Here is a 64,663-nt window from a genome sequence, read left to right on the forward strand (position 1 = left end):
CGGTCTGGTAGCGAGAGACAGCATCCATCCCACTTTGAATGGTGCAGCTCTCATCTCTAGAAATTTGGCTGAGTTTATTAGCCAACCTAAAGTTTGACAATCCAGAGTCGGGACCGGGACACAAAGACTCAGTCTAAAACGCCTCTCTGCAGTTTCCGTAGAGCCGTCGCTCACCTCAAACCACATTGAGATTGTGTCTGCCCCTTGAACATATAAATCAAATAAATCAGAAGTTAACATAAGAGGAGTGTGGGAATGCAGTAACTACCTGAGAAAAGGGTTTCATAGAACATATGGAACCCTGTAACCTCCTCTTTGTGTAAGACACTGTGACCCCCAGATATAGGGTGCGCCTGCAGCATAGCTGTTGCTAAGGGAATTAGGCACTTTTACCTTATAAGGAAGTGACCTTAACCAGTGCGGGAACGGAGAGGTCAACCAGGGAGCGGCTCTTGTCTGTGAAAACCGCTGTTTTTCCTGTTTTATGTAGATCTCACTAGGCACAGGCTGAGGAACAGACTCACTGTAGAGTGTTGTTAGTCTCTGATTCAGCGCGTTCTTTCTCAGTTAAGGAACTCAGTTCGGATTCAACAGGAGTTATTAATAAAAACCTAATAAAAATTAAGACCGCTCCTCTTATTAAACAGAAAACCAGAACAGTCAGATGTGAATTATTAAATATTAGGTCTCTTTCATCTAAATCTCTGTTAGTAAATGATTTCATAACTGATCACCAAATTGACTTACTCTGTCTTAGTGAAACCTGGCTGCAGCAGGATGAATATGTCAGTCTGAATGAATCAACCCCCTCAGTCATAAAAATTGTCATGTTCCTCGAAGCACAGGTCGTGGTGGAGGAGTAGCTGCAATCTTCCACTCAAACTTATTAAACTTTAATTCTCAGAACAGTTATAACTCATTTGAGAGCCTCACTCTTAGCCTCTCACATCCAAACTCGAAAACACAAAAACCAGTTCTACTTGTCATTGTGTACCATCCACCTGTCCCTTACTCAGTTTTTAACTGAATTTCCAGACTTCCTGTCTGATTTAGTGCTTAGTTCAGATAAAGTCATTATAGTGGGAGATTTTAACATTCATGTAGATGTTGAAAATAACAGCCTCAGCATTGCATTTAATTCTATATTAGATTCAATTGATTTCACTCAAAATGTTAATTAACCCACCCACTGTTTTAATCACACCCTTGATCTTGTTCTGATCTATGGCATCGAAATTGAACATTTAATAGTTTTTCCCCAAAATTCTGTTTTGTCAGATCATTCTTTAATAACTTTTGAATTTAAAATGATGGATCATGGAACGTTTGGAAGAAAATTCCACTGCAGCAGATGTTTATCTGACAACGCTGTTAATAAATTTAAAAAAATGATTCCATCTTTATTTACATCTATGCCAAGTACCAACACAATGGAGGGCAGCTGCCTCAATCCCACTCCCTACCAAATTTATCATATTATTGACAGTGCTGTAGCCTCACTGCGTGAAACGCTTGATACTGTGGCCCCTCTGAAAAAGAAGTTACTGAATCAGAGATTAGCCCCATGGTATAATTTACATATCCGTACCTTAAAGCAGGCATCACGAAGGCTGGAAAGGAAGTGGCGTTCCACAAATTTAGAGGAAATTTTTCTAACCTGGAAAAACAGTCTATTAACATATAAAAAGCCAGAAATGCATACTAATCATCACTAATAGAGGACAATAAGGACAATCCCAGGTTTCTTTTCAGCAATGTAACCAGGCTGACAGCGTTAAAATGGTTCCAATCTTATTTATCGAACAGATTCCAGTTTGTTCATGTCCATGATGAACCTTCCACACGCACAAAAGTTAGTTATGGAGTTCCACAAGGCTCTGTGCTAGGGACCGATTCCGTTCACCCTATACATGCTTCCTTTAGGCAATGTCATTAGGAAGCACTCTATTAATTATCACTGCTATGCAGATGACTCTCAGTTAATAGTATTTATCTATTAAACCTGTTAACACAAACCTCAGAAATAACTTTTCTAAAATTATAGCTACTTTAGATGGCATAGCCCTGGCCTCCAGCCCTACTGTGAAAAACTTTGGAGTTATTTTTGACCAGGTCCTGGTCAAAAATAACTCCAAAGTAAACTCACACATAAAACAAATATCTAGAACTGCATTATTTCACCTGCGCAACATTGCCAAAATTAGGAACATCCTGTCTCAAAATCATGCAGAAAAACTAGTCCATGCATTTGTTACCTCAAGGCTAGATTACTGTAATTTATCACTGTCTGGATGTTCCAGTATCTCCATAAACAGCCTCCAGTTAATCCAAATCTTATTTCTCCTATATTAGCTTCTCTTCATTGGCTCCCTGTAAAATCCAGAATAGAATTTAAAATCCTTCTCCTCACATACAAATCCCTTCATGATCAAGCTCCTTCATACCTTAAAGACTTCATGGTACCATATATCCCAATAGACAACTTCGCTCTCAGAGTGCAGGTTCCCAGAGTTTCCAAAAGCAGAATGGGAGGCAGAGCCTTTAGCTATCAAACTCCTCTCCTGTGGAACCAGCTCCCAGCCTGGGTTCAGGAGGCAGACACTCTCTGTGCTTTTAAGGCTAGACTTAAAACCTTCCTCTTTGACAAAGCATATAGTTAGGGCTGGCTTCAGGCAACCCTGAACCATCCCCTAGTTATGCTGCTATAGGCCTAGACTGCCCGAGGACCATCGGTGCACTGAGCTCCCCTACCCTACCCCCCCAACACCCACCCACCTACCTTCCCTTCCCTTCCCCTCTCTTCCTCTCGTCCCACCTCACACCTCTTGTGCTCTCTCTCTCTTTCTGTTTTCTCTCAGTGTATCTTCTGCAGGTGTCCCTGGTCCTGGAGCTGTAATTTGCTGATGTGCAGTTACTGGCCCCACCAACCTGCAGTGTCTATTTGTTGTTTATTTTTGCTGTTCTTTTCTCTCTGCTCTATCCACTCACCCCAACCGGTCGAGGCAGATGGCCGCCCAAACTGAGCCCGGTTCTGCTGGAGGTTTTTTCTTCTGTTAAAGGGAGTTTTTCCTCTCCACTGTCGCCAAGTGCTTGCTCATAAGGGATTTGTTGGGTTTTTAGTTTTAGTTTTTGTAAAGTGCCTTGAGATGATTTGTATTGTGATTTGGCGCTATACAAATAAAATTGAATTGAATTGAATTGAATGTGCCGCAGAGCTTCCAAGACCGCATGCAAACTGGCACTAATCATCACTCTGTAGAGTTGAATTTTTCACTGCATGTCTGCAGAACTTTACACTGACTTTTAATTCTACTGTTACAGCTGATTTAGTCTCCATAGAGTTGAAAATACTCTATCTAGGTTAAAACAGGTTGACTCTAAAATATTGACACTCCATGTTTTACTGTGTAGGAGTGAGTGTGAAAGGTTGTTCACACATAAGGTTGAAGAAGCTGCTTGTTTAATGAAGCAGAATACAGCCAGTAATAATAAACATATTCATGTAGGCTGGGATCAGTATATTCAGCAGCTGTCTTTTTTTCTGAAAACAGTAGTACCTCTAATGTGCTGCATAAAGTATGAAATTCTGACTAAAGGATCTAATAAATAGGTATCAGGAGACAAAGACATCTAATACATACAGGATTTATGAATCCCCATTAGCATTTATATTTGTGCATTATGAAATGGTGAAATATTAAAACATATCTACTTGTGTAATTATTTTCCTTTCTCCAATGTTACATTAGCCTGATTTCCCCTGGTATGAGCCACAGTCTGATTAAGGACTCCAGCCAGTAGCTGATTAGATCATTACTCCTCTACCTCCTTCCATATATGGACAGTCACCTCTGTCTTCACCCACCACCGGCAAAGACTTCCAGTCTACGATCATTGCAACCTTCAAAATGAATCTCCACTAATCACATTAGTAGGAACAAGTACTCTATTACTGCATAAAAGTAAAAAGGCTAACATTAGAGTGGTCTAAACTTGTCTTGAGGGAATGATTAAGAGAGCACAGAGAGAACCCCAACCTATGCTATGAAAGAAGGAGAGCTAGAAAAACAGTGATTGAAAAGGGCAGAAGTGAAGAAACTAAAGTGAAATTTTGTGCCAGATGTAGTTTTCAATCAACTTTCGGTTAGAAAACTTCAGCAAACATCACAGCAATAAGCATCAAGCATCATAGACATGAAGGAAAAAAAAAAATAAGGATTTCAACAACCACCACAAATTTAATGTAAAGGTACCTTTTTAAAAAAGTACAGAAAAGAAAGAAAGTAGTGAGCGTGGGACTGCATGGAATGGAATAGCCGAATAGAGTCAATAAGAGTGCTGTCATAAATTGCCGTTGTTGGCTTGCTAATATTTAGACACATTATAAAAAAATATACCAGTGTTTTTGACCACCTGAGGCATGTAAGACCAATATTCACTCTAATTTTAGTATCATTTCAGTCTTGACTAACTCCTGAAGGAAATATGTGGTTGCTAACTTTGCCTTCCTTTTGCTGCTACAAAAAAGATCAGTTGTGGCTGGAAACAAGGTTGACCTGAGCAGAATTTGCAGGTTAAAAAATGCCACACAAGAAGGATTAAAGCGTCCACAAAGCTGAAAGGAATTACTGGGGAAGATGATAATTTTCTATGGGTTTGGCACAGATAGGATTAAGCTCTATACTATAAAATCTGTTACCGCTGTACCAATATAAGAAAATGTGTAATATGAAAGGTATCATGTCTAAACCACCTGCCAACATGCCAAAACAGCATGCGACTGTGTCAGTCGATAGAAAACTCTCTTCTCGTCCATACATGACAGACTTTTAAGTCTTGCTAACTCTGTGTGTTGGGAGAGTGACCCAGAGATACCTGCTCTGTAATTATAGCTGCCTTTAAATTGTAGCTAGTTATGTTAGCACCAACTGCTAACACACTGTTTTAAATCCAATTTACTTGTTTCACTGAATCAAAACTGTTAGATCTAATTATCAAAGGAGAGGAGGCCATATATCAGGGTGATGGTGGCACTAAAGGTGGATACATACTCCGAAAGAACAGAGAACTTTGTTCTCTCCCTTGATGTCATTCTTTTCTCACCACTTGTTCTCGACACATCATCTGGGCAGAATGTTTTTCTCATGTGGTGTGCGACAACTATTGTGTGATTGGTCAGAAATTGGCATTACTGAAGTGCATTAATTAATTAATTAAATAATGTGCCATTCCCACTTTTTCCGTTGGCGGTTGTCAAAGCGATGGATGTTTTAGAGGAACAGCTGGCAGAGGCAGTGAACAATTAAGAAAATCTTTATAACATGCTGAAATAAGTAAAGTGCCTATCGTCCATCTCCCTCATCTGTTGAACCCATATTCATTCTTTTTTTCATCTCCTTGGCAATTGCGACTAACAAATCTTCCTCCTCTTCCGCTTCAGACATGTTGTTCTCTTCATTAACTCAAAAACTGCCATCTCTGCCATTGTCATTGTGCTGTCGCTGTATTGTGGTTTCTGTCAGATTCTCACAATGTCTAAGGCAGAACCAAATAACAGAATCCTATCTTATCTAAAAAATATTTGGGTTATTTCAAAACTTTTTATAGTGACCACCACTACTACTCAGGTGTGAAAAACTCTTTGCAGCATTCCCAAGAAGACTCATGGCTGTACTAGCTCAAAAGGGCGCCTCTACTCAATACTGAGCACAGGGTCTGAATACTTATGACCATGTGATATTTCAGTTTTTCTTTTGTAATAAATTTGCAAAAATTTCTACATTTCTGTTTTTTTTCTGTCAAGATGGGGTGCTGAGTGTACATTAATGAGAAATAAAATGAACTTTTTTGATTTTGGCAAATGGCTGCAATGACACAAAGAGTGGAAAATTTAAAGGGGTCTGAATACTTTCCGTACCCACTGTATATATGTATATATAGGCTGCTGCACAGGTGTAGGTGGTTTGTTAATTATTTCCTCTGCTTTTTCTGACTGGAAGAAAGGCAGGTCACATTACAAAGTCAGGAACTGCACCTAGAGGAAGACAAAGAAGAAGACAGGCAGGGAAACACTAGTGCCATCTACTGTGGCACATAACAGCCACCTCGAGAAAACAAACAAGGCCGTAAGGCTAGAGGAGCCACGTAGCTAAGCACAAGCAATTGCGTTAACCAGGTATTTAAGCTAATGTCAGCTAAATGAACATCTGACCTTGCTCTCAATTATTAATAATAATAGGGCTGTTCAGTCCCTCATTTAAATAACCACTTGCATTGCATCTCTGCTGTCATTTTGTTTTGTTTTTTTGTGATGGCTCAGTTTTAAAGTTTACTGGACGTGCAGAGACGCAGGCTACATGTTAAATTCTGAATTTACTGGTGTCCATTTTCTATACCCGCTTTTTCCTCACGGGGATCTGCTGGAGCCTATCCCAGCTCTCTCGGGTGAAAGGCAGGGGTACACCCTGGACAGGTGACCAGTCCATCACAGGGCCACATATAGACACACAAAGACAGACAACCTCACACACTCACACTGACTCCTATGGACAATTTTAGATTCACCAATCAACCTGACATACATGTTTTTGGACTGTGGGAGGAAACCGTAGTACCTGGAGTAAACCCATGCAAGCACGGGGAGAACATGCAAACTCCACACAGAAAGGCCAGGTTGCGAACCCACAACCTTCTTGCTGTGAGGCAACAGTGCTAACCACTCAAATTATTTGACAAATTATTCCAGATTATTTGAACCTTAGTGTGCACTTTTGGTCCTTCTGTTGACCCAGGGCCTGTGACAATTGACCTGGCGTTCCCCTGATGTCAGCTGTCCTCTGAACGGAGGCATTGGGTTTTGACAAGGAATGATAACACATGGGGGAAAAAAATGTCTCTGGTCTTAGGGAATGTTTTTAAGACATGCCTGTCACAAGTCTGTTTTAGAAATGCAGTACTAAATCAGTACAATAAATTGTGTTGTGGCAAACTTCTGCAACCCACTTTACTGCTGTGCACCATACAGCACAATTCATTTAGCTACTCTGCTGACACAATTTAAAATGATACCACAGAAAAACAGATCACATTTACAAAAAAGCTGAAATGTAACTCTAACTGTAAACACAAGCACTAACAGTATTCCACCACAAAGAAAGTGCTATACACAATTTAATTTAATTTGCAGATTATAAAGTATGTAGCTGGAAACTACAATTGAAAGATATTTTGGACATGCTGAAAATCTTGTCAGTGACTAGTGTAACACAGAGGCAACACTTAATAATATTCATCCATTATCTATACCCTATTTAGGGTCACAGGGATCTGCTGGAGCCTATCCCAGTTCTCTTTGGGTGAAAGGCATGTAACTGCAACGTATACACCAAAGCAACTTATTAATGTTTTATTTCATTTCAACAATACATCTTTTTGTAAGTGTGACAAATACGCTGGAAAGTATGGTAGCTACATTTGATGTTGCAACCATAATTCAACCACTAGAACTAAAAGTCTGGTCAGTGTTAAATTTTTAAAGGGAGTAGTAGTAATTGCTATACACAATTTTAGAAAAAAATAATGCAATCAAAGCCAGATGTATTGCTTATTTTTAACCTATCACAAACCATATTTGCACACATACACTCATATTTAATTAATTTGATGTGTATCCCAGTGTTTCAACATAATCTTCCCAAAACAAGCAGCCTTTTCTTCAGCTAGCTCAGGGAATTAGTGGGGCCTACAATCCAAAGGACTCTGACTAAGTCACAGAATTAACATTATGTCTGTGGTGTGCAGTCCAGTGGATAATTGCTATGCCTCAAGCAATAGTAGGAAATGATCCGCATGCCCCTGGGCCCAACTGAGCCCAGGGGCAGGAGTGAATACTCTCCCTCTCTGCCATGAAAACATGTATGTAAGTGGGTATAGATAATGGATGGATATATTATCTAAAATTGAAAAAAAGTCATGCTGAATCTCAAAATGTACTTGTTGTGAAGTTGTGAGCAAATCTGACTCAATGAGTAAGACAAGGATTTCATATAGTGACACACCTGTCACACACATATCTTTGCCTCCTGTGCCACCCTACATGCCACCCGTTCAACTCACCTGCCTTCTCTAGGGATATCTGGCCCAATGTCAATAAACTTGAAGTTGAACTGTGGTGTGATTTCAGGTTACTGAGTGGTTCAACAGGTTTACCACTTTTTTTTCATATACTTAGATTATTAAAGTGACTTTAAAGTATTTTGGAATAAAATCTCATCCAATTAAATTGTTTCTAATGCCGGATGACTCATCAATGACGCAGCTTTTGTTGGATACTCTGACTTCTGATTTGGCTAAATTTGACATCTCCTGCTGAGCTCCAGCTGCAAGGCTTTAAGCTGCACAGTGAGGTCTGCCAAACTGGATGGATTTCCACCTAACTGTGCTACTTTTATGTGATTTTGATGTTATAAACACATTTGGGTTAGTTGTAACGATTTGCTACTTTGTACCATTTGGGCAGTCAGTTTTTCCAAATAAAAAGGCCACTTATTTTTGTGAATGAAACTTGCCCACTGATTATGCTAATGCCCACCCATCTCCTCATGAACAGGTGGGATTATTCAGACGGAAACAAGACATTAATGACAAGGTTGTGACAGCGTCAGACTCAAAGGAGCCCATCTAATGGAAAAAAAGATTCAGAGTGAGAACACAGACAGTGCTTTGTTAAAACTTGAGGCCAAGTGGATTTATAGTTTTAATAGTATGAGGATAATATTCTCAGACTGAGGTAGATGTTCTCAACTGCACAGTCCAAGATCCTTAGTTGTGAGGTTTTCACACTACATCAAAAATATGTACCCTGTCTGTCATAAATGAAATTGTATATGTGCTGAGCCCAGTAGTGCTTTTATTGTTCCTATTGACTGATGATCAGTCTGTTGCAGGATTTCACATATTGATCACAGTAAGTCCAAAATATTGATCACTGAGGCTCTCTAACATTCTAGATAGTAACCTCTGTAATATTTACACACCTCATTACTAACTGTGTTTCTTCATGTCTTTGTTAGACACATTATTTTGTTTGCTAGCTGTCTGACCTACAGTGAGCTCTATTGCTCCACTCATTATTTTTTCTGTCTTTCTCCTCATTTATGTCATTTCTTTACACAACTTACCCTTTTCAATTTGTAATTTCATTTTCAGCCTGAGATTTGTAGGTTATTTTGTAGGTCATTCATTCACTGAAATTGAAATTGCTACTGGAATGTACTTTATAATAAATGAATGAATAGCATGTTGCCATCTAACACTGAAATTAATAATTATTGCAAAAAGTTATTATTGGAGTAATTTGTGATCAGTCATCACCTTATGGCACTATCCATACATTTCCCTGCTCTTGCTCTAAATGTAAAACAACTTAGCCTCCCGACAAATGCACTCCACTCTCCCCCACCTCATTTATGTTAATAGAAAATACTGTAGTCTTTAGTCTTGGCCCATGGCTAATTTTCTTCAGTATCATCTATTTCTCCCATGTCTCTTTGGCTGCTAATATTCTGAGTCCCTCAAAATTTAATGCAGCCCAGCCCTTTACTGGAGTTATCTTGAGTCGTAATCACTGGCATTGCACTCTTGCTGAAATCACTCTCAAGGTTCTCTTCCTCTTCCACTGATCTTTGAGTCCTAACAAACCTTCTAAGAAAGCTTCCAGTTTTTCATTTCTCCATGTCAACCTAAATGTGCTTTTTTTTTGTTTGTTTTTTCTGCTACCCCCTCCACGTATATTTATCTAATGCATCCCACTCTGATGCATCCTATGTCATGCTCTCCAACTCTGCACCAAAAGTGTTCCACATCAGTTTATCATGGGAGTAATGTCTCGCTCTAGAGGAGCTTTGTCAAATTTGAGAAAAAGAACCTTGATTATGTCATACTTGCTATCAAGCTCCTCTCCTGTGGAACAAGCTCCCAGTCTGGGTTCAGGAGGCAGACACTCTCTGTACTTTTAAGGCTAAACTTAAAACCTTCCTCTTTGACAAAGTGTATAGTTAGGGCTGGCTTCAGGTAACCCTGAACCATCCCTTAGTTATGCTGCTATAGGCCTAGACTGCCCGAGGACCATCGGTGCACTGAGCTCCCCTACCCTAACCCTCCCCTCCCTTCCCTTCCGCTCTCCTCCTCTCCTCCCCCCTCACATGTATATTCCACCATTGAATGTCACTAACCTTGTGCTCTCTCTCTCCCCTAGTTTGTGCTCTCTCCCTCGCTTTCACTCTCTCTCTCTCTGTACCTTCTGCAGGTGTCCCTGGTCCTGGAGCTGTATATTACTGATGTGCAGTTACTGGCCCCACCAACCTGCAGTGTCTATCTGTTGTTTATTGTTGCTGTTCTTTTCTCTCTCCTCTATCCACTCACCCCAACCGGTCGAGGCAGATGGCCGCCCAAACTAAGCCCGGTTCTGCTGGAGGTTTTTTCTTCCGTTAAAGGGAATTTTTCCTCTCCACTGTCGCCAAGTGCTTGCTCATAAGAGATTTGTTGGGTTTTATGTTTTTGTAAAGTGCCTTGAGATGATTTGTATTGTGATTTGGCGCTATACAAATAAAATTGAATTGAATTGAATTAATTCATGAGATGTGTGATTGTCCATGAAGGACAGAATTCCTAGTACTGTCCATATTTTAAACAAGTTTTCCAACCTAATGACAAAAGGCCCACATGTAATTCATCCGCACTATAGAACACCTAGGACCTTGCCATCAGCATGTTTACCAGACATTCATTATCATTGAATCAATCATACAATACAGCCATTACACCAACAAGCATACTGGCCCATAATGTCGTGGAATTAATTGGAAATGCATGGTTACAACTGTCGAATAATGTTATGAGCTGTCTTAATATATGAACAGAACATAAGGACTATTGAAATTTAGGGTGTACATAAAATGAATATGGACAATATACATTTTTACATACTTGAGAAGAACATTTTTTCTTCCCTAATTCATCCTTTTTTAGTAAAATATTTGATATTATCATAAATTTTCATGAAATCTAGAGTTTGTTTCCTTTATTGAGGATAGACTATTTTGGCAAATAAGGCATCCTTGACTACAACACTTCTCCAGATTCACACTTATCCATGAATGTGGTTTGCCTTTTTGCTTTTGTCCAAACCTTAGAGATGTCAATTTTAACAACTGACTTTTCTACTTTTTCATTTACGCTTATACAATCATGCTCAGATTTTTTTTGTATAAGCTGTCTCTCAATGTAAAACTAGATGATGCCCTACGCCTGGCATTCACCCCCAGGGCCCATAAAACCTCTCAGCGTGAGAGAAAATTAGTTTACCTTCTATTAGCATATTATTCCAATTAGCGCATTACCCTTCACCCTATTATCGCTTAAGTCTAATGAACAAAGGCTAATTAGAAATTAATCTGCTTTTTCCCTTTTTATATAAATGACCTTTGAACACTAATGTAGGGTACAAGAAATGGCTTTTGTTAGGAAAATTAATCATTAATTGTTGCAGAGTAAGAATATTATCACCAAGTCAAGGAGACAACAAAGCTAACTTTCCTATTAAAAAGCAAACATCAGATTGTGAAGAAGAGAAATGTAGGAATAGTAGGAAGTTTGATTGGAATTTAATTTTGTTTTATTCAAGAAAATTTATTGGATTTAAAAGTGAACTCCAGACTAATAAATGTTTTCATTCCTTTATTCCTAATATATAGCTTTAATGTGCGGTGAGATATGTTTTCTGATCCAAGGGAAGGCATTTAATTAATAAGTTATGAACATAACATAAACATAAACTCATCTCTTCTGAGTTAAAGAATAATGTGTGTGTGAATGAACTCATCAGGAGAAAGATCCTGCAGCAGGAATAGAAAGCAGATTCAGTTTTTAAGCTGCTTTATTAATCTGTTATATGTCTTTTTTATTTTATAGGGGACAGGAAAAGATTTTGTTTTTTGACATGACCATTTTATTAAATGCTAATTCAAAAATGGCACATTAAAACCTTTGTATAAAAAGGTCCTGACATGTTTGGGAGGGATAATTGCTATTGATGTCGTGAAGAAAGGTTTATCTGCTGTGGGTCATGTGAAGGGATATTTCACTTCTTGTGCTGTATCTTTCATTTGTTTGGTGAAAACTGTAAGTTAGATTTCTGAAATACTCTTTATAATTCTATAAACTGAGACACGAGTTGATAGAAAGGTTAATTGATGTTTCCGAGAAGTACAGAATATGAATATGTTATACATTCACTCTGTAGTTTATATTTTTTGTCTGCCACTTACATTTAACTTACCTGCCTCACTTTGCTTCTCTGTTTAGCCCTGAAATGTGTTGACATTGTTCTCTATCTCTCCACTCCAAAAATAATGCCAGGGCCCATTTTTTAGCCTTTTCAATCTTCCTTATTCAGTCCCAAAAGACAAACCCTCTTTTCAACTTTTTTTATTTCATGTCTCCCTCTTCTCAGAAAATTTGACTATTTATTACTGACCAAGCTTGGGTGTCATACCTGTCAGATGAACAGGGTTTGTCACAGATTAGGTTTACAAGCATTCCAAGCGTAGGAACGTGTCTCTATATCCCCTAACACCCATCTATCAATTTATGCACATCCTCCTCACAAATAACAGAGGTGTATGTCAAGATCATGTCTCCAGGACCTAGCTGTCGAATCTCCCTCAAGTTCAGTCTTCATGCATTCATCCATCGAGTGCGTTCTGTTATCTTCTCATTTTACAGTAAATGTTTTATGTATTTCCTGTAACCCCTTCCCCTTCATCTAACCATCTCCAAATATTTTCATTAATCATTCATAGACAATTAAGTGTTAGGTTCGCCCACTAGTTACTGATACAACTTACAACCAGAACAATTACGCAGTCACCCAACTGTGGTAAGTGATTCTTGAAAAAAGACAAGCGGCTTTGTGAGGCTCTACACTAAATGCTAACATCACCATGCTACAATGTTCATTATGCATCAGTTAAAAGTTTATCAAGAAGACTCACGTGCCATTTGTACATCGAGAGTACTGGAAAAATATATGTAGTATGAGTACTGATCTCAACCTTAGTCTGTGTGCATCTCTCCACCACAGCTTCCAGTGAGTCCAGCCTCATTCCAGTCACTGAACCAGGTTTTTGCACCAGTTTGTCCAGTTGCCTTGCATCCTTCTGCTTTATCCTGCTTCCCCAGCAAACTGCAGCATAAACAGCACATTTGCTACCATAGTTTGGTGAAACGTGCAGTATCTTCGTGCAGATGTCGAGGAAAAGTCATCTCTGCCCTTTTTTATATAGAATGTGTGTGTTCAGTGACCAGTCCAACTTATTGTCCAGGTGCATGCCTAGATATTTGTTTGCACATTGTAACTCTGACGTCTGCACCATGGGTGTTTACTGGATAAGGATGGGGCTTAGACCTTTAAAAATCCACTGCCATCTCCTTTGTTTTATAGGCGATCAGTAGGACGTTTTTGTGACTCCAGTCACTGGAGGATTTTATCAGGCCTCTGTACTTCTCTTCCTGTCCATTTATGATACATGCAACAATCACAGCATCATCAGAATATTTTTGAATGTGGTAACACTCAGCATTGTACTGTCTACAGTGTGTACAAGAATGAAGCCAAAACAATCTCCTGTGGAGCCCCTGTGCTCTACCAGAGATGCAGTTCCCCAGCCTTACAAACTGTGGCCTTTTTGTCAGGTAATCTGTGATCCAGGAAACAAAGGAGGAGTCCACCCCCATCCCTTTGAGCTTGTCTCTGAGGATGATTGGTTGGATGGTATTTGAGACACTTGAAAAATCAAAGAACATAATTCTCAAATAATAAATTATCCACTCCTTGGACAATAATATGTCCTACCATAACTATGCAGATGACACACATCACTCACAGGAATGGACCAGTCGATTCACTGTGTCATTGCATTGAACAGATCACTGTGTGGATGCAAAACAATTTTCTCCAAAAACACAGTGACAAGACTGAAGTAATCATCTTTGGGCAACAGAAACAAAGAGAAACTGTCAGTAATCACCTTGAGTCTCTTTCTCTAAAATCTAAAAATCTGGTTAGAAATCTAGGGGTAATCATGGACTCAGACTTTAACAGCCTCAAATAAATTACAACATCAGCATTTTGCCATCTCAAAAACATTGCAAGATTCAAAAGGATCATGTCTAAACCAGACTTGGAGAGACTCATCCATGCATTTATCTCCAGCAGGTTGGATTACTATAACTGTTCACAGGGCTCTCAAAACGAGCTGTAAGGCAGCTACAATACATTCAGAACGCTGCTGTTCAGGTCCTGACTAGAACCAGGAAGTACAACCACATTACTCCTGTTTTCAGATCTCTGCACTGGCTTCCTGTCACTCAGAGAACAGACTTTAAAACAGCACTGCTTGTGTATAAGTCTCTTCATGGCTCAGCACCACAGTACATCTCTGACATGTTGATGCTACATGAACCATCTTGGACTCCGGGCACAAGCAGAAGGCCTGTCCCTGATGTTCTCAGAGTCAGGACTAAACATGGAGATGCAGCATTTCAGTTTTATGCAGCTTAAATCTGGAATAGTCTTCCTGATGATGTTAGACAAGCCTCATCTCTGGCAATGTTTAAGTCCATGCTAAAACCTCTTCTTTTTAGAGTGGTATATGACAACAAAGTGTTTTATCTGCACTCATTCTCCTTTCATTTCAGTTAATCTTCTACTATTTGCTGATTCTTATTTTGATTTTTTGCCTATGTACTTTTAACTTGTCTTTTATTTCTGTAAAGCTGAATTATTTGAATTACTCTGTGAATTGTGCTATATAAATAAACTTGCCTTGCTTTGTCTTGTAGCTACAGTGATGGAGAAGCACACAGGTGGAGTGGAAAATACTAAGGATTTGAAGGAGGAAGAGTAAGGCGATATGGCTGGGGAGGCTGGAGCATTTGCTGCAGTGTCAGACTTTTAAAGAACTTGCTGAGTTCATTGCCTCTGTACACATCATCCACTGGTGCCTGGTTGTTTCTTTTTTGTAGTCAGTGAAGTTGTTAATTCCTCTCCACACCTCTGTGATGATATTGTGCTGTAGATGTTCCTCTGTTTTGTATTTTAATCCTCCTTAACCTGCTTTAATCTCCTCTTCAGCTCATGTTGCACATGTTTGAGCCTTTATTTGTTTCCATCTTTAAATGCCTCCTTTGTCTGGTTAAGGGTTACCTTGATGTCACTATTGATCCAGGGTTTGTTATTAGGAAAAAAGTGCACAAATGTAGAGTACATGTCATGACAGTGTGAGCAGTAGTTATCAAAATATATCAGTCTAAACCCAAGAATTGGACAAACAGTCTGACCAACACTGAAATGATATCCCCAACATCCATCTCTCCATTCATTCATGTCTTCTTCACAAATAGCAGAAACATACAGTGGGTACGGAAAGTATTCAGACCCCTTTAAATGTTTCACTCTTTGTGTCATTGCAGCCATTTGCCAAAATCAAAAAAGTTCATTTTATTTCTCATTAATGTACACTCAGCACCCCATCTTGACAGAAAAAAACAGAAATGTAGAAATTTTGGCAAATTTATTACAAAAGAAAAACTGAAATATCACATGGTCATAAGTATTCAGACCCTGTGCTCAGTATTGAGTAGAAGCACCCTTTTGAGCTAGTACAGCCATGAGTCATCTTGGGAATGAGGCAACAAGTTTTTCACCCTTGGATTTGGGGATCCTCTGACATTCTTCCTTGCAGATCCTCTCCAGTTCTGTCAGGTTGGATGGTGAACATTGGTGGGCAGCCATTTTCAGGTCTCTGCAGAGATGCTTAATTGGGTTTAGGTCAGGGCTCTGGCTGGGCCAGTCAAGAACGGTCACAGAGTTGTTCCGGAGCCACTCCTTTGTTATTTTAGCTGTGTGCTTAGGGTCATTGTCCTGTTGAAAGGTGAACCTTCGGCCCAGTCTGAGGTCCTGAGCTCTCTGGAAGAGGTTTTCTTCCAGGATATCTCTGTACTTGGCCGCATTCATCTTTCCTTCAATTGCAACCAGTCGTCCTGTCCCTGCAGCTGAAAAACACCCCCACAGCATGATGCTCCCACCACCATGTTTCACTGTAGGGATTGTATTGGGCAGGTGATCAGCAGTGCCTGGTTTTCTCCACACATACCGCTTAGAATTAACGCCAAAAAGTTCAATCTTGGTCTCATCAGACCAGAGAATCTTATTTCTCATAGTCTGGGAGTCCTTCCTGTGTTTTTTGGCAAACTCTATGCAGGCTTTCATGTGTCTTGCACCGAGGAGAGGCTTCCGTCGGGCCACTCTGCCATAAAGCCCCGACTGGTGGAGGGCTGCAGTGATAGTTGACTTTGTGGAACTTTCTCCCATCTCCCTACTGCATCTCTGGACCTCAGCCACAGTGATCTTTGGGTTCTTCTTTACCACTCTCACGAAGGGTCTTCTCCCACGATTGCTCAGTTTGGCTGGACGGCCAGGTCTAGGAAGAGTTCTGGTCGTCCCAAACTTTTTCCAGTTGAGGATTATGTAAGCCACTGTGCTCTTGAGTGCTGCAGAAATTCTTTTGTAACCTTGGCCAGATCTGTGCCTTGCCACAATTCTGTCTCTGAGCTCCTTGGGCAGTTCCTTCGACCTCATGATTCTCATTTGCTCTGACATGCACTGTGAGCTGTAAGGTCTTATATAGACAGGTGTGTGCCTTTCCTAATCAAGTCCAATCAGTTTAATTAAACACAGCTGGACTCCAATGAAGGTGCAGAACCATCTCAAGGAGGATCAGAAGAAATGGACAGCATGTGAGTTAAATATGAGTGTCACTGCAAAGGGTCTGAATATTTATGACCATGTGATATTTCAGTTTTTCTTTTTTAATAAATTTGCCAAAATTTCTACATTTCTGTTTTTTTCTGTCAAGATGTGGTGCTGAGTGTACATTAATGAGAAATAAAATGAACTTTTTTGATTTTGGCAAATGGCTGCAATGACACAAAGAGTGAAAAATTTAAAGGGGTCTGAATACTTTCCGTACCCACTGTATGTCAAGTCCATTTCTCCTCGGCTATTTGTCTAGTTCTAACTCAAGTCCATTCTCCAAATATTCATGCATCCGCTGAATGGTTTTTGTCATTTCCTCATTTTGTAGTAAATATTTAAAATAGAGCACTGACTGTGTTAATCATGACCTCCTCCATCATCCAACCTTATTGCCCGTAGCTCAGTTTGTATCATCTGTTTAGCTTTTTATACTTTTCTCCTTCTGGCCCTCCCTCAATCAATCCATCCCCATATCTCTCAATCTCTACATCTATTCATCCCTCCCTCTGGCCTTCCATTTTTCTCCATCATCAATCCCTTTTGTCCTTTTAGAGGATGCTGCATATATATATTGTCTCTCCCCCAGGCAGGGCTTACTGAAACCTTTATACAGTGTGGGAAGTGCTATCAGTTGTTGAATCCTAACCTGACTTAATCCCCCCCCCCCCCTCTCTCCCTCTCTCTGTACCTTCTGCAGGTGTCCCTGGTCCTGCAGCTTTTTATTGCTGATGTGCAGTTACTGGCCCCACCAACCTGCAGTGTCTATTTGTTGTTTATTGTTGCTGTTCTTTTCTCTCTCCTCTATCCACTCACCCCAACCGGTCGAGGCAGATGGCCGCCCAAACTGAGCCCGGTTCTGCTGGAGGTTTTTTCTTCCATTAAAGGGAGTTTTTCCTCTCCACTGTCGCCAAGTGCTGCTCAGAAGGGATTTGGGTTTCTATGTAAAGTGCCTTGACATGACTGTATTGTGACTTGGCACAATCCTTCTAAGCACAACCCACCCTCTCATTTCCAGGCACAAGGGAGGGTACGGTGCTTGTCACAATTAAAACAAAATGCAATTCTCTGGCTAGAGCCAGGCACAACATATTTGGCTTTGTGAAAGGAGACCCACTCTGTATTTAGTTTTTAAAGGTTCATTCTAAGATTAAGAAAATGTAACAAATGGTATTTTTTGGTGACTACATACTAATGAGAACATGTTTATAAATAAGATCAAGAAACGGCATTGGTGAGTATTTTTCAGTGATTACACCCTTTTAACATCATATTTCTGAACACTGTATTCCATCCATCCATCATCTATACCCCCTTATTCCTAACCAGGTTTACGGGGATCTGCTGGGGCCTATCCCAGCTCTCTTTCGGGTCCATCCACCAGTCCATCGCAGACACTGTATTCCATTTCTGCTAATAGATTGCCTTAAATATTACACATTGAACCTGTAAGTACTAAAGGCAATGATCTAGCAACATTTTTCATCATTATGCTCCTTCTTTATGGCCCAGTGTAACTTGTTCTGACAAGTTATGTTGGGTTTGGTTTCCTACAAATCCTACACCCTAAACAACAAACCAGCCTATAGCTCAAAACACCTGTAATCTGACCTCCACAATTCAGAACAATGTTTGCTAATGTCTTTCAAACTACTATTTGAAAGTCACATGCTTTGTACATCCGTCCCACTACACTAGCCTTTAGTTCTAAAAGACAACAGTAGGCTAATTATTTGCTATATAAGCAATATAATTGCGATTGGACAGGATCTGTGAATTCAGACACTCTGATTTTCACCACCATCAGCAGTCTTCTTTGCATATTCCTGGCCACCCAAGTATAAAATTGTGTGGATGTGAACATTAGTAGATGCCATGAAACCCAAAGGTTTGTGACATGTTTAAGGTCTTAATCCTGACTGGCATTTTGTTATACTGTCAAAGGCGTCAGTGGAAATCATTGCAGTTAGAAACCATTTTAGTGGTCTAAGGCTTTCTAGTGTCATTCTCTCTTTTTTCATCCTTCAGCCCACTCTGGGTGCGCTGATCTGAACCAGTGGGCCACTATATCAGCACCTCATGATAGTCTATATAATGAAGCCGGTCTCCCTCCTGGATTGAAATCTTAGAGATATTGTATGTATGAATGAATTAGTTACAAACTACTGTAACTGTATCTCTGTAGGGACACCTTGCACCATGCACTTCCTCCAGAGTTAGTTTAGCTGCAGGCTTGCTAGAGGCAGCAAGAGCTTTGTAACCTATAGCATAGGGCCTTGTTTTTTTTCTGTTTTTTTTTTTTTTCCCCACATGTGCATTGTTTCTGCTTGTGCACATCAAGAATTTTTCATGAAATCATAATTTTACCTCAATTACCTCGGTACGCCAGTCTTTAGCATCAGGGCATGAGACAGCTTACACTAGTTTAGTTCAATCGCAGAAGAAAAATTAGTTCACTATGTGGCAAAGAAATGAACCTTGGTAGTCTATGCACACCCAACAATGTAGTGATACTACAGTAGACCCTTCATGTTGGTTTATTCTAAAATTTTACCATATAAACCAAAATGCTACTTTGGGCATGTGCAGTCTTATGTAAACAATACAATTATCTCTACAGTTGTGGCAATTCAGAATGTCACAATGTCACACCACAGCATGTTTACGTTGCTCTTCAGGAAGGGAAGGGCATCCAGCGCAAAACCAAATTGATGATGCGTACAGAGATTTTATTAACGTGCGACTATCGTAGAACGCATTTCCTGCTTGACCCATGGCCTAGCCTGTAGTAGGAAAAATCGAAAATGCAGCTATAGACAGTAAAGCAACAGAAAACAGAAATGGAGAATGAAAAAGGTCTTCTGATTGGTAAATTCATTTACAAAACGATGTCTGATGGCTCTGTCAAGACAAAAGTTCTCTGCATTTATTGTCGATGTGAATTAACCCTTGTATGGTGTTCATATTTTTGTTAATCAGCCAGTGTTCGTGGGTCTGGTGGACCCACAGATTTTTTAGGGTTTTTAATTCAACACAATCAAGCAATTTTATGTTAAAATACTCAACACAGCCTTACTTCTTCCCAATTACAAGCAATATAAACAACATACATGTTTAATAATTTTCCCTTTCCCTGTTAGACCACATTAATGAAAAAAATTGCTGCTTGTCTTTGTTCGTTTTTTTAAAATAAAATGTAATAAAGAACGAAAATCAATTATAATCAAGATATGAGAACAAAATTCAACAAATGTATAAAAAAAGCAAGGTCTGTACAACACATCAGTCCCATCACACATAATGTTGTATCCACTAAGTCCTTGAGTCATGTCCAGGACAACTCTCATTCCTTGATTCTTCTCAGGGGCTCTTCCATCAGGTTTTCCTGTGTAGGCCTGCAAGTTCCAAGCATATGAGGAAGTGGCAATACAGGCAGCCCAGATCTTTATACCATATTTTGCAGGTTTAAATGGTATATACTGCCTAAAGGTACGTTGGCCCCTAAATGGCATCAGCTGCTCATCAATGGTGACATTAGGCCTAGGGTTGTGAAACAGGGGGAGGCGGTGCAGCCACTTTTCCCACACTGTCCTGATGGCAGCTAACTTGTCTTGTTGCCGTCGAGCTGGTCTGTCTTCTCGGTTTTTGAAGCAGATTATCCTGGAAATTATGTGGAAGTTTTCCAGCGACATTGTTGCATGGAAAATTTCTCTACCAGGTTCTGCATCCCACAGGGATTCTGTGGATTCCCCTTTGGACCTGAAAACTCCAGCAAGGATAAGAACCCCAAAGTAGGCATGTAAATGAGTTTGGTCCATCTCCTTCCACTTCTCTCCAAAAACACACCCTCCTTCTAAATTAGTGCAATCCAGAATAATGTTCTGGATGGAATCTGGTTTGAAAAGCTCAAAAGAAGACTTGATGTCTTGCACATGAGTAACAGCCAATTGTGTTGGCCCTGGTTGCATCCTTATCACATTAGCAGCCATGTGGGGTGCCTCATTTCTTGGGCAAGAAGACCATTCAATTTCACCATTTTGATGGGCTTGTTCTGGTCCTGGGGCTGGCTGATGATGGGCTGGTCCTGGGACTTGGCTTCGTTTTGGAACTAGATGATGCTCAGTCTCGTCATCTTCTTCACTGTCACTGTCAGACTCTGAATTTTCAGAAATGTGATCCAAACATTCTGAAAGCTCTACCTCTACACCATCAGCAAAAGCTTCTCTCTCTTCCAAAATCAATTGCAAGGCCCTCTGAGTAGCGAATCTATTGGCCATCTTGACCAGATGTGATAAGAAACCGCACTGGCAAAGCTGTACTTACAGTGTCACATCCACAGTTTGCAGCTGGGATAGAGCATGAGCAAATAAAGATTTGTACCCGCAAGACAGAGGGTAAAATGTGTGGGAATGTGAAAGCAAACAGGTGTTGGTGCTTGAATTTTGCAACAATGCTGCAACCTTGTGCGCTCTCTCGCACACACACGCCCGCATGCACACACACACACATAGAAAGGCCCAGACAGGAGGACAGTGTAGCTACACAGGACTTAAAATGTCCATACTTATTAGCCCTGGGTCCAGTGGACCCAAACATCCTGTATGTAATGTATAGGTGTAAGGGGGGTGTACAGTGTGTGGTCATTGAAAATGTGTTCTGATATATGTTCTTCACAGAAAATGACCCAAGGCCAATGAGTTTGAGATTGAAAAAATAATTAATCATATTATTTTTCTTTTGATAAAAAATGAAACGGGTCCAACAGACCCGAACATCATACAAGGGTTAAGTTGGTTTGTCTTTTTGAGCAACTGGCTCAGTGCAAAGAAAGAAATAAAAGAGAAATAATGGGAACGTGTTTTTTCTGTTCTTTTTTTCCATGTGTTTAATAGACATGAACAAGTTCTTTGAAAAACATATTTACCGTCTTTGAAACATGTCTGTGTTCTTTATGCTGTATGTTTAGGGTAGTTTCACTAATAATAAACATACATTTGCATAAAGCATCCATGTTTGTCCATGCCCATGTTGATTAGAGTATTAAAAACTTGAACTCATGCGATTAATCACGATTAAATATTTTAATTGATTGACAGCCATAATATGTACATATATATTTACGTTGCCTTGGTAGTGGCATTGCATCAAGGATGCAGTGGTTTTAATCCTGCACCAGGCTAAAAATATCCAATGTGCAGTTCTCCATTCTGCCATCATGTGTCACAAAGCCTATTAGTCTTTTTTATGGATGTGCAAACATACACGCCTCAACTCCACTCCATAACCCACCATATTTGCGTATTCATAAAAATGCTAAAAAGTTTACAATGCCCTGTATTCAAAATCAGCTCAAACCACAAACATACGGTAAAAAAGTGTGACATTTTGAATTATTATTATTATCCATTATATTATATTATTACTATATTATCCATTATTCTGTATGGATGATGTAATGAGCCTCTGTTTCAGGTGGTAACATGAGTCTTGACAAGGTGATGCAAGGCATCAAAACATCTGGCAACAGTACCTGTGCTGCAAACAGTTGATATAGTGTCACGCAAGGCTGTTTCTAGACACTGCAGGGGCCCCAGGCAAGAGGGACCATTGGGGCTGTATATTAAAGTCTTTATAAATCACACCTCAAACCCCAAACTAACTTGAGGCACGTATATTGATGATTATATAAGCAAGTTGTATTCTTAAGAAGTTAGTTAAATAACATAAAGTAAAAAAAAAAGTTTCTTCTAACCCTCCACGACCTAAAATGTTAAGACAATATGGATCAACCATAATAACTATAAATTTAAATAATTTCTTGAGGCCTTCATTTTCATCTCTCTTGCGGCATCTTAAGGGATTTATTTTGTCATGTTTTTCGAAAGCATAATTCACACTGAAATGTATCATTTAGTGTATCTTAAATGTGGGTTTATTATTTAATTTATTTCTTTCACTGTATTTGTCATATCTCTAAATTGAAAGTTGTTCTAATGTTAAAAAATGTGTTGGCTATTAAGCTTTCCATAAATTCACTATTGGCATAAGTTTTGTCTTACTGTGGTTTAGAGGTCATTGATAGTGGAAACATCAGTTAGCTTGTGCTGAAAGTCTCTGAGTGTGACAAAAGAAGCTAAAGTACAATTAGTAGCATTACTCTATGGGTCAGCATTGTTGCTGTTAGCAAGCAAGCTGAACTGACAACTTGATAAAAGATAAGCATGTAGCAAGTCATGGCTTGACGCAGTTGTAAATAAGGGTGTCTCTTACCACTATTTTGTTATTCCTCTTCTTCTTTCTTCCACTGTCTTTTCATAAAATCTGAAGGATATGTGCATTTCTTTGCTCAAAGGGGCCACTACACCACTCTGAATAAAACTGTTTTGACAGCTAGTGCTGAAACAGGGCCACTTTAGGGAGGTGCATTAATGTCTGATGTCTACTTTTTTTCAGTTTGTCGTTGCTTAAGATCAAATCAGTAGTAGCATAGTAGGGCCTCTTTAGCTCGCTGGGGCCATTTTAGGGAAATTGTGAGGCATCACTACCGTGTGTGTAGGTTTAATAAAGCTGTTTTCTGTTGCTGTAACTTACAGCTTGTTCACCAATGGAAATGACCATCTTCGGGGGCCCCATTCAAGCTTGGGGACCTAGGCAATTGCCTACCTTGCCTATCGTGTTGCAGCAGCTCTGGTGTCACATGAGCTGCTTTGAGTATATAACTACTTGCTGTTCATGCTTTATAGACACACTCTTCTTCTGGGAATGCTGCTCTGGCTTAGCTCTGCTCTCTACTACATTCATTCCATGCTAAAACACACATCCTGATTTGGCAGCTTTGCTTCATGTCGCTTATCTTTACACCAGCTCATACCATACACAGCATTTACTATATAAATGTTAGCATATTTTCTTTAATCTGGCATGCACAACTCATCTGGTCATGTATGGGCTCCTTTTCTCTGACTAGCTGGTTTAGTCAGAGATCTTAATTAATCCATCCCATGTTCATGTAATCCTGATTTTTCTATGCCAGTGGAAAAGCGATGGTTATCATTTTACTTGCCTGAGGCAACATAATGTTATGCTGGTGGTTTTAATGTTTTAGGTGATAAGTGCAAGTACACTGTGCAAGTAAACTATTTGTTTTGTTTTTGTACTTCTTTCATAACCCACACAACCATCTTGCAATGATTAGCCCAATGACAGGAGTTGGAAGGAGAAGCATATCCAGGAGAAGAAGATGATATCAACATAATGCAACATTAGATTCCAATTTTTTACATACAGTATGTGCATTTCTTTCTATGACAAGTCAAAACATGTGCTTTCCCATAAGTTAGATGGGAGCAAAATGCCCTTGCAGAGTTCAGGAATTGCTGGAACCAACGGATGACAGTTGCCAGTGGAAGCCATACTTTTGCAATAAAAACTATTTTTCCCCTAATCAAAGGGCAATTGGTGGATCATGTTTTTCTTTCTCTAAACTCATTTTGTGGAGAAAAAAACAAAAACATAATTGTGGATCGTTTTGTCAGTGTAATTAAGGCTGATAACGGTTGACCTTGCCCCATTGCCAGGGAGACACTTGTTATATTTCTATATGTAGGGTGATTTTTCCTTCCTCTAATAGAGATGAGGGGAGGTAGAAACAAATCCAAAGTCACTTGCATAAACTCTGCATTAAGTATAACTGCAACCCTTATTGTCTCCCACACCATAGGGACCAGTCTCCAACAGGACTAATAACTTGTTAAAATGCTTCACAGTGCCTGGTGAATGAAGATGACATTGAGTGACTGGTCTACTGAAATTACAGCTGAAAACTTTCTGCTGAAATTTATTTCTTGGATGAAAACTGTTCATAATTTAGATGTGTCAATTATACTGCAGTGATCTTATTGAATAGGGAATAGCTGTTGTTAAAGATATATTTATAGCAAAAAGCAGACTTAGCCATCCAGAATAAACAAAACGATGTTATTATGACATCAACAAACTAAATTATGTTTAAAATGTAAACCAAGAACTATTACTTCACAGGAGCACCACAAACGCTCTTTGATAAATAGTCATTTACCTCTGGTCAGCACAAAGTAGTTTAAACATGGCAAGCAGTGTTTTTCCATCTCCAACTCTATGAGCAACAGCTTCTTTAGAAACATCATAAACATGATTAAAATTGATGGCCTCTGTTAAGAATCTGACTGCTCTGCTCAGGTTTATTACTGCATTTCAACAACACTGTCCTGATATAAAATCCAGTCCTATTGATTTAAGCACAAAGCAAGGAGTAGCCGACACTGATGTACCACCTCTGACTAAAAAATACTCTGTATGATTCATCAGCTCATGAAATGTTTTGCTAATGTGGTTTATGGTGATGTTTAAAACCCATATAACTGAGCATTCAGCTACACTTCAGATTTTGTATCCAAAAGGTTTGATAACATGCAATCATGTGAACGTGCAATCATGTGAAAAGTTGACCCTTTCACTTCTGCAACCTGCAACGAGTGAAATAAGGAGCGTGGCTCCTTTAAGAGTGGAGGCAATTCTGTGTACAGCCTGTCGATGCATGTACCATGAGAACCACGTGTAGGCTACAGGACCAATGGTTTTATTTTGTTTCTGTTGCTCAATTTACTTATTTTCTTTAAATAGAGCTATCCACGAATCCTAACTCAGAGCGTTAAAAGTGGAGCCCAAAAATTTTATCTCTGCCCTTGGATTTATGGTATGGTTTTCACGGATGCACAGCGTTTTGTGAAGGACGACACCGAGACCACCGTGAACATCCAGCAACGTTTGGGAGTTTGCACTAAGCTGATTTCAACACGTCTGGGGGAATACAGCCTGACAGCGTGGCAGACATTTTGTGTTGCAGATGCAAGGGATTTATCTTCACACTTTCACGGATTCCTTTGGACACGAAATCTTCATAAGGTTACTGTGCAACTCGGACTGTGGTACATTATGGTATTCGGCATCTTGACTGTTTGTGAACTTTGATTGCACACGCTGTGACGTCACTGTAGTGTTCTACATCTGTTCGTGGGATTCAACAGTCTCTCCTGGGTCGATCGATTTGGAACTGGAGACGTTTTGCACTGGGTTTGTCCTGGAGTTTAACTGTATTTTGGGTCATTGTGTTATGATGTGAACTCTTCAACGCTCCTAGCTGTGTAGACTGTAGAGTTCGCTCATCAAATGAAACCATAACTATAAGGTAAAAAAAAAAAAACCCCACAGCAGACAATGTTGACATTTAGGGACTCTGTGTTTGAAGTGTGGTGATTTTGAATTAAGTAAGGCAAGGCAAATTTATTTGTATAGCACCATTCATACACTACGCAATTCAAAGTGCCAAAGTATTATGGTGCAGACAACGAAAAATGTGATGTCCACGTATGTGGACGCCAGGTCCTAGGAGGTTAACTGACCATTCTCCACACTTTGAGTATCCACCCAGACAGAGAGTGCCAGCTCAGCTTGGTCTGAAACCAGCTCCCAGTCTGGGTTCAGGAGGCAGACACTCTCTGTACTTTTAAGGCTACACTTAAAACCTTCCTTTTTCACAAAGCGTATAGTTATGGCTGGCTTCAGGTAACCCTGAACCATCCCTTAGTTATGCTGCTATAGGCCTAGACTGCCCGAGGACCATCAGTGCTCTGAGCTCCGTTAAAGGGAGTTTTTCCTCTCCACTGTCGCCAAGTGCTGCTCATAAGGGATTTGTTGGGTTTTTTGTTTTTGTAAAGTGGCTTGAGATGATTTCTATTGTGATTTGCCGGTATACAAATAAATTGAATTGATGTGAATAGACATAAGTTGAATCATTGAAAGACAAAGTGGCAATGCGGCGAACATGCCTGAATGAGCCTCTCGACTTACAAAGAGGTATTATTAACTGCTGCACGCAAAATGTGCATATGCCTACGTCATATCCGTTGCCTCCACAGGGTAGGCCTGTTGCTTCTTCTACCCCTCAAGTCCAGTTGCCAGCTGTTGAAATACAGAGATCTCAATCCTATCAAGCTGAGACACACACCAGGATGGAGAATGCAGTGGGCCTAGCTCAAAGCTCTCTGGAATTGAACAACGCAAACAGAACTCTAGCTTCAGTGCTACATCAATCAAGACTGAAGCCTCCAGTATTTATGAATGATGGAAGAGTTCAGCCCAATGACTGGCTTCTGCTTGTGGATGCCTGTAGAACTTCTTTGCGTCTCAGTGACTTTTGCTTGAATTACCACGCTTCTTAGCTAAACCCAAGAAGTGGTTTACAGTACTGAGTTCACATGTCATATCTTGGACACAGTTCTGTACACTGTTTAAAACTGTGTTTCTTCCATCACAGAACCAAGAGTGTATCTGGAGAGGCATTCTTGGCTGTGTACAAGCCCCAGGAGAACCATTTCCAACATTTGTAGCACACTTGCTATCTGAATTCAAGAAACTCAAGTCTCCACCACCTAAGCGGGAAAAAATTTATCTTATTTGCAAGCATGCACTTGAGCGCTACAGAGTCGCACTATACGGCGAGCAAATGACCTCGGTAATAGATCTTTTGATGTGCACCCATGAGTTGCACACTGCTCTTGGCCCTGACTGTCGTAATGAGCCAGTGGTACAGAAAAGCAAACATGCATGTGAAGCTTACTGCTTCAAATGCTCCACACCTGGCTTCACATCTAGGAACTGTCTGAATTGCCTCGTTGTACAAGCTGAATCTTTTCCGGCCACTGAATCTCAGGGTGGTCATCCATCTTGGGGATGGATTTTATGCTGCGTGCATCAGTTAGCATTCATGTCCCATCAAAAACAGTGACCCTGGGTGAACCTACTCCTCAGGAGGTTTTCAGTGAGTGGTTGGAGGCATCTCAAATTGGGAGCTTGATGTTCTTGGATGTCAGCCAGTCTGCCTTGGATGAGAAGGTTCAGTCAGATGGCTTGTTTGGAGAGGGAACAAAATGGGAAATTGTTGGACCTTCTTAAGGACTTCTTTAGCTTTTTTGAAGGAACACCTGGGGCACATCTCTTTGGCAGATGGTACCCTGAGTAGACAATCCTGACATACTGTACCCTGAGAGTTTGAGAGCTTCCCTGCGGGTTGCTCATGATCATGCCAGAGCCACTCTGGAGGAGAGCCATACAAAAAGGAAACATTATTATGACCAGAAGCGTTGCACAGCCTCCTTTGCTGTGAGAGACTTGGTCAGGGTCAAGACCCACCCCAAATCTGATGCTGATGCAAACTTTACAGCTAAGCTGGCTTCAGTATATGCTGAGCCATTTATTGTCTCAAAAAAACTGTCAAGTGTCAATTACAGACTTTCAAATGTTGACAATGGGGGAAATGCTGGCATTTTTCATGTTTTAAATCTACAGCCATTTCATTCATGGGACTCTGTCATGGCCAAAACTAGTTTCTTTGACAGTGGCGAGATGTCCCTACCTGTGAATAGGGACATTTCTTCACAGGTTGATGGAGAGAAATCTTTTGATGTTGACCAGGGGCTTATTGGCGACTACTTAAACACACTTTCAGTTGGACACTGAGAAGATAGTGCTCCAGAACATTTAACTGAACATTCACTTGGTGTTGCACCAGATACAGTGGGTAAATGAACCTTTTTGATTTTGGCAAATGGCTGCAATGACACAAAGAGTGAAAAATTTAAAGGAGTCTGAATACTTTCCGTACCCACTGTAGGAGTGACGGAGGGGTTGACTCTTATTTACATGACATGATACCTGACTGTCTGGGTCATTTTGCGCTGAGACGAAGACGAGTACCTAGAATTACATCTGACTGGACAGTAGATAGGTGGACCCTACCATACACACAGACTTGACTTACAAATGATGAATAATGTTATGAGCATGTATTTAGTGAGAGACAGTTTATATACTGTCCTCACAAAGAGTGTAACTTGTTCCATGCTAGACAGTTAGATAACAGGCGAGTAGGAGGTCCTCCAATAAACACAAGGTGTAACTTTTCTTGGACGTTTAATGAAGGCTCACTTTCCTTTTCTCTTTTCTCTCACTTATTTCTCACTTTCTGTAAAACTGAACACAAATAACAATACAAATCAAAATACAGTAATATACATCTTACAAACACAATTTAAAGTTTCAAATAAGAATATGTTGAGTCACAACAGCAATCATCACAATTACCCATAATAGTGCCAAATTAACTATATGTTATCTCTAATTTGAAGCAAAATAACAATGCAGCAACTATATTACGTTTGCAGTGTTTAAAAAGGTGATAAAATAAATACTTACGGACAAATCATGTCCAAGGCAACAACGTAATAAAGAAAAATAGCAGCAGACGATCTGTTCTCTACCGTGTGTCAGTAACTGAGGGGATTTCCAGCTCTAAAACTACTGCTGCTAACTGACCAGAAGGGGGCACTGCAATACACAAAACTCCATGCATAAAACAATTGAAAAGTTTTTAGCAGTTATAAATGCACTCAAACAGAGGGCAGAACAGTTTACAAGCAGCACTTGCATGTGGGACATGTATTTTGCAGACTTCATCCTCAATTTTCCACTGGTATTTATAGAAGAAAACTAAGATTAATTACCTGAGACAAAACACCCTTAGTTTAGTTACTATAGGCTACTGTGCTAGATGGCCTGGAGGACTCAGCCTGAGGATATGTTGGAAACTACTGTTTAGAGAGATACACTTTGTCTCTGCATAGTACTCTACATATTATAGTACATCTCTGCATGCTGTTTACTTATATTCAGCTGCAGTGGATTACAGTGTGTAGAAATTACCATCCCTAATCCATAAACAACCTGTGGTTGTTTTACACATGATGAGTTATAAAGTAGAGTTTAGGTCTTCCTTCTTTATGTGTTAGAATTGTAACAGGTTGTCAAAGGGTCACTTAAATATGTTGGGCTAAAGAATGCATGGTATGGGGGCTTTAGTGTTTTAGATGCCTATAAATAACTGCGAACATTGCCAACCTCCACATGTTAATTTGGTAACGAGGCAACAGATTTGAGGTAAAATAAAGATTAGCAGAAGTTTTCCAGATGTCTTACTTATAATCCATCAAAGGTCAAAGATGGTGCAAAACAATTTTAAAAAGTACAGAAGACAAGCAACATTATTATGGCATGACACAGTTAATACAGTAGCATACAATTTGGATTGGCCAGTTATTCACGTTTTCCTCAAAGGTCATTTTGGCCTTGGTCATCAACTGGGGAACAATTGCTATTATGATCTCTCAAATTCTCTGCTTCAATGAGAGAGAAAGGGATATATATAGGACAAGTGTTTGGATTTGGCAGGGAATATTGTATTTTCTTTTGTGAGGGGTCAAAGATAAAAGATTGAATTATTGTAATCACTGGTGTAAAGACCATATATGGGAAGTGAAATATTACTGAGCATATACTGGTGTAGAGACCATATATAGGAGGTGAAATATTATTGAGCATACACTGATGTAAAGGCCATATATGGGAACAAGCTGAGCAGCAAGAGTTTCAGTTGAGAAGGGCGTAATCAGACTATATAACCACTGTGTGTTTCCTTGTTTTTAGTGCTGCATGCATTAGAAATAGTGCCACAGAACTCCAGGTATATTTGACTATTTGCTCATGTAATCTGTTTTGCTGTGGAAACAATAAAAGTATAGAATCTTCAATAGGCTACTGACTGATCTCTTCAAATAAACCAACTCGGGGGGGGGGACAGGTGTAGTTCTTGTCCCAACAAATTGGGGGCTCGTCCAGGATTTGAGGAGATCTGCGATTGGGCATCAAAAGACAGATCAGATGCACGCCACTGAAAATTCTGGCCTGCCATAGAAAGGTAAGCAGAAACCTGTTTCATCGAAATCTGCATATTGGCTGAAACATTAAATTAAGAATTTCAGTGGGTGAGTTGACCTGTTCCTAAATTATTGCATGAGCAAACAGTAGTAAATGTGCACATAAGAGTGATTAAGGTTATAAGGGTTAGAGTCCCTACAAGGAAAAAGGTTAGAGTCCCTATAAGGAAAAGGGTTGAAGTACCCACCGGATCGGCGTATCCGGTGAAAGGTAGAGGTTAGAGGCCTTACCAGGTTAGTCTACTGGTAGAAGTCCTTGGTTTGGCAACCCCCACAGTACTTGATGAAGGCTGTTTTAGCTGGGACGGCTGGATCCCGGGGAATTCAGGAACCCCGAAGTCCTTGCGTTTGGGCATTCATCCAAATTGAGTGAAGGTTTGAAATGATATAGTGTTGTGAATGTTTTATGTTTTGTTTGTATACCTGAAACCACACAAGTGTCTTGAACATGAAAAGCCGCCCCTGTTGAGCTGTGGAAACCTGACAGTGTTAACTAAACAGCTGAACAGGAAGCCGCGAGAGAAGTAGTGTTCAATTGGGTGTATCTCCATACAAACTGACTGGCTTGTGTGGTATAGGGAAAGTTGTTTTGTATTGAGAAAAAGTTTCATTTACAGGAAAAATTCAAGGAGGTAAGTAAAAATGGACGGAGAATTTTATAGGTAAATAAATGATGATGGGTGGGGTCCCGGAACGAAGAGATGGAAACCGGTAAGTGATCAGATTATCCATCTCATGCAAGCGGTGAGTTGAAGAGAAAATCTGAAAAAAGCTAACCCGAAGAAAAAGCTAAAGAAGACATGAGAGTTTTGGTACAAGAAGTAATGAGGGAGAAAGGACTCTCCCATCCATGAGAGTGCCGCTGAAAAATTCCTTGTGGAAAAAACAAGAGGAGGTTAGAGAAGAAAAGGAAAAATTGGAAAAAGGTATTGGGGAAGCAGGAATGTTGAACAAGTCCAAGTTAAAGAAAAAGGTAAAAGATTTAGAAGAATACAGAACTAAGCTCTATGATGCCTGGGTGTGTTGCACATGTGCAGACTCTTATAATCAGGAACAGAAACCAACATCAAAAGGGAAGAATAGAAGCAAGCCTGCACCTCCTCCACCGCCATATCAGGAAGTGAAACCCACCGCCCCCCCAGCGCAGCTCTATCCAATGTTGACAGTAACAGGAGGAAGTTTAGATATAGATCTTGCAGCAGCGGTAGGAAGACACAGAGTGGGAGAGAAAAGGGACAATGGGGAAGATGCGCAGCCAGAACAAGAGGCATTTGAGGCTAGGAAAATGAGAGAGCTGACAAAAGAAAGGGAAAGAGAGACTAGAGAAGCACAGATGAGATTGGAAAATAACAGAGGTCAGACAATGAGCTCTTTAAAAAAGGAATATAAAGGTACGGTATTGGCCAGGGGAGAACTGCAGGGAAATTGGAAGGAGTGAGTGGATAGAACAGGGAAGAAGAGGAGGAGGACGACAGAGATGTCCTCCATCAGTCAGGCCAGAAACCAGGGCATACTACTCAGAACATAGATCAGTTACTCTGGGTGGATGAGACCACCCTCCCATGCGAGATGTACCGCCCAGAGGTAGACATCGCATGAAGCTGAGATCCCAAGACAGTCTGGAAGGACCGGCGGGACCTGGCCCTTTGACACGGCAGGGAATTTCCCTCTCTTTAGAGGAGACGGAGGTAGAGATAGATATAAACCATTGGCCTTAGGAGATGTTACTAGCCTGGTAGAGCAGATGCCCCCTCCCTCCGAAGGAGGTGGACTGTGGCTTAAGGAGTTGGATAAACTGACTACAGGATAGAGGTTTGCTTTAGGAGATTTCAGAGCTGTGGCTAGTAGGTGTTTGACTTTCAGGGACCTTAAGGAAGTAGAGGAACAGGCTGGGACAGATCAGGAGTCAGATGAAACTCCGCTGGTCAGGGTGATTAGAGAGATTGGTGAAGTCATGCGTGAAAAGTTCCCATTGCCCAACTCAGCTGGGGTCCCCAAACTGCCATGGAAATCTGATCAGACCACCAGAGAGTATTTGGATAATTGTAAGGAAGCCTGGGAGAAAATCAGTGGGTGTCACCCAGGGAAGCGAGGGCTGCAACAGGAATGGTTCAGACAGGCAGTGATGGAAGGAGTGCCCCCATCTGTTAACCCTCTGGGGTCTGAGGGGGTTTTTGGGGCCTGGACAAATTTTGACATGTCCTGACATTTGTGCTTTTTTCAGTGTTTTTTAAACATATTAATGTCTAAAGTCTAATAACACTGTAATCAGCACAAAATTGGCTACAATAATATGTGAGCTTCAAGTTTATACATTATTGTGTTTTTGAGAAAAAAGTGTTTATGCATGGCTAGTGAAAAACTACAATTTTTTACTCACTGAAATAAGACCATAAAACACAAACAGAACATTGGTTCACAAGACTTTGGAGACCAGCATGTTGTAGGCTAAAGTGTTTACTTCAGAGTGCTGTGAATGTCATCTTGTTCACACATTCACAGTAAACAATACACTGATTTAAATTTTCTAAGACACTTTTTGTCCAGAAAGGCCATATGCAAGAGGGTGTGTCTGAGGATGAATAGTCATGTGATTTACCTGAGAACACAAAAGACGCACTGAACGTCCAGACAAAGGCGCGCATAATGAGCCTTTCAGTCAATGTAGATGGGACGGATTAGTGCTGTACAATACAACACAATGAGGAGCAAACGATCCTCATTTGAGTTAAAATCAGTGTTTTTACTCTGAGGACAAACTAAACTATTTGTCTCTGTGTGGAATGTAAGGAGTGCCGCTTCACGTGCGTAACGCGCCATCATCCAAACACGCCGAAAAAGTGAGTAAATTCTATGATGAAGTTTGATATTTTGTGTCATTTCTCGGGGGCGTGCACATATTTACCTGGTTCACCTGAGATTATTTACATGTGAACAGTGGACAGTGTACAAGGCGGGACCGCATTACCTGTAATGAGGTGAGACGGGAATAAACGGACTTCTCCTTACGTTCATACGGATTAAATAAAAAGTGATGATTTGTTTTTGACTTGAATTGTTTCACTCAAAAGAAAACATTTCAAGCTTTCTAGCCATATAATTCTTATTTTTATGAGGCAAGTATTCGCTGAGATTCTGGTTGTTTTATTTACGCGTCTGTGAAGAGAAATGAGACAGAAAAGTCCGAGAGCGCACCCTGTCGGCTTTCTTTATTTAAAAAAAGCACGATGTTTTGTTGTTATTATGATGGTATACCACTAAAAGTAGACCCTTTACAGATTTGAATGATATACTTCTTTTATCTGTACGATCAGAATTGACGGAGTAATTTAAGTTTGTTTCGGCCTTATCAGAAAAAGATGCGTCAAAACGTGACGGCGCGTGTGTCGACCCCAGAGGGTTAACCACCACTACTGTATAATTCTTGGATTTGGGTACTGTACTAGGGAACTGTGTTAACATATTGATGTTATCTTCAGGGAGAAGTCAATGAAGAGCTTTATAGAGTTCAAAGCTTTTGGTAAGAGACTTTCTGAAGTTTATGTAGTAGTGACGCTAAGTGCCTTTGTCTGTATGCAGGGGAGAAGGAAAAAGTCAATTTTTTTTAGTTATGTTTAAATGATAGTCCTGGCTATACTCCTCATATTCAGTGAGCAAGTTGCATAAGTGAATTATGTGACATTTCTGCATTGCAATCAAGTGTAGAGATCTCCAGAAATAAGTGCCATCCCTGATGTCCTTTTACTACTGAGAACAATGTATTTTAGGGGGAGATTAAAGGCACTACTAATAATTGTTTCTTACAATGTTACAGGGGGCTGGAGCCAATCCCAGCTGACACTTGGTGAGAGGTACACCCTGGACAGTCTATCACAGAGTTTAGACTTACCAATTAACGCCAAACTGCATGTGTTTGGACTGTGGGAGGAAGCAGGCGTACCCGGAGACAGACATGAGGAGAACATGCAAACTCTACACAGAAAGGCCCTGGGTTGACTGGGGTTCGGACCCAGATTCTTCTTGTGAGGCAACTTTGCCAAACCCCATACCACCAAATTATAACTATAGTTTGATAACATCAGCATATTAGCTTTGCCGTTTTGATCATGTTAGCATACCACTTTTAGCATTTAGCTCAAATTACTGTTGACCTATTTACACAGTGGCCCAGGGGCTCCAGATCTGAAACAACCCCAAAAGCCCCAGCTTCACTGTGTGTCAAAAATGTCCTGCATTATTGAACTCTGTCATATCTATTTAAGTTTTGCTTAGAATAGTGTATAGTAACTCTGACGATCTTACACTAAGTCTGTTTTTACATTTTCCTATGTTATTGGTTATTAATTATTATTATTATGCACAGTATCAAGCAAAAGAATGCATGTCATTAAAGTTTGCATCAAAGTCATAAACACCCATTTAAATAGCTTACCTGCCCCTTAGAGAAAACAACTGGTTAAGAAAGCCCAGTACATCTTGTCTGAAATCTCCCACCAAGTTTAAAAAAAAGCCACAATTACTTAGTGACATTAGAATTTTTTTTTCTTTTTTTTTGCTGGTGACCTGTCCAGGGTGTACCCCTGCCTTTCACCCAAAGAGAGCTGGGATAGGCTCCAGCAGATCCCTGTGACCCTGGTTAGGAATAAGCTGGTATATATGATGGATGGATGGATGGATTGTCATGTGTGTTTGCTTGTGATTATTTATTACTGCATGTTTTTTTTTCTCTCCTGTTCTGCTACTGCTACACAAGAAATTGCCCCATGGGGACAATAAAGTTGAAACTGAGTTTTGTTGAGCTGAGCAGTACAAATCTTTTCAATTAGTAAATCAACATTTTTAGTTTAACTTCTTCTTAAGATAATATAAGATCATATGATTTGCTTATATTGTCTCCCCACCCCAAATGTACGATCAATCTCAAAATAAGTAAGAAACCCTAAATCTATTCTTTTTATCATTTTTCTGGCCTCTTGCTTTCTACATATTTTTTTCAATACCTTACCCTTGCCATCCTTGTTTCCCCCCTACATGATTTGTTTATATATTTTTTTTTGTCCGTCAGCTCTATGCTATTTGCCCTTTATTTGTGAGTTGAACTATGATTGTATTCTAAGGTGGTGTCGGTCAGAACACAGGAATGGATCAGGCTGTGATCTTCAATCAAAGGGTTTTATTAAACATTGAAGGTTGATACGTGAGTGGTGTGTAGTTCTACAATAAACAGAAATAAAGAAATAATCAGCATAACAATACTTGTCTTCTGTATCAAAATAATAGTGTGAAAATGCAATATACAGCATCAACTTTCTGAAGTAATATACAGCACAGTCTAGCGTCGTACTCCTTTATGTAAACAATCAACACATATAAACCGAAAGTGCCTGAATACGAGCAATGAATATCACACACCACCTATTAAATCCTCTTATATAAGGCTCGCTTTAATTCTCAATCCAGCAGAATAATGAAAGGAATAAACATATACGGAACAGGATGAGAATACAAATCACGATCCAATATTTGTAAACACTCATGAATAGGCTGAATAAACTCACACCGCCTCACTCATTTCATAAGTTTCGCGTATCACTAACCAATAACAAATGTCTCGTGACTGAATATTAAGATTAAATATAGAGGCTTTAGCGCAGAGCGGGTACTCACATTTAGTCACGGACACACACAATAACACACAAAAAGAAATCCCTCCTCTCGCTCCCGCGACAGGTCCGTCTCTCTCCCTCTCTTACTCCTACTGCATCATGACGATGATCAACAGGCGCACCAAGCCCCGCCTCTCCAACATCGCTGCCCCCAAATTTAGTTGTAAATTTGCTCCGTGATTTCGGTTTACTGTGGTCTGACTGCAGATGGCTCATCCTCATCAGGGATTTCCGGTAGGGCGATGAGACAAAGCGATAGGCCAGGTATACGTCTTGTCCTTTATCTGGATCTCCACGGTTCTGACATGCCCATCTGCTCCTGGGAAGACTTTCGTTACTCGTCCAATTTGCCAGAAGGACCGAGGTAGTTGGGGGTCAACTAACATGGCGACAGTGCCAGGTTCAAGTTCAGGTGAGGATCTTTGCCACTTGCCTCTCATCTGCATCGTTGGTAGGTAATTCCTGATGAATGCAGTTCAGAATCTGTCCGCTAATACCTGGGAGTGCCTCCATCGCCGCCTCCACAGGAGTTCAGACTCTGGAAATTCCACTTGAGGTAAGGATCCATCTGGCCGCCCATCAGCAGGCAATTTGGTGTAACTGCATCTGGCTCGAAGGACCAGCAGGTAAGCCACAGCCCCATATGCCCTCTCAGAGGCATCACTGAACATGTGTATCTCCCGGCAGACGCCTGAATGATCCACATGAGAGGGGTCATAGCATCGAGGGAGTATCACTTGCGGAAGGTATCTAAGCTCCTCTTCCCAGGCTATCCATGCTTGCCGCAGCCCACTAGGACATTGTGGATCATCCCAGTCCCGGTGGGTTGCCCAAAGCTGCTGCACGATCACCTTAGCTCGGGTAGTATAGGGAAGGATGACCCCATGGGGCTCATATCGACTCGCCAGCACCCAGTAGATGCTCCGCATAGTCAATACATTATATGTGACAGGTCTATGTCGGAACCCTAACTGGTCTGATTCGCAGTGCCAGCTCAGGCCCAAGGTTGACTCTTGTGGGTCGGCTTTATCTTGAGAGAGCCACAACTCCAGCTTAGTGGACCTAGTTTCTGGTGGTAGATGACTGATAACTTCCACTACATTACTGGCCCATTGTCAGATGTCGAAACCACCAGAGGACAAAAGGTCACGTAACTTATCCACAAGCTGACGTGCTTCTTCTGCTGAAGGTAAACTTTGTAGACAATTGTCTACATAGAAGCATTTATCCACTGAAAGTCTTACATCCTCCTCAGGAGTACTGTGCAATGCTACATGTCGCTGGAGTGCGAAAGTTGCACAGCAGGGACTGCACGTAGTCCCAAAAGGAAGGACCTGCCACTCATAAGTATCTGGAGGATCATCACATCGTAAGTCACGCCATAGGAAACGTAGAAGTGGTCTGTCCTCAGGCAGTAGCAGAACTTGATCAATCATCCCGCGTATATCTCCACTACTGGCTACTCAATGCTTGATGAACTGCAGGAGGACACCCAGGAGAGAAGGGCTTAAAACTGGACCAGGTAGCAAGTTCTCCCTTGTGGCTCCCTGTCCTCCATTTAGCAGTTTGATGGCAGCACCAGTTAACTCCAGCTTCTTCATCTCTGACTTATATACTTCTGCCTTCTCTGGAGACCGAGCTAACTGTCACGCCATACCTCTGAGATTAGGCATAACTGCTTCCTTCGGAGAACAAAAAAATGGGAAATCCTTCCTGTGCAGTAAAGGTGTTAGAATAAGGGCATTGTAAATCGCTGACTGTGTTATGAGAATTGTCATTTTGCAGACAGATTTATGCAAAGGGTGCAACCAGGCATGTCACAGTTAAGGATGTTCCCTGTTTTTCTGTGCAAATCACCAAGACATGTAAATATATGGATGTGAACTCTGTATGAACTTTGAAGATAGCCTATGTTTCAACTCTCTCCTATTGTGTAAAGTGAGACAGTGCCTGGAAATCATGTAACCACATCACGATATAAATAAAGTGTGCTGGGTTAGACTCGCGGCTGCAGCCGGGGATAGCATCGAGTGTGCATCTCCTAAAAGTCACGAGCTCAACCTAGAACAAAGAAAAGAAAGTCTCTGTGTAAATGTTTGATTAGAACCAACATTTATTGGTGTTTCCGCCCGGTTTCCAATACAGCATCAACGGTGAAGAGGAGGACGAGGACGCTGGAAAACTGCGCGCAGTCGGTCCCGAGAAAAATCCACCCTCGTGAATTCGACGGGAGGTCGGTGTCTACTCGCCTGAAAAGATCCTCTTCACTTCTGCTGCTTGACGGAAGCCGGACAAGAGACGTAACTGCAGAAATAGGTGAGCTGCGTTGACTTCTATGTCAGGGACATAGCAGTGTCAGGGACACTAGAAAGCAGCTGTAGAGTTCGTCAGGGACGAAACCTATGTCAGGGACATAGTAGTGTCAGGGACACTTGAAAAGTAAAAGCGCTATTCGTCAGGGACGAAAAGAAAGTATCAGGGATACTGAAACACGTGTGAGTGAATGAGAACGTGTGACTGATGGTAGTTGACGGACTATTGTCGGCTGAATAGAGCAGTGTCACTACCTTTTAAAAACTGTGTATTTTGTTGGACACAAGTAAAAATTGAAAAGTTGAGTGTGGTGGACGGCTGTATCCGCAGGTAATTAGTACCTGTAGAAGCTTGATACAGTGGACGATCCCCGCGCTGTTGTGACTGATCGTTTGCTTGTGCCAAAGTTGCAACTATGGGAAAGGGAAACAGTAAACCCCAATTAATGGGGGATCCTAAATTTATGAACACTTATTCTCCTGGATCAGCGAGATATTTAGGAGAATGGAAGAAAAAGTATGAGTTTCCTGGAAAATTGGAAACCTGCGCATGTGATAAATTGGTAACTCAGTTAAAAGCAGAAATGGCCATAGCAGAACCTAAGAAAATTGATCAATTTAAATTGCAGCTCATTGAGGCAGTAAAATGGCAAGAGCAAGCTGAGAAGAGAAGGCAGAAGAGAAGAGATAAAAAGTCCCTCATAGCAGCCCTCCAAGAGGACCCAGCTGATTTTGTAGGGCGCCCACAAGCATTAATTCAACAAGAAGAAGCAGCGGCTGTGACGGGGGCAGCGAAGGCAGCCGCGACCCCGCCTCCTACGGCTGGACCTGCCCTAACCAGTCCTAGGCACACTAGATCAGGAAATCTGTATGGTCTGTATGGTCCTTTAGTTGATGAGGTCCAAGGACTGGCAGAGGCTATGTCAAAATTAAGTCCGTTTAGGGACCTCCAGGGCGATGGGTCAAGGATGGGGCCCCGTCCTGATCCGCCGCCCTGGCCACCATTGATCGACCCAGCCAGCATCTTTCCAGCCATAGAGGTGCCTAACCCCCATTTTGGAGTAGGGAATGATAACAGGCCCCTTCTCCTGGTAAGGAGACCGTGGTCTTGTAAGGAGCTGGAGGATGCAGTAAAAGGGCTAGGGGACCCCCTCGCTAATGTTCGTCAATGGATTGTAAATCTGCAACAACTTAGACAAACTTACAATTTGGACGGGCAGGAAATTGACTCAGTGTGCAGGAAAGCTTTAGGACACAGATATGGAGGAGTGAGGGGAGGATATACAGGGCGGACTCCAGCGGGGGAGGTTTTGCCCCCTGGAGACCCAGCCTTAGACAACCAAGTTACATTGTTGACAGATAGAGTAAAAAATGCATTTGTTAAACCTCCTGATTACCAAGCTATTGCCCAATGTAAACAGAAAGAAGGTGAGAATGTGCAGGACTATAGAGGACGGCTAGAGGAAGTGTTCCAGGCAAACAGTGGTTTGGACCCCTCTGACACTGTCGCTTCCCCCTATCAGCAACAACTGAAACAGGCTTTGCTGAGTGGGTTTCTTCCGTCCATCACCCACCACATCCGAAAGCTAAATATTAATACACCCACAGATGGAGTGACTCAAATAATGAATTATGCACAGCATGCCCAAGACTTACAGAAACATAAATCAGAACAACAATCAAAAGCTGCAGTGTTTGCATTACTGGATGTCATGGGTGACAGGGGGAGAGGAGGTCCTTCACAGTACAACAGGAGAGGATTCAGAGGAAGAGGCAGAGGTAGAGGGAGCTCAGGAAGAGGTTTTGGAAATAGGAAATGGAAGGATGATGTATGCTATAATTGCGGTAGACCAGGACACTTTGCCCGTGATTGTGATGAGCAGAACCAGAGCTCAGGGAGAGATGAAGGCAGACGACCAGAAGAGTATAGGAGGCCGGGACCCTTTAACCCCCAAGCATGACTAGGCCCCACTGTAGACGAAATGTTGGACCTTGAAGAAATAGTAGAAACTTATTATAATGCAGAAGGGAATAAGGTAATGCCCATTAGAATGTTAAAAATTAACGGAGTGAAAATAAAGTTTTTGTGTGACATAGGAGCAGACAGAACAGTCTTGAGGGATAGAATTCCTGGAGTGACAAGAGGTGATAAAAATATTTTTGTAAAGTCAGCAAATGGACAGGTCACCCCTTGCAGTTTCTCCCAAAGTTTTGTGATTGAGGATGAGGCATCTGGCTTTCAGGAAAAGGTAATGGCAGTTTTGTGTCCTAACTGTCCTGTGAACTTATTGGGCAGAGATTTGTTGAGTAAGTTAAAAATATCCCTAGTACCTACTACCAACGGGATGACAGCCATAGGCCCGGGGGAGGAGATCCCCTCTTATGTAGTGCTGAAACAAGGGGCACTACATTACTGCTGGTCCCTAGATCTGCCCATGCCTGACCCTGGACGAACAGGAGAGCAGCTCCTGCGCCTGCTGCCTGATCCTCAACCACCACACTCAGAAAGCCTCTCCCCAGAGCAGATGCATGTCACCCTCTATTATAAACACACCCCAGGTCCAGATTTTGACTATGTACGGAAGTTTGAGAAGTTAGGGCCACAGAGAATAACGCTTAAGACCCTTTATACTGATAGGAAAGGAAAGGCAGTCTGCTCTGTTAGTCTTCCTCCAGAAGCTAAGCGCCTCTTGAAGGGATGGTCACCTAATCCTCATTTGTCAGTGTCTAAGACGAATGACATGCATTGGGAGGAGTTAAAGCAGTTTTTGAATAAAGCTGAGAGTATTTGTGATTGGCATGAGGATGAAGGGGGCTGGTTTAGTAATAATGTGGGAAGCTGTACAAAAACTTAAATTGGGTTGTAACGGCCACTCCCCGTGCTCACATGGGGGAGGATGACCGAGAATGAGTGTTACTTCTGGAGGAGTTAGATCCGTGTTTGGCTGAGGTGCCTGACAGTTTCTGGTCTCGAAGCAAAACTGATGTAGGCCTAATGACCACAGCTCCAGAAGTTATTATTAAGGCCAAATCCAATTATAGACCTAGGATAAAGCAGTATCCCCTTAAACCAGACGCCCTTCAGGGAATCAGGCCTGTGGTACAAGAGATGCTTGATGCAGGGATCCTGGTGAGGGCACCAGAGGCTCAGTGTAACACCCCTATATTCCCAGTGAAAAAGGCTGATGGGAGGAGTTGGAGGATGATCCAAGACTTAAGGGAAGTAAATAAAGCAGTTGAAAGTAGGGCCCCGTGTGTCCCAGATCCTCACACTTTGCTGAACCATATAAAACCTGAGATGAAGTGGTTCACGGTTGTGGATCTCAGTAATGCTTTTTTCTCTATCCCAGTACATCCAGATTCACAGGGATGGTTTGGGTTCACCTTTGAGGGAAAGAAACTCACCTACACCAGGTTGCCACAGGGTTATGTTGATAGCCCTACTATATTTGTATCAGAATTGGAAAATTGCTTATCTACATTTCATGTGCCCTCACATAGCCAAATTTTGACCTATGTGGACGATATCCTAATTACATCAGACACTCAGCAGCACAACAAAGACACGGCGATAGCACTGTTCAAACATTTGGAAAGAACAGGCAACAAGGCATCTCCAAAAAAGCTACAGTGGGCTGCTGCTGAGGTTGTGTTTCTGGGGCATAAACTGACACCTGAAGGCAGAGCCTTAACTGAGTCTAGGAAAACAGCTATTCAGCAGGCCTGTAAACCTGTCACCAAGCAACAAATGATGCAATTTTTGGGTTTGTGTAACTACTGTCGACAGTGGATTCCAGATTACGCTCAAGTAACACAACCGCTGTTAGACTTGATTTATGAAACACCGATGGCCATGAAGCAGGAAATACAATGGACTTCGGAAGGAGAACAGGCTTTCTGTGAGTTAAAAGAGCAGTTAGTGACCACACCTGTCTTGAGTCTTCCAGATTATAGTAAACCCTTTGTCCAAACCGTAGATTGTAAAGGGAAGTTCATGACCTCGGTGCCAACTCACTTGTCAGGAGGAAAGCAGAAGCCAGTAGCCTATTATTCTAAGAGGCTGGATCCTGTGGCTTGTGCTTTGCCTGCCTGTGTCAGAGCTGTGTGTGCAGCTGCAATGGCAGTACAAGCCTCAGCAGAAGTAGTACTTTTTCATCCACTTACACTGCTGGTCCCACACTCAGTTGACTTACTTCTGACAGAAACTAAAATGTCATTTTTGTCACCAGCCAGACATCTGTCAGTCATGGCGCTCCTAATGTCCCAGCCACATTTGACTATAAAAAGATGCTCTACACTCAATCCATCTACATTAGTACCCACAGCTGAAGAAGGCACACCACACTGTTTTATTACAAACACTGAGGAGACATGTAAACCCCGTAGTGATTTGAAGGATGTAGCCTTAGCTGAAGGGGACGTGTGGTTTGTAGATGGTTCTTGTTTTAAAAATGACAAAGGAGAAAATATGTGTGGGTTCGCAGTAGTGTCACTACAGGATGTCTGTGCGGCAGGGCAACTTCCTTCACATTTCTCAGCACAGGCTGCAGAAATAATAGCCTTAATGCAAGCATGCAGGCTAGCAGAGGGGAAGAGTGTTACAATTTACACAGACAGCCAGTATGGTTTTTCAACTCTTCATTTCTTTGCTGCACAATGGGCTCGCAGAGGAATGAAGACAGCTGGAGGACAGTCAGTTAGACATGCGCCACTCTTAAAAGAGTTATTACAAGCTGTCATGTTACCAAAACGACTTTCTGTCTGTAAATGTGCCGCCCATACGAGAGGATTAGATCCAGTGTCCAAAGGAAATAATAGGGCAGATGCTATAGCAAAAGCAGCAGCGCAGGGACAGTTTGGAAAATGCAACCTGTACCTCATGGAAGAAGTGAAACAGCCTATAGACCATGAAGTACTTTCAGACATGCAGAAAAGAGCTCCACCGGCTGAACAGCAACTCTGGCTCAAAGAAGGAGCCATAATTGAGCAAGACCTTTTTAAAATTAAAGACAAACTTTGCCTACCTAGAAGTCTTTATCATACGGCAGCTATTTTGACGCATGGGCCTTGCCATGTGTCAACAGGAGGGATGGTATATGCAGTGGAAAAGTATTTCCACGCACCAGGTTTTAATAACTACTCAAAAAATTTTTGTAAATCCTGTTTGACTTGCTGTAAGCATAACCCACAGGGAAATCTCAGACCAAAGAGAGGGAGATTCCCCAATCCGGACTATCCATTCCAAGTTATTCACATGGATTTCATAGAGTTGTCACAATGTCAGACATACAAGTATTGTCTTGTTCTGATAGATGCATACTCTAAGTGGGTTGAGATTGTGCCTAGCAAAAGTGCTGATGCACTGACAGTGGCCAAAGCGCTGTGCAAAAGTATAATCCCAGATCATGGAATCCCACAGCGAGTCTACAGTGATAATGGTCCACATTTTGTAAATGTAGTTACGCAGATGTCTAAACATCTGGGGTTTGAATTGAAAAACCACTGTTCATACCATCCCCAAAGTGCAGGCCTGGTAGAAAGAACTAATGGCACTATAAAGATGAGACTGAGGAAAACTATGGAGCAAACGGGAAGGACATGGGTGGAATGCCTCCCCCTGGTAAAAATGTATATGAGGGTCACGCCAACAGACAGAGGCCTGACCCCGTTTGAAATCCTTTATGGAAGACCTTTTACTCTTCCCATTTGTGAAAATGTGTGTGAAAAACCTCAAGGAGAAACCACTCTAGCTGAATGGATGAGCAAGATGTTGCAAACCAGAGAAGTCATGAGTGCAAATAATCTGCCAAGAGATGTTTTGTCTCCACAGGTGCAGAGAGTCAAACCTGGTGACCAAGTCCTGATAAAGGTCATCAAGAGGAAGACCTGGTCCACTCCCAAGTGGGAGGGGCCCTATACAGTGATCCTGACCACTCCCACTGCAGTAAAGATTCAGGAGAGACCCACGTGGATTCACCAGAGCCACTGCAAGATACTACAGCCGCTAGGGGCCGAGTAAGGTGGAAGTTGGCCGGTATCAAAACCCTTGGCTGTTGAAGAGACCATCTGATCCTTACTCCCAGCTATGGCTCTCCATTGGCTGATTCTGTGTCTAGGGACACTAAGTATTGTCTGTTATGCAAGCACAGTTTGTGTAAATACTGATTATGTGTAACTGATTGTGCTCTGATAGAGGACCAGAGGTGGTCGCCCAGGAGCCTGGGGGCCGGTTGGGAATTTTTCCTTTACAGAAGGTTTTCGCCCAACCCCTCACAGAGCCTTGCTTTTCTAAAACTTGTTTAGTCATAATGACGAGTTTCCAGAAAATCCCAAAAGGAAGATGGAAAACTCTGATACTATGGTGAAAATGACAAACAGGAGGGAAATGTTAGAATAAGGGCATTGTAAATCGCTGACTGTGTTATGAGAATTGTCATTTTGCAGACAGATTTATGCAAAGGGTGCAACCAGGCATGTCACAGTTCAGGATGTTCCCTGTTTTTCTGTGAAAATCACCAAGACATGTAAATATATGGATGTGAACTCTGTATGAACTTTGAAGATAGCCTATGTTTCAACTCTCCCCTATTGTGTAAAGTGAGACAGTGCCTGGAAATCATGTAACCACATCGCGATATAAATAAAGTGTGCTGGGTTAGACTCGCGGCTGCAGCCGGGGATAGCATCGAGTGTGCATCTCCTAAAAGTCACGAGCTCAACCTAGAACAAAGAAAAGAAAGTCTCTGTGTAGATGTTTGATTAGAACCAACAAAAGGTGTTGCGTAACGGAAGATCCCATTGACATCAACCCGCATAGTCTTGGCTTCTAGGAGACTGATAGCCTCTCGATCCTCCTTGGATCGGGTAGCTTGCTTCTCACAGCGGTATTGCAAGACGTCAGTCTGCCAGAGCCTTTCAACATCCCTCTTCAATTGAAGTTCGGAAGGGGTGAGGGACAAGAAGAAGCACTGTTGTGTTGTTAGCTGATCTTTCTGGAGTCTTACAGGTCCCTGCAATGTCCATCCGAGCCTTGTCTGAATAGCTGCAGGTCCTCCAGAGGGGCCTAGACGAACAGGGGATATGGGAGTAATGAGGTGAGTATTGTCAGCTCCTATTAGCAGTAGGGGGCGTACTCCCTCAAAAGACTGTAAGGGCAGATCCTTTAGGTGCTGATACTTCTCCAGGATACTCCGCGGGTAGGAATGCTCTGCGAGCCCAAGGAGTTCAGCAGTGAAGGCAGACGAGATTCGGAATGTCTTGTGTGGCTGAGTCAGTGGAGAAATCTGGAACGAGACTGAGGCTTCAGTCACGGTTTGTACATCATGGCGGATAGTACACAGGGCTAGGCTCTCTTCAGGACCATGGATTCCCAGTTGGGTTGCTGCAGGAGAAAGGGGAATTGTTCTCTCCGAACCGTCATCAAGGACAGCATAGGTATCCAGGGTCTTGTCTCTATGACGAAGCAGAACTCTAACAACCTTCAGGAGAACCTTTCTGCATCCTGTAGGTCTGTTCGAAATACAGGGTGTCAGTTGCTGAATTAACCAGACAAAAACCTTCAGTTGTAGGTTTGGAGTTGACTTCATGAAAAATCTGCAAATGTCTGCCTTTACAGATGCTGCATGGCTTCTTGAGGGTACATTTGGCTGCTTGGTGTGCACAGCCACAACGCCAGCAGCGGTGATTCGTCCGAATCCAATCTATGATTTGCTGCTTATTGAAGGACTTGAAGGTAGGGCATTGACTGAGGTAATGGTCAGTCTGGTCACAATACGGACAGAAAGCTTTGGCCTGTACTTTGAGGACCCCTGAACCAGTCAGTGAGATCGGAGCCGGTACATTTGAGGGTTTAGCAGGGCCTTCGTCTGAGCCATGGAGTACAGTGGTTGAACAGCCAGCAGGGTTTCCTGATCTCCCCCAGACTGTCTTCTGTTCTACCTTCCGTCTACGGTCTGATACCCGACTTTCACTGCTCTGACACCAGGCTTCGTATTGTAACCATTCCGAGAAGTTCAGGAGGTTATACACTATACCCGGGCGACGAAACATATGTCTTCTGAACTCAGACCTCATTTCCGAAGGAAGTTTACTTAGCAACCTCTCTACATGCGAATCGCACCTTAATTCTGCCTGTTCTTCAATGCCTAAAGTCTCCAGCATACCGACAAGGGACCTGATTTGCAAGGCCAACTTGTCAAAGGCTGCGTTGTCACCTCGTCGAATGTCCGGAGCATCCATCACTTTAGCTATCCTTCTAAGGGCTAGCTTGTACAGCTGTCCAAACCTCTCCGTTAGAGCTGCCATATTATCTATATAAGGGGAAGGTGAGTTGAGATAGGAGTCGGCCACCAGACAGGCTTCATCTAACTTGAGATGATCCATCAATATCTGGTAGCGAAAGAGCTCAGTAGCATCAGGAGGTAAAAGGCTCTCAAGAGCAATCTTCAGTCTGGTGAACTCACTGGGGTCCCTTATGGTGAAGTCTGGAATGGTCGGCGTAGGACCACGATAAGTATGCTCTCTGTCTTTTGGTGAAAAGGTGGGAGCTCTGGGTCTAGATGTCGGATATTCAGGTCCCCTGTGCTCATAACTTTCAGAAGGATAAGGCAGGTGGGCAGCTCTGGCAGGTTGAAACTTCTGTTCTGGAGACCAGCTTGGATAATGGGTATAATTACTGTAATGAGTAGGTGACGGAGCCATTCGACAGGAAGTTGGTCGGGTAGTTTCTTTTGGATAGTTAGCGGAAATAGAATCATGGTAATTAGGAGGCTGAACTGACGATAAAACTTCCCGTTTAGCTGGGAGCTCCAGCTGTATGTGGTCTCTCATTACTTGAAGCTCTCTGAGCATCTTACCCAGAAATTCCACCAACACATGCTCTCTTTGTGACTCTTCAGCATCTCCTTCTAAGCGTCTGGACTGAACCGAAAGATCTCCATAACTCACAGTTTGCCAGCTTGGAGTAGATGAAGAGCTATTAACCCTTTTATGGAAAGAAGGAACTGCGGGGGTGGTGCACCGACATTACTTGCCAACTGCAATGACTGCTGGATAGCAGATGAGTGAGGGCGTGTCATTGGAAAAGACTCAGGGGGAACCAATGGTTGAGAAGGCCTGTCTGAGGTGATAACGGCAGTTTGTGTAAAAGTCAAGACCCAGTCTCCTCCCAAGGCCGGTGATATGGTGATAACTGCACAGGTTAAGTAGAGCATGAGGGAACTGTATACTGTGTAGGTACGCTCATCTGCTGTCTTTCATAGGAATGCTCTCTTTCCAAAGCTGCCGGTAACCACTCATCAACTATGTGCCATGAATGTTGACCCACAGGACTAGAAGCTCTGTCATATGTGGAAGAAGAAATCCTGGCAGCATCTGAAGGGCCTCTTATCCGGAACTTGTCTGTGAGGTCATAGTCATCAAGATAAACTGAAGGGTGAACATGACGTTTAGGTCTGGCACCTTCTAGATTCTCCCCTTCTATCTGCATATTAGGGCTGTTTGATCCTCTGTATCCAAGAGCAATGGCTGAGATCTGGCTCGAAGGACCAATTTATTTGTGAGTTGAACTAGGATTGTATTCTAAGGTGGTTCTAATTCCTCTAGCCTTCCTCTTGGTGTGTCGGTGGGAACACAGGAATGGCTCAGGCTGTGATCTTCAATCAAAGTGTTTTATTAAACAGTGACGGTTGATACATGAGTGGTGTGTGGTTCTACAATAAACAGAAATAAAGAAATAATCAGCATAACAATACTTGTCTTCTCCTTTATGCAATCAACACATTTAAACCGAAATTGCCTGAATACGAACAATGAATATCATACACCACCTATTAAATCCTCTTATATAAGGTTCGTATTAATTCTCAATCCAGAAGCACAATGAAAGGAATAAGCACAGGATGAGAATACAAATCGCGATCCAATATTTGTAAACACTCGTGAATAGGCTGAATACACTCGCACCGCCTCGCTCATGTAACAAGTTCGCGTATCACTAACCAATAACAAATATCTCATGACTGAATATTAAGATTAACTAGACGATGCAATTTCTGAAGAAATTGCGTTGGGATTGCCGATCGCCGCGAAAAGCTCGAGGCAGACCGCGTCGCCGAAAGCACGTTTTGAATCGACCGATTGCGATAATCGAGAAATACCGACTGTAGTGAGGGTGCTTTTATTTTGAGAAAATGCTATATAAAGGCTTTTATTTTGAAAGGACAAAGTGCTGCAGGAGACTCTTGGGACCTTGTACAAGAATCTGGACTTTATTTTGAATATTCCTCATACTTTACAAAAATGTAATAACTTACTATAAATAACTGTAGACTTTTATTGTGAAAGTCTCACCATGTCAGAAACCATGGCTGACATGGAAAATGGCCTCATTTGGTACCTGAAGCTGTATGCCAATAGGTAACGTCCATTTTAATATTGAGTTGCTGTTTCAGGGCTTTTTTATTGAGAAAATGCTATTTCTGCTAAAATGCTAAGGCTACCTGCCTACAATACAGAAGTGCTGGGCACTGGATGAAAAGTATCTTAAAGCCCTAATTACAACACAATAAAGATACACCTGGCAAGTGGTGTATTTTTTACAATGGCTTACCTTGAAGTTTAATTTGCAAAAAATGCCAAAAAAAAAAAAGTGCCTTGGAAACAATCGTTAGTCAACGTTAAAGTAGTGGTGGGACAGAAACGTTAATAAGTCAGGACCGGTAGACCGCAGTTGCCAAGGTAACAGAAATGCTATAAATCGAGTGGCTGTATTAACCTTCAGAAAGAAATGCAGGCTTTTAATATATGTTACTGTTTGCAGGAAAATATGTAAAAATATGTGAATTACATATATATAGGTGGATTGATTGTTTACTATATTCACCTGTCTGATCATGGTTTTGTGATCCTTGCCCTCCATGAAAAGCAGATGTGTGCTTTTTAAATCGCCCGTCTATTGTTTTGTGCAGAAAATTTTTGTCAGTGATAAGAATAAATCTGACTAGAGTCTTGAACCCCACTTGTTTGCCTTGTGTGTGGAATGGACTTAGCAAGACACTGTATATTAATCAGACTGGAGCTCATGTACATGATGTAGTTTAATGCAAAAATTTAAGCCCTTCAAGGTACATCATGATTGACAGTAATGGCAGCAAAAAAAAGTATTTTCAGGTCAGTTCATTTATTAATATAGAAACCTCTACTGCATAACAATATTAAATATAAAAAAAAATACACCTTTAAAAATATATGGTATTTCATAAATATATAAATAAATATTTTAAAAAGAGCGCTAACAGAGTTCACATAATGAATATAGAAAATGCAACAGAAATGTCTCTTACATGTTTGCAAGTGTGTGTCTGAGTACATCTGTATATGTATCTTGTGTCTTTATGTATGAATGTTTGTGTATTCATGTGTGCATGTGTGTGATTGTCTATATTGTGTCTATATTTGTCTGCATGTGTGGTTCTATATTTGTGAATGTGTTTGTGTATGTCTGTCTGTGTGCCTATCTATGAGTGTGTGTCTGTAATTGTGTGCCTGTATGTGTTTGGGTGCATGCTTGTGTATGTGTATACGTGTCTGTGTCACTGCTTGTGTGCAAGTATATATGTGAATGTTTTCATTTGTATGTGTGTCTGAGTACATCTGTCCGTGTGTGTCTGTATATGTAATATGCAATTTCTAAAAAAATGATGGCTGCATAAAAAAGCTTGAGCTAAAGGACGTTACTCACTGCTAAAAAGCTGAAGCTGGTTCAAATTGCTAGGCACAGTGGGAATAGCTCAGAATTATAAGCTTAACAGATATAACTTTGTATAAACAAACAGCAAAGTAGCATTGACATATGAAAATGTGGATGAAGGGTGCAAAATGTATGCAATGACAGGATATTGCTTATAAATGGTCTATTTGTGAAAAGCCATAAAAACTATGTAATTTGTTTAGCGTTTGGATGACATTTCTACATAAGTGTCTGTCTGCATCTGAATGTTTGTCTAGATGTGTATGACCGTGGAAAAAAAACTATTAACATTAGCACTACTCTCTATCTCTGTAGGCTGGAAACAGATTGACTCCAGCTCAAAAATAGGCTCTAAATTGTCAAAAATGGTAACTGTGTGTCCGTTGCTCCATAGCAAGTAGGGCCCAAGTTCACAACTGGTTCTCCACGTGCTTGCATAGGCTCCAGTTTCTTCCCACAGTCCAAAAACATGTATATCAGGTTTATTGGTGACTCCATATTGCCCCTTGGACTGAGTGTGAGACTTGTTTGCCTTTGCCCTGTGATGGACTGGTGAGCTGTCCAGGATGTGCCCCCTGCCTTTCACCCAAAGAGAGCTGGGATAGGCTCCAGCAGATTCCCATGACCCTGGTCAAGAATAAGCGGGTATAGATAATGATGGATGGATGGATGGATGGATGGATGGATGGATGGTAACGGTGTAGCCACTTCAGGTTCACTTCGGTGTCTTCAGGTCTTGCTTTCCCCTTCTTTACTTATTCCAAGGTCAATGTAGCACTAGCTCTGTGATGTGTGTCTTGTGTTACCTGCTGGAGAGGAGAGAAAACCTTTACATTAGTTATGTAGTGTGGACCAGCACCAACAGCCCATACCTGTTTGTTGGAATACAGTATCCCTTACCTAGATAATTTGAATATATGTGGTGTTGCTACACATCTCCGTTTTTGCTGCCAGTTGTCATTCATGTGAAATGCTTGTTTCTTAAACACTTGTGCACAAAGAATACAAGATTATGACAATTATCACTGCAAATCTAAATGTCTCAGCAATACAATAAAATATATTGTCTAATCTAATTTATCAGTGTTTACATTACAGACATTGCATAATATAGCAACTGAATTTTAGCACAATTAAAATGTTGGAAATGTTCTGTCAGAATGATGCTGCTTCTGTGATACGTAACCTACTTTACCTCTTGTCACAACATTGCTCAGGGAAAGGTCTCTTGTGGTGTGGTATCTTCCTTTTAGGGTAGGAATCTTTTACCCTAAAAAAGGATGAACTCAGGAGTGTTGCCAGACATCTTATGACTTATCAACCACTCTGACCCACTGAAAATCACATAGGCAACATTTGCAATTTACTGCTGAATACAAGGATCTCAGGCTCAGGCTGTGCTGCTGAAGATGCCTACTGAAAAATGACAAGAATCCAATCCAGCTTTGATAGAGCCAATAACATGTGAAACCAAATCAGACACAGAGAAAGATAATGAACATTTCAATATAAAAACATTCACACATACATACCTAGTAGTGAAGCGGGAAAGAAGGTTCTTTGTTGTGTGGTGTCTTCCTTTTTAGGGTAGGGGTCTGTTTCCCAAATAATGATGAACTCAGGTGTGTTGCCAGACATCTTAGCTCATCCTGGACTGGTGGTCATTTTCCAAAATGTCTGCAGCATCTGTGAGGCACTAGTGCACAAAAAGTGACAAAAAGCACACTGTTATTAAAAACTTGAAAATGTTCTGTCAGAATGATGCTGCTTCTGTGATATATATCCCAATTTACAGATGCATTAGCAGTTTGTGTCTTACATTAAACAACCAAATATCATATAAGCTGCATTTATCAATTAAATTATCCGCGTTCCAAAAACTGTCCCTTCTGCGCTCTAAAGTTTTAAGAGCCAGTGACTTTTGCGCTAATTGCACGCATTTGCAATCCACTACCTTCTTAGCCTTTAACTATTCTGTTAGAGGTGATGCTTAACTTGTGCAAATGTGAAGAAAATGGGGGCCATATGGTGGAATACCACTAGCTGTCCTATTACCCACTCTCACCTTTGTTGGTGTTGCCTTGTTTCTTCGGTGCAGGTCAGTCTTCTCCTCTGCTCACTAGCTTGATAAAGACTGAAAATCACATAGGCAACATTTGCAATTTACTGCTGAATACAAGGGTCTCAGGCTCAGGCTGTGCTGCTGAAGACGCCTATAGAAAAATGACTCCAATCCGGCCAGTAACGTGCAATCACATCAGACACAGAGAAAGATGATGAACACTGAGATATAAAAACATTCACACATACATACCTAGTAGAGAAGCAGGAAAGAAGGTTCTTTGTTGTGTGGTATCTTCCTTTTTAGGGTAGGGGTCTGTTTCCCAAATAATGTGAGAACTCAGGAGTGTTGCCAGACATCTTAGCTCATCCTGGACTGATGGTCATTTTCCAGAATGTCTGCAGCATCTGTGAGGCACTAGTGCACAAAAAGTGACAAAAAGTACACAGCTATTAACAAAGTAGAAGTACTAGGAAATTGTACTTAGATGTGGTTTTAGTAGAAGTGATAAAGCACATCTAAAGTGGTAGTGCTGCATGATTCCAGTCAAAATAAGAATCATAATTTATCATAAGTACTGAAGTGACAATATAATTTTCTTTGACGTCTAAAGCGTCAATGTTCTCTATCTCAAAAATGAATCATGCAGCTGTAGAACATATGAATCTGTGATGCTTACCTGAGCACCCCCACCTTTGTCTTCTCTGTGCATGTACTCAAAAAATAGGCAGTTACACCTTTTTTACTTTTTTCCTTGGAGGTGAGATCATCCCTCCATCCCACCCTCCCTCCCAGCCTGTGACAGACTGGAGCAGCCAGAGCAGGTGTTACAGCATGGCTGCCAAGGACGATCCCTCCCCCTTCTCAATTTTTAATTTCTGACTTTCATGTATTGACTAATGCTTTACTATGTAAGGAGTTGTTGATGAAGACTTTCTGTTCTTTTTCCCATCATACCAAGTGCTTGTAAAACATAAATAAATTTACTTTTAATAAGTTACACAAAGCCAACTTACATTCATGAATACAGTGGTAATGTGTAGTTTCACACTGATTATTGGTTTATACTTGTAACTTAAGTTTATGGTTTTTCAGTCTATTATGCAGTACACGGGATTGTGATAACTGTAATAAGTATGAAGCACGCCTGAATGGACACAGCGCTTTGGCTGAGAGATAAAAATGGGGTCCAAGAGCGTCTTCTTATCTGTGGTGGCAGTGGTAATGAGTTGCGTGTAACCTTTAGATTGAAACAGTTCAAGTATTGGCTTGCTTGATTTGGACAACAGATCTTCATTGAAATCTCCACAAACTATGATGAGATGATGATCCATGATCTCTAACGATTCTAAGAGGCTTTGCAGGTTTGATAAGAATGGGTGAATTCTGTAGTCCGGAGGCCTATAGACAGCAGCAATCAGAGCCTTGATTGGACCATCAGCCTTGATGACGATAAATTCAATATCAGTAGTGTTGTGCAAGTACCGCTTTTCATGAACTTGGATATGGTTTTTTACATAGACAGCGACCCCACCACCATCTTTGTTGGCCATGTGAGGGTAGTTCGCATACGAAACGTTTCTGTTACGTTTAAACATGTTGTAGCCTTCTAAATGGAGACTTTCACCAACAAGTGATCCTCTTAAATGGGTTTCTGTCAGACAAAGGACATCGGCAAGATGCAGTTCATGGTGACTTTGGATGTCTCCAATATGAGATGGCAGTCCTTCTGTGTTGTGATGGATGACAATAAGTGCATCTGGTCTGTTTAATGAGGCAGTGATATGAAACAAAGGCATTACCTGTTCTAAAGATGTTTTTGTCATGTTTTCAAGGGCTGCAGTAATTTCTGGATTGGCAAATATTTTTCTCTCATCCATCTCAAGAATATGGAGTCCACTAAGAGAGGTTACTCTACTAAGGGCCACGTAAGCCATGCCAGGTTCAAAGATGTGCTTTAGCGAAACTACTGCTGAGGGATTCGTCATACCTTGCACCTTATGTATTGTACATGCAAATGCAAGCTTTAAAGGAAACTGCCTTCGAACTATACCCTTTTGCTTCAGATTCTCCTCCTCTCTCTGAATGAACACAATATTATCAGTTGTACCCGTGTTACTCTGTTTGTTTGCCACGTTGTCACTGAACAATTCTAGACCAAGCTTAGTAATGTGTGGGCCACCACTATTTTCACTTGTCATTATTTTTGCTATTTTTGCAAATGTTCCATTGCAAAGACCAGATTGCACACTGATGTTTCTGGTGAGCATCACACGAGCACCTATGGCAACATTTATTGTATCGGGTAATTCTTTTTTGGTCCCTTGAAAAGGGATAGTTTGTCTCATCATTCTACCAGTCTTGGGATCTTTTTTATAGTCGTCTGCATCTATTCTGATGATGTCAGAGTGAAATAGCGCTAATGATTCAGAGTTGTGTTTTTCAACCTGTTTATTCGTAGCATAAATGTGCAGTGTGTCTTTTGGACAATGTTCTGAGTCAGTGATAGCCTGTGAAAGCAAAGCTCTGTCTTCCTCTGACAATGCATCTGACTTTTCTTTCACACGGATTCGATTTAGCATCTCAGCAAAAGTGACGTCATCTTTTTGACGCATAATTTCAGTCAGTGTGATCATCTGAAAATGGTCTCGCCACAGGTCAATCTGCATTGGTTCATATACGCATAGAGGTTTAGCCTGTCTGACAGGTGGTAACTGATAGAAGTCTCCAACAGCAAGAACTGACATTCCACCAAAAGGTCTCTGAATTCCTTTGATTTGTTTTAATCTTGCATCTACATAGGCAAAGAGAGACTTTGAGACCATGGACACTTCATCAATGATCAGTATTTCTGCATTTGAAAGCTCTGCCCTGACTTCATCTAATTTATTGCCAAGACCCTGGAATGGAGGCTTTAAACTTCTTGGCAGCTTAAGGAGATAATGCAGTGTTGTACCTGAAATATTGAATGCTGCAGTTCCAGTGAATGCAGCTAGTAGAACAGTAGGTTTAGATATGTCTGCTTCCTCTGCATTTCTTGGTAGTTTTCTCAGTATTTTCGATGTCTCTGCATGGATGCATTTGATAAGGTGTGACTTTCCTGTTCCAGCACCACCATTAATGTAAAAGTAAAACTGTTCTGGATTTAAACCAGACACACGCTTTATGCACCAGTCTCTTATGGCATAGAAAACAGATGCTTGCTTTTGGTTCAAATTCCGATACATCTGCAGTAGCAATGTCGGGTCCATCTCAGGGGCTTCTCTCACGATTGCAGCTTCTGACCTTGCTTCTGATCTAGGTTGAAAGTCTGGCACATCCTCTTGTATGCTGTCATTTTCAATATGTTTAGCCTTAAGTTCTTCAATACACTCTAACCTTTGTAGTTCAGATTCAGGAGCCAGATTGCACCATTCATCTCTCAGGCCACCATTCTGTTCATACTCTTCAATGGCATTTTCAATGTCCTGTCTATGTTTTTCGTACTTCTCTTTGTTTCGTCTGACAATGTCACGCACGCGTTCAGGCTGCTCTGAACCTGGTAGGTGAACAGCAGCATAATCATGGAAGGACTGGTAAGTAGGGAAGTTGCAGGTTTTAAGCTGAGCCTTTGAGCGATGTGGAAGGTAAAGCTTAAGCAATGTGCCATGAAACTCCTCTGGATATTTTTCCTGAGAAACACGGTGATACCTAATGACAGCAGGTTTACCATTTGTTCTCCTTTGAACATATCCCATGCCATTCAATAGTGGCAGAACATTTTTACCTTTAACTTGTTTTCCATAGACACTTCTACACGTGGCAGCAAAATCAGCCAAACACATTGTTTCAAACTCTGGCGTTTCAGGTCTGGATTTATACTTATCAGTCAAACTGGTCATCCACACTTTAACAGAGTCTGGTGTTTTGTTCTCTAGTAATGAGAGGGGGTAACTCATTTTGAGGGCATTGTCATCTGTCTGTACAAATACTACACTGCGTGAAGACTGTTTCATGTGTAATCCACAAGCACGAGCCACACACTCTTGGGCACTGACCTCTCGTTTTTTGGAGTACGCCTGCATAATTAGCTTCATTTCCTCGCTTTCATTGACACTTTCATAACGCGAGTTTTTTATTAGTGTTTTAAGGTACTCACTTAAACCGTGTTCGGATTTGCTTATGTAAGAACAAATGTAAAAGATGCAGGAATATGGGTTGAGAATGAACTGCAAATCAAAATTTCCATCCCAGGCTTCAAGGAGATATGGATTGTATCCATTTACCCAGCAATCTTTTGGCTCACGCTTCAGTATCACTGCACTGGATGAGACTGTCATACACAAATATTGTGTGTATTCATCAACAGTGAGCTCACACATAGCAAGAATGCGCTCTAAACTCAGAGATGCAGTTTCAGATTCATGAAGCAACCTACTCAGGTTTCTGAGCTTTGTTTTTGCTGTTAACTCTCTATCTGGATCAACATTTTCTGAGGGTCTTATTATCATGGTTTTTAGGGAAGGTTGTTTTGGAAATCCAAATCGGCAGCTAGAGCCAAGATTTTTAACACATGTTTTGGAGTGACGTTTGCTGTGCATCTGAACTTCTGTGACTTTTTTGTACAGTTCCGGTTCCGTGTTTGGATCAGGAAGTTCAGCTGTAATGTATTTGGACACAAAATCACACACCGTCTGATCAGAGTCTTCTTCAAACACAGGGGCACCTTCCACCCATAAGAGACCATGTATGTGTGGGCTTCCTCTGTGCTGAAATTCCAACCGGTAGAAGTAGTCAACCACTTTGCCAACTGGCTGTGCAGGAGACAGGATCAACTCTCTGAACAGAGCCTCAACACGTTTGTCAAACATGCGCATTGTTGTGACAGGATTGCTTCGCAATATCTCACACTTGGAGGACCAGTCAAGTTCATCAAAATTAACTTGTTCGCCTTGCTGAGTCTTAATGGCTGTGATAACCTCTTTCCAACGCATTTCAGCAGCAGAGAATGTACAAAAGAATGTGGGTGTTCCCAACTGTCTGATCATGGCAAAGAGGTCTTTAGTGGTTTTTTCCCAATAGGCTGGGGTGCCTCTCAATGGCATCATAAATCGGACTGCATCTTTATTACGCACTAGTCTTTCAACCTCACATTTATCTTTTAACATGGCATTGTTTATTTTGCGGCCATCTCTGGTAAAGGGCCTACCTTTACGCAACTGTATTCTCATGCTGGAAGTGGCCAGATGTATTTCAGTCACAAACTGAGCAAAGAACAAGTAGTTTGTATCTCTAGCAAAACGATCATCGACACAGCAGAGCCTAGTTTTGAAATAACTGCAGGGTGTTAATCTAATAGGTCTGTTTTCGTCTAGTGTATTCTCACCAGTGGGAAACTGAACAGGGAAAGCCATGGCCTCCAGTTTAGGCGTTTTGAAAAAGCTCACCGGTTTGTTTCCTTCAGCAGGGGCAACAGAATAGATTCCCTCGCCAAAATTTAGTATCTCCTCTGAAACATCAGGTGGCTGAAGACATGACTCAAGAGCAATACCACCATTAGGTTCCTCACTTTCCTGCTGCACGTTATCCAACTGCTCCTTCGACTGATCGTCGTCATGTAACTGATGGTGCACACTTTGATCATTGTTTTCAGGATCACTTTGTGCCTCGCAAAGCCCATCATTATTAAATCTGTCAATTTCCATCAAATGTTCCTCGTTATAATCACAATCATCCATGTCTTTTTCATCCTCATCACTGTCATCATTATCCTCATCAAGTGTTGGGTCACATAACTGAGCCTCATCTCTTATTGTTACGTCTTCATACTGTGGATGGATTTCTTTTAGTTTAAGCAATGCTTTCACAAGTTTTGTCCAAGTCACAGTTTGGAAAATCTGATGTCCTTTGTAACTCAGTCTCCTCTTTAGCTTCACTCTCATCACTTGAGACTCACTTCTCAGTCTAGGTAAGGCACTGACTGTCTCTTGCACCTCAGAGGGGACACAGACCACATTGCCATGAATGGCTCTTTGTTGACCTTTGGGAAGTGGAATAATTTTGGCAAATGCTATACATTTGGCAATCAGATGCCTCTCCAGTATGTTCAGGTCACACAGTTCAGGTGGAATAGCTGCAAGCTCTAAATTATTAGCCATGGCAATGGATGGCATATTACCATTCTTAAGGTGATCATGGCAAGTATAACATATCCATTCTCTCTTTCGCTCATTTGGTACTGTGCACTGTTGTGAAATTTGGCATTCGTTACTACAAACATGAACGTACATCCCTGTGAGGCAAGTTTCAGAAACATCTGGGTTTTTAACATAATTTGTCCTATTGCAAGGTTTTACCTGATTTGAAAACAATGCTCTATGACAAACGGTACAAACATATGTTGGCCCATTTTTTATTTGTGACTGAAAAACCTCTATGGCTTTTCTAATCACACTGTCATTGCTCTGTTTATGTTGTCGTCTCATTTGCCTGTACTTTTGCTTTATTTTCAGTGCACATAAAATGTTATGCATGATCCTATATCGAGAGTTTTTTCTGTATTTGTTTTGCATAAGACGTTTCATTACTTGTTTTTGGTGTGATCTAAATATAGGGTCATTTGCATACCGCTTAGTAACATAAGCCTTTTGTCTGAGCCTGAACTCAGAATCTTGAGAGTAGTGATGGTTCATGTAAAACCTCCGCCTCTGTTTAAACTCAGAATCTTGAGAGTAGCGACGGTTCATGTAAAACCTCCGCCTCTGTTTAAACTCAGAATCTTGAGAGTAGCGACGGTTCATGTAAAACTTCCGCCTCTGTTTAAACTCAGAATCTTGAGAGTAGCGACGGTTCATGTAAAACCTCCGCCTCTGTTTAAACTCAGAATCTTGAGAGTAGCGACGGTTCATGTAAAACCTCCGCCTCTGTTTAAACTCAGAATCTTGAGAGTAGCGACGGTTCATGTAAAACCTCCGCCTCTGTTTAAACTCAGAATCTTGAGAGTAGCGACGGTTCATGTAAAACCTCTGCCTCTGTTTAAACTCAGAATCTTGTCTGTAACGAGTGACTGTATTTGATTTTTTATGTTCTTTGTATAATTTATCTGTAGCATACTTTTTCCGCTCTTTCATATTTTTATCATGTGCAACTTTTGGTTTTTCCATCCCAGTTCTCCTTTTAAACTTTCTCCTTTTCTCTTTACTAAGCTTAGACAACTCTAGCATAGGGTGGATACATTGCGGTATCTCTGATGAAGGTTGTTCAACAATACCATTGCTGGTGTCTTTATTAAGCACTGATTTATTTGCGTCAGATGCAATATGAACAGTGTGTGTCATTAACTGTGTAACTGAGCAGGATGACACTGACGTCTCCATTTCAGCCAGTGGATTAGACATAGTGTAAAGGGCCTGCTCCCTTGTGTCAGAAACAGCCATATCTTCAGTACAATCTACATGTGGCAAATTGTCTTCCATAGGGACCTCATCTATACTCTGAAAAAGCACAGGCATCAGCTCAAAAGGAGCATATGGGCTAGTACCTAGTACACTGAAAGATGTGACAAGTTTTGCTATGAGATCACTTAAATCTGTGAACAGAAGCATGACAGCTGTGCCACCACCATTTGGTCCAAAGGGTAGCCCATCAGGTCCTCTAGGGTGTGGGTCAAAAAAGCCATACCTTCCTTGCTGGTCTCGGAAAACCGCGATGCACAAGGAACTCATTATCAACAATGTATAGTTCACCCCTGATGACAAACACTGAAGTCTGTTTGCAAGGGTCAGGTTGTCATCTACACCAGTAGAAGCTGTAAATCTGCCATAAATGGACTCACACTTTGTCATTATGTGCTGCTCTCTGTAGCCAAAAAGAATCTCAGGAATTTCATCTGTATTTAAGTATCTGTGAACTTTTCGCCCATCAGCTTCTAACTGACCCAGAGTAAGAGTATACATTGCATGGCCTCTATCTAAAACAAGATCAAGATCTGCACCCTGAAGGTGTCCCAACTCATGTAAAAAAGCTAGAAATGTCACAGAGTTACAGGTGCATTGACTGTTGTTTGAATCACCATACTGATAATGCCTCTGACTGCGTGATGCTAACACATATGTAACTTTAGCATTGGAAGGCTCAGGAAAGCTTACCTCTGTGCTGCTATGAGGAGGACAACTCACTGTCAGTTCAGCTGCTGTTGAGTGTTGAAACTCACCAAACTTCTGCCAGCGCCTTTTTGCAGATTGAGACTTCTTTCCTTTCCTTGGCATGGTTACAAGGATTTCAAATGGGATTTGTCAGATATCAGACTTTATATATGCAGTATTATGCTTAGTATTTAGGGCTGTTTAGTGGTTTCCCACAGAGCCAGCGAACTCAGAAAAGGCTTGTTCAGGCTTAGTAAGTAGATGGATCAACAAAATCAGTTTGGGCTGTTTAGTGGTTTCTCACAGAGCCAGCGAACTCAGAATGGGGCTGTTTAGTGGTTTCCCACAGAGCCAGCGAACTCAGAAAAGGCTTGTTCAGGCTTAGTAAGTAGATGGATCAACAAAATCAGTTTGGGCTGTTTAGTGGTTTCTCACAGAGCCAGCGAACTCAGAATGGGGCTGTTTAGTGGTTTCCCACAGAGCCAGCGAACTCGAAAGCGTGAAATAAAGGAAGGAGAAAGAAGGAAGAGACAACAGGTAGAGCAGGACAGAGGAAAGCAGGTTTGGGGTTGGGATGGGACAAGCACTTGTTTCTCGAAGATCACTCTTCCTTGCAGAATATAACAAACAAAAAAACAATGATTTCAGAAAAATAATTACTGAAGATTAGTGAATTTGTCAGAATGTTAGAACAAATGCCATGCTTGTAATATGCTTTGTACTGAAGTTTAATTTTACCCTATCTAAAGAAAAAAAACAATTTTAGAAAATAGGCATTTTCCTTTACTCACCACAGGTCGTCCTCCCTTTGCCTAGAAAAGGAACACGTGAAAGCTTTTTTTTCTTTCTACATGCATGAATGTCTGTGTGTTAGGTGGCAAAATATTGCCTAACATGTTAGTACTTCACCACAAGGTCTCACCAAACACACAGACCTGCAGCTCTTTGTCAGAGCACCCCCTTAACAATGACAAACTTAAATTAAATTAATTTAAATTAACAATAAAAATGTAAGAAGCTTATTTTGATAATTTCCTGATTTTTATACCTAGCATGTGTTTGTGTTACAATGGCTAAATATAACATTATCTGCTATTAGCATTGTTGCTAATATTACCTAATATAAACCTACAGAGACATCCCCACTATTGGTTGAAGTTCTCATTGGTTATCACGCCAGTTTCATGTCATTTTAAACAACCAAACTTGTATTTAGTAAAGGTAAATATTGAGCAGTCAGGACTGTGAGTGAGAGGCTGAGCAAGAAAATATTATGTTTTTTGTTTTTTACTAGGAAACAAACTGTTGAGCTAGCTACCGTTTTGCCCGTTAAAATGGCTAAATACAGCCTTTTCTACCATTAGCATCTTTGCCCGCCAATATTAGCCAATATAACAGTAATAAACACACATAGAGACAACGTTCCCTTTATTGTTTGAACATAATATTTGCTATCACACCGGTTTCAGGTCATTTTAAACAACCCAGTCTCTATTTCGTCCAGGTAAACAAGAGTTTTGACTCTGTCGAAATACTCACCTCAGCACTCGGAGCAGAATGAGCCGTTGGTCCGACGTTTCCTTGTTGTATCTGAAGTGGCGTTCAGGGCCACTCGGAAATTTCATAAACTTGAGTTCAAAACAATAACATAATACAAAACTGAATAAAACACCTATTTTCTGCATTTCTACAATAATATTTTACTATTTAATATTGAAGGCAGGCAAACCCCACACATATTCATCTGTGAGCAATATAAATATACTCCGCTTCAGGAAGAGTGACACAAGCTCCGAAGTCTCGGTATCATTTGCCCATCACTACCAAATAGCAAACTTGACATCCAATCACAGAATCAATCATCTAATAAAAGGCATCAATTGAACCATACATATTTATATTGCTCCAATTGAATATTGTGTTGTTATGGGAAATGCAGTCAGGTAGTGTCATTTTGACCTCACTTTCTCACCTGAACCTGGTTGTTTTCTTTGAAAAAAAAATCTATCTTTAATGTAAACATAAAACTGAATTTTCTTTTATCTGTTAATGACAAATGATAATTCCAATCCCTTCTGGTATGTTATCTTAACACAAACCAAAATAATAAGGTGCATATAGTCTAAATTTGTCCCTGCAGCAATCGCTAGCTCTCTCGCTCTCGGGCAGGAAGCAAGTGCTGCAAGCTAGCGCTGGCAATACGGGATGAGATTAAAGGAAATATAACGTTTCTTAATCGCCTAATGAAAATTCACAATGCACGAGTCAATGTGCTCCGATGTCCACGTCAAGTATCTGTGAACACACACACACACACACACACACACGTAACGAGCTGCCATTGAAGCAAGAAGGGCTGTTCCTTGCTAGCAGATCGTCAACTATAATATAACTTCACTGAAAACTGAGCAAAGCTCCTCACTTAACGTTACCATGATTGTTACACACATTTTGGTTAGTATTAAGGAATATACGTAATTTCATAGCCATGTGTATTCCAAATAAAATCAATACGAGTAATGTACGTCCAGAGGTACGAAGCACAGACAGCCACTTTGTTTTGAGCTGTTACTATGGTGACCTAAGCCCAGAGTGGGAGGGGGACTGACGCAGCTGTTAGCACACGCTGAGTGAAGCAGAAGCTAACAAAACTTCACCTCACAAAACGGACTACTACAGAAAAACTATAAGACCTATCGAAATAATTCTTTCACTAACAGAACCAGGAGGCTTCAACGAAGAGACTGATCCGCTTGTTGTGAAGATATTCCAAAAAATGAAGGATTCGTAGCGAGTTAAAAACAGCCTTCATTTGCATTTTCCCCAAAAATGCTACGGCTGTTTTAGAATGGGAGTGAATGAGAGATTGAGCCGTCACTCTCTGCCTATTTGGCCACGTTGTGGAAAAACCGTAGGTCCTATGAAAAGAAGAAAAGCATTGCCTGAAAGAGGACAAAAATCTCTACTACTTTTGAGAAAATGGTGTGAGAAGAGTCAAAATTGTGGCCGTGACGGCGAGTTAGAGAGAAAAGTTTTCAATAAACTTAACAGCTTCTCCCGCTCTAGCCGTGACGTCACACGCTCTAGCTCTCTCCCATACACACCAATGTAAAATTCAGAAATTTCCTAAAAAAACCATAAAACTTAAACTGCCATTAAAGAAAAACCATAACAGATATCAAAAAGCTGAATACAAGACTAATAGATTAATGCCTTCTGACCCGTTTAAAGGTCGAATGGTGTTTCTAGCTGAAAGTATGCTGACACAGTTAAAGCTGAAAGAGGACAAAGTTGAAGGGGATTTTAACATTCTCTCCATTCATTCCTATGGGAAAAAATTCCAACAAAACCTGTAATATTTCAGAAATTATGAAAGATATCGCTGAAAAAAGTAGAAGCACCCATCTCCTCATCGAGCTGAACGCGACGGTGTTTGAATGACGTTTCTACGTCGAACGGTGTAGGACTAGATAGCGACCGAAAAACGGCGGAATAAAAAGAAAAAGAAAAAAATAATAAAGAGAAAAAACGAAGAACATATCTTGGGATGCTGCTTTGCACAGCAATCCCAACAATTAATAGTGCTTCCTAATGACATAGCCTAAAGCCTAGGTCACCAACAGGCGGACCGCGGTCCGGGTGTGGACCCAAAAGCTGCGCCATACGGACCTGGACTTACAGCCAAAAGAGAAGGTTATGATTTAAAACCTAACGGGGCGCTTTTATTTCTACCGGCTTTTGTAGACTTTACAGTAGTGGAAATGCACAGACCAATTGCATGCGAGTTGAGCCATCCCACGTGATACCACTCAGCCAATCAAGTCTGTGCATTCCAGGCGGTAAACATTACGACTCTACAGTTGTGGTGGGCGATATTGCAAGCTTTGGTGTCGATGTGATATCAAGTAAATACTGGGCTAGTGTCACCGATATTGATACAGATTCCGATACTTTTTGACAATTAATGCATTATCAAACATAAATACATTTTCATGACTTTCAGGTGTCTT

The 64,663-nt window shown here is 41.2% G+C and overlaps 1 protein-coding gene across 10 annotated transcripts; it reads right to left on the reverse strand.

Annotated features, from left to right (window-relative positions):
* Positions 1 to 51,130: 51,130 nt before the first annotated feature.
* On the reverse strand, positions 51,131 to 60,674 carry LOC113144605 (uncharacterized). Of its 10 annotated transcripts, XM_026330778.1 has the most exons (7): positions 60,657 to 60,674; positions 52,783 to 58,549; positions 52,534 to 52,602; positions 52,001 to 52,164; positions 51,664 to 51,884; positions 51,369 to 51,456; positions 51,131 to 51,277 (listed from the first exon to the last, which is right to left on the reverse strand). In XM_026330778.1, the coding sequence occupies exon 2, from the start codon at positions 58,449 to 58,451 to the stop codon at positions 53,622 to 53,624; it is 4,830 nt and encodes a 1,609-aa protein (XP_026186563.1). In that variant the 5' UTR covers positions 58,452 to 58,549; positions 60,657 to 60,674; the 3' UTR covers positions 51,131 to 51,277; positions 51,369 to 51,456; positions 51,664 to 51,884; positions 52,001 to 52,164; positions 52,534 to 52,602; positions 52,783 to 53,621. The 10 variants fall into 10 exon arrangements, with proteins under 10 accessions (XP_026186563.1, XP_026186564.1, XP_026186562.1 ...); XM_026330779.1 differs by lacking the exon at positions 60,657 to 60,674 and having other exon boundaries at positions 51,664 to 51,738; positions 52,783 to 58,603; XM_026330777.1 differs by lacking the exon at positions 60,657 to 60,674 and having other exon boundaries at positions 51,664 to 51,802; positions 52,783 to 58,603.
* Between the last annotated feature and the right edge of the window lie 3,989 nt (positions 60,675 to 64,663).

This window comes from Mastacembelus armatus, chromosome 10 (genome assembly GCF_900324485.2).
Source record: "Mastacembelus armatus chromosome 10, fMasArm1.2, whole genome shotgun sequence".
NCBI lineage: Eukaryota > Metazoa > Chordata > Actinopteri > Synbranchiformes > Mastacembelidae > Mastacembelus > Mastacembelus armatus.

Bases quoted from the DNA above. Each gene is read 5' to 3' on its own strand.
- LOC113144605 (XM_026330778.1), bottom strand. From the start codon at position 58,451: ATGAGAGTGAAGCTAAAGAGGAGACTGAGTTACAAAGGACATCAGATT.